This window comes from Lepus europaeus, chromosome 7 (assembly GCF_033115175.1).
Source record: "Lepus europaeus isolate LE1 chromosome 7, mLepTim1.pri, whole genome shotgun sequence".
Lineage (NCBI taxonomy): Eukaryota > Metazoa > Chordata > Mammalia > Lagomorpha > Leporidae > Lepus > Lepus europaeus.
Window position 1 is genome coordinate 121,586,397 of NC_084833.1, and position 72,089 is coordinate 121,658,485.

The following is a 72,089-nucleotide window of genomic DNA, read 5'->3' on the forward strand; positions in this document are numbered from 1 at the left end:
AAGCCACTCTAGGACTCCAGTGTATGAATCAATCGTGAGAGAAAGAAAATGGAAGCAGCCAGGCCAAAAGGAAGTAGCACACATGGCAGGTGCGCAGGTGACAGGTCTGGGTCTGAATGGAGCAACTGCAGGTAAAGAATGCTTACCACTCCATGTTTTATTGGGTCCAAAGAGCCTTCTGATTTATTGCTGAGGTGCTGTACTGGAGTGAACACATGATCACGGCTGCTTCCACTGGTCAGCAGATGGCTTGGTCCTTGTGCCAGGAAGCAAGAGGAGAAGTAGCTGTTATCTCAGACTCAACAGGAGGAAGGGCAAAAGGACTTCTGTAATGATCAGATGGATGTCTCGTCAGTTCAGTGGAGCCTCTCCTCCTATTGCTATGCTTCTCTTGGATTTTCCTGTGGGGAATAGCAGGAGCATCATCGAAGCTACTGGATGTCAGGTGGAGTGTCAGGATACAGGGGTGTGTTGCCATCAGCTGTACGATGTGATGCAACATCCCAGCAGGCAACAAGCAATGTGCTATTTCTAATAATAAGATACTAAAGTTGGCAAATGAAGTGCTTTAAAAAATAGACTAGAACAGATTCGAGGTTATATTTATAACAATGCCATTTTCACTCACATGGATTCCAATATGCTTTCTTGAGTAGGAATGGGATGTAGTTGCAGTCATCTGCTGGAAGTTGCCCATTGTATACGGGGGTTTGGTGGGGATGTGGCCAGCGTCCCTCCCTAGGAGCTGAGAACCATTGTCCTACTCTCTCTATATATATATCTATCTATCTCACAGGCCAGAGGACTATCCTTGGATGAATTTTAAGTGCTCATATCTTCATAGCACAGAAAAGAGTGCAGCCCCTCATCCTCACTTTAAAGTAGCTAAATCATAACCCAGAGCCAGGCAGTCAGGATCTGCCAGAGAATCTGAGTGTACAAATCAGCATTTCAGCGTGCGCTCTCCACTGACCACAGCCTCCTCCCATGGGCAAGCGCGAGTCGCTGGGGCAGAGGCGAGGAGAAGGTGGGGGAAGAGTGAGTTGGAAATGAATCGCCATTTATCACTGTAATCAGGAAGCTACCCCAAGCAGGTTTAATCACCCCGTGCAGGGAGGGATGCAGAGCAAGTTTATGGTTTACAGTGAGCAGGCTGACACAGCTGATTGATGTCAAATATGTCATGATGTATATTGTAAAGCAGGGAGATTTAATGGTGTAACTCTATGGCAGGCTCCGAAGTGAGTTGCTGCAGAGTAAGGCATGATGGATGGGCTCATTTACATGTAAAATTGCCAATGGCATTGACAGCACTGGTATGTGAGGGGGAGATAAGAGGCACATAGCAAGATTCACTCTTGTCCTAGGATTGGAATATTAAAATACAGCTGTGCCAGCATCTGGAATTTGCAATGGCCTTTAAAGATATAATTATTTTTCACCTTTTAGCCCTGAGATAATCTACATCTTTTATAAGGTTTTCACAAAAGTCACCACAGAGTCCCTGGATCAGACGTTTACCATAGATGATGCTGGTGTGAACATTGGTTGTTCGGGGGTTGTTAGCAAACCAGGAGGCTCCGTGGATTTTATTTATCCTCAGCCTCACAGTCTCCTGGAGCCCGAAGAGTAGCAACAGGAAAGATGCAACCTTTATAACTCCATTCTGCATTTCCCACATTCTTGCTTTATCTGGTTTTCAGTGCTCTTTGCCAGATGGATGTGTGCCCTGAGAAAACTAGTCTCTCTCTCCCTCTCTCTCTCTCTCTCTCTGTCTCTCTCTCTCTGTCTCTCTCTCTCTCTCGCACACACACACAGAGCTTTTTTTCTCCATTATTAAGTCTGCCATTAATCGTGCACAGCTTAATGTCCACTGTATATGCACTGATTTGTCCTTTCAACAAGTGATGATGTTTGAATCAACTCCAGTTAAACATTGAGGCACGAGGCTAGAATCTTGAATGTGAATTGTTGGCCTGAAGACACATCCCAACTGTGGATTATTCCTGCCTGCCGCTCCTCTCTCTCTACTTCCCTCCATTCCTCCGCTCCCCTTCTCACTGCCCATGCAGCCTACCTCAGGCGTTGTGCTAGATTCTCAGGACACCAACGTGAGTGATACACTAGGCTAAAGCACAGGACACACCTCACGCCAGAACTTCAGGATGGCTGCTAGAAATGCCATAGGCACTGTGAGCAAAGGAGCAATGACAAGGGACAGTGAAGAGAGAGGGTACAGATGGGCATTTGGCACAGCAGTGGTGACAACACTTGGGATAGTTGCATTCCACATCAGAGTGCCTGGATTCAGGTCCTGGATCTGCCTCTGCATCCAGCATCCGCTAATGTGTGCCCTGAGAGGCAGCAGGTGATTTCTCAAGCACTTGGGGTCCCTACCACCCACGTGGAAGACCCAGATGGAGTTCTAAGATCCTGGCTTCCGTTTGCCCCAGTCCCCGCTGTTATGGGCATTTGGTGATGAACCAGGGGATGGACGATCTCTCTCTGTGTCTGAACGTCTCTCTACCTCTCGTCCTTTCAAGTAAAAATAAATGAAGTTGGTAATTCAGTGTTTAAAAAGAAACCTAAGGAGAGATGAAGCTACATAGGCATTAGTGGCCTTAAAAGCCTGGATCCAGTGGTTAAAAGGCATGGAGTAGTATACAGTAAAGGATCCCTTGTTGTACATAATAATGCTTTAGATTTGCTTTATCTATATATCTATCTTTAATAAACTGGGTCTTATCTCTCCAAATGCTTACATTATGAAGTAAGAAACATAAGTTGACAGTAATAAAAATTATCATCAAAATAATGCTTTTGTGGGTGTTCATTTTAATTAAACACTTATTATTAAGGACTGAGGATTTACTGAACATATTCATGCCTTCTGCTTAGTGTATTTTGTGGACTTCCTCAACAACCAGATAAGTGCTATTATGACATTGAACTATTTTTATTTATTTGAAAGGCAGAGAGATGGGGAGGAGAAGAAGAGGGAGAGAAGGAGAGACAATGTTCAGTCCCCAAATATCTATAGCATTCAGCACTAGTCTGGCCAAAGTCTACAGTGGCCTGGAATTCAGCTAGAGTTTCCCATATGGGTGGCAGGGACCCTAACACATGAACACACATAACACACATCATCTACTGCCTCCCATGGTATACATTGGCAGAGAGCTGGAAGCAGAGCTGGAACTTGAACCGAAGCACTTCTCTGTGAGATGTGGCTATCACAAGCAATGCCCTAGTTCCTGCACCAAGTGCCCACCAGAAAACACCAAGTTATTTTTGTACATAAATGCACAGTGTCTGTCCTTTATGATCCCATCATTCATTTGTTCCTTCAACACATGTAGAGGCCCTACTAAGTGCAAGACCTCTGTCAGCTGGCTGAGCTGTGAAGATGAATAGTGTAAGTTTTATCCTGAGCCAATGAGGGAGACACATCTCCCTCAAGGATTCAACTGTTATAAAGGATGGACTCGGGTCCTAGGAGTAGAGGAATTTGCCTTTGCCTGGGAGAGACTTGGATAGGCTATAGAAGAGATGTTGGAGCTTTATCTTGAAAAATGGCTAATAGAAATAGGGCCTGTTTTATGGGTGAGGAATCCTGGAGGTTTTGATGCAAATAACTCACTCACACAGTTTCATCGAGTTTCCCCAATAAAATCAACATTAGGTCCATTCAGCTCTCCAAATCAGCCTTTCTTTCGTCCAGGGGCTTGGTTTCAACTTCTGTGATGGCTATTGGCAGTATAAAATAGTGGGGCCAGCGCCGCGGCTCAATAGGCTAATCCTCCGCCTGCAGTGCCGGCACACCAGGTTCAAGTCCCAGTCAGGGCGCAAGATTCTGTCCTGGTTGCCCCTCTTCCAGGCCAGCTCTCTGCTGTGGCCCAGGAGTGCAGTGGAGGATGGCCCAAGTCCTTGGGTCCTGCACCCATGTGGAAGACCAGGAGAAGCACCTGGCTCTGGGCTTCAGATCTGCGCGGTGCACCGGCTGCAGTGGCCATTGGAGGGTGAACCAATGGAAAAAAGGAAGACCTTTCTCTCTGTCTCTCTCTCTCACTGTCCAATCTGCCAATCAAATAAATAAATAAATAAAATAGTGGTTAGGACCAGAACCTCTGGGATCACAGAGAACAGGGTTTCAATGACCTCTTTTTCCACCTGAGTTGTGAGACGTTAGGTGAGTCAAACTCTCCGACCTCATTCTCCTCATTTACAATCGTACCTACCACACGGAGTTCGGTGTCAAGCTCACAGTAAGAGTTAAATAAACGTTGGCCACATATGATTAATATTATTACTATGATCTGTCATTTGACACCTAATGAAGTAGTGAATGAACCACAGCCTGATGACTTCATAGAGCTCATGGAGAGCCGCAGAGCACTCATCCCATCCCTGCTCAGAAAGGATGTGGTCCCGTTGTCATCAATCACCAGCACAAAAGTGGGTACACATGGTCCTGGTCTCTGCTTGCCACTTGGGTTTTGCTCCAATTATTTTGCTATTTTGTCTGGTGTTTCCCTTTTGGCTACTCAGCGGAAAACTTCATGAGTCTGCAGTTTCCTTGCTCTTTCAGATCATTAACAACGCTGCTCTGAAAGCCCGCACCTGGCTCGCGGCCCCCAGCTCCCCGCTCGGCGCCGCCCCCAGCTGGTTCTCTGATGAAGCAGACTGCGAGTCTGCACTCCTGAGCTGTGTCATCGCAACACAGAGGTTCTGGATGCCTTTTGTGTAGCTACAGACTTTCTCTTCCAGCTCCAACCAAGACAAGGAGTCAATGCTTGGGTTTTGAAAGGACTCTTCCATCCGTCTCTATTGCTAAGGAAATTAAAACAACCAGAATGGGGGTAGGGGGGAGGTAGCCTCAATTAAAACCACTGCAAGTTCCTACAGCTTCTTAGCATTTTCCTTCCACTTTTCTGCACGCCTAGGTATAGGACAGTGCCTGAAAAAGCTCACGGGAAATGGAATGAAAAGTTTACTTTGGTGCCGAGAACTTTGACATCCGTGAATGTGAGGCATCTTCTTAAGTAAGGTTCACGGAAAATGCATATTATGGGGAAAAAATTACGCATGGACCTCAAATATTTTTGCACCAAAATAAACTTGTCTTTAATTTCTTTTTCTGTGTGTATTTTGAAATACGCATGCACTGTTTCACTCATACAGCGCCTCTTCACTCTGAGCTGCTACGTCCAGTGTCCAGTCTGAAATCCTGGGCTTTCATCTCCATGTCTTCCTTTCCCTCGGTGGTCACACACCGACAATCCCCAAGTAAAGCCAGACAGCCGTCCCAGTACCTCTCCCCGCCACTTCACCCCAGGTCCCACTGCTGCCTGCTGCAGCCCAAGCAGTTTGATTTTCCTTCCTCATTTTTTTGCTCCCTTCCGGTCATTTTTTCACTCAGCAATCACATCATTTAAAATGCAAATGTGACCCCATTGCCCTTCAAATAAAAACACTTGCATGGCTTTCTATGACCTCCAGGATCAAGCCTGAGCTCCTTTACTTGGCTTAGAAGGATCCTCTTGCCCTCCCCGCCCTTGCACCTGCCATGCTCCTGTGCTGTTCCTACCCCACCTTTCTGCTGACACTGGCTAGCTACAGTTTATCCTGCCAGATTACAGCTTAAATGTGGCTGCCTCCTGCGAAATGTTCCCATCCATCGTCCCTTCTCTCTGCCCCACGTGTGTGATTTCACAGTTTTCCAAACCCCTCAAGGTAACACCCTCCGACCTGTCATAGCTGTGTGTTATTATGAGACCAGTAACCTCCCTCGTTAGCTGTGCTCTGTGAGAGCAGGTCTGGCATCTCCCATTCCCAGCAGTCTTCCAGCACAGTGCTGGGACACAGTAGGTGCTCAATAGGCATCGGTTGGCTTCTTGAAGAATCCATTTGAGAAGGAAAATGAAGCCAATGAGAAATGAAACCCAAGTCCCCCACCCAAGGTGGGAGTGAGAAGTGCCTCTCTCCACCCTGCCCAGGAAAGTGGGTCATTGGTACCTCCCCACCTGCCCTCCCGCCACCTGCCTCTGTCCTCAGCCCCTCCTGATGGGGATCCAGACTCTCACTTCTCTCAGTCTGCCAGCCAGCAGAAGGGCCTAAATTGGGATATTTTCTGCAGGCAGGTTGAGTAAGCACTGACTGAGCTGATTCTGATAGAAATGCTTAAGCAGCTTTGCAGGAGGATTAAGCAGCTGCCTTTAATCTTGCTTCCTTCCGGGTGGCAGTGGGGGAGCAGGTTCCAGCGTGTGGCCAGGGCTGGGCTGCAGCCTCTCTGAACCTTCTATGAGTTTCTCTGCAGCCCGGGAAGTCTGCAGAGACAGCCAGCAAGAGCCACACATGTTTCTCTCCCAACATTCCAAGAACCTGCCTGACTCCTCTTCCCTCTTCTCCTTTATTTTCCAATCAGCAAGCTTTCATATTTCTGTACGGGAGAGGCTTCATGAGTTGCTGGAAGCTACTGCACTTGTGGGTTATGTAATACGCAAGGTTCAACCCCGGAGATGCGTCAGCAGAGGATTCTTGTGGGCTCACCAGTGAGCCCATGGTGGGACGCAGCTCTCTGGAGTCAGCAGGCTTCTCACAGGTCATAGGGTATGGCCAGGGCACACATCCATCTGTCTCCTCTGTAATTCCTGAAGAGCAATCACCCCTAGCATGTTAGTTTCTTAAAAGCCTTGAAAAAGGAGAGTTGACATTTTTTTTTTACAAAGTCTGGGAGCTGTCCCTTGTGGGCATTCATATCTTAGAGGTTTTGTTCATATGCATTAAAGACAAAAACAAAACAAAACAAAAAAAGATAGTTGACTTCTGGGTGGAGCAATGAACTCATGGAAAGTTCAAGCTGGGGAAGGAATGGAAAGATTATGTAGTCCACTCCTCTTCAACAGATGAAGAATCTGGAGCTCGGAGACTTGTCCTCAAATCCTCCAACTCTACAAAGACCGTGGAGGTGCGGTGGGGTCAGGACTGGCTGCTGATGGCCATACCGAATAATGGGTTTTAGAGTGTAAGGGATTTAGGGTGCTATGTCTTGGGCAGGAACACTACGCAAAGCAAAAATCATACATCACCCGCATCCCCTTTCTCTGTTGGTTTACTCCTTGAATGCCTGCAATGGCCAGAAGTGGACAAGCTGAAGCTGGAGCCAGGAACTCCATCCAGGTCTCCCAAGTGAGTGGCAGGGACCCAAGTACTTGAGCCATCGCCTGCTGGCCCCCAGGGTCTGCTTTGGCAGGAAGCTTAAATTGGGAATTAGAGTTGGAAATCAAACCCAGGCCTTCCTACGAGGATGTGGGATTGTAGGCATCTTAAGGGGCATTGTACCCACTAATCCAAATGCCAACCTCTGTTGCAGTCAATTTGAAAGCCATGAGCACGTGGGGCTATATCTCCTGATTTGGGTCAGCTGCGTCTACTGGTTTAGGTTTTTACTTCAGTACACCAAGGGGAGTCTCTCCCAGAAATACCCTTTCTTTCTACGCATTCACATCTGGGCAGGTCTGAGTGCTATGTTCCTGCCAGACCCGCGAATGTCACTGTACTTGTGTATTAATAATGCATTTGATTCATTACTACTGTACCCCAAGCAAAATGACCTCAGGGCACATACCTGACACTTAAGACCAGGAATGATTTCACATAGAAAAGATGTGCTCAAAAAGTAAAACCATCTTTAGGGAGTTAAGGAGAGTGAAAATGTAGTGATTTTTTAAAACAAACACTTGACTCTAAAACTGCTTCGCTCAGTCTTTTTCCTCAGCCTAACCTACCCAGAAGCCTGGATTCTCACTGGGTATCTCAGTGGCTCCTCTCCCAGCACAGGCACTACCCTCAAATTCCTTGCTGCTCTGGCACCTCTTAGTCAACAATCATGCTCACAGGTGAAGACAGCCCATCTGAATACTCTGCATGTCCTATGCAGCTAACACCCCTTTGCACATGGGACCCTCCAAGGGGACACTGGAGCTCCTGTACTGATGCTTCCCTCTGCCCCACCTCCATCCACATCATTCCCACCCCTGAGCGGACACATTGTCCAGGACTGAGCTCTTGTCCACACCATTCCAGTTAACCGTGATTACCAGCCTTGCCTGCGTTGTCTTGTAGTCACCATGGTTCCTGAAGCTTGCCCATGTACACTAAACGGCTTCTCACTCTCTCCCTAAGCTCCCAGGAGCTGAGAGAGCCTAGGGCTTGGTGCCAGCTGCTGTTGCTGGGTTGGAATTGTACCGCTTACTGCCTTTGTAAATAAGGGTGAATCCCCCGACTGTGCGTTCTTCCAAACAGATTTTTCACCATCGACAATACTGAAGATGGCAGGTTTGGCAGCCGGGATATTCTCAGTACACGTTTCATGCAGGCTAGCAGCATTTTGCACTCACCAGTCTTCATAGGAAGGAGGCTGAGAGGGACAGTGGCCTAAAATCCCCTCCTTGCTCCAGAGTCCACCTTCCTGCTGCAGCATGTCCCTTCCAAGGACTTCCAGGGAACTTTCTTCTCTCCTGTCACCACTTCTTCAGAGGGTGGCCACTACCCCCTGCCTGCTTAATTTCAGCCCAGACTGTTAGTGATGAAACATAATCAAACCAAATAGAAGGCAGGATTTCTGTTTGTGAAATATTTGATTGAGAGGCAACAACAGATAAAGAGACAGAGATGGACAGAGAGTTTCCTAGATACCTACAATGGCTGGCATTGGGACCCCCAAATGCCTGCAATGAGGCTGTGCTGAAGACCAAGCCAGGGTCCGGGAATGCAAACCTTAGTCTCTCATGTAGGTGGTAAGAACCCAGTTCTTGAGCTGTTACCACTGCCTCCCCAGGTTCTGCAATAGCAGAAAGCTGCAATCAGGAGCCAGAGTCGGGAGTCCAACTTGGGATGTGAGCATCTTAACTGCTGCCCCACAACACAGCATTTTTGAGGAGTTATAAAAATCTCTACCTGCTGACAACTAAAATTTCACTAGGCCCAAACTTAATATTTCTGGAGAAATGACCACATTTTTCTTAACGCCAAAACCATAAAGGGTGCGTATTGATAGAACCCAATGGATGCAATGAATCTGTGCATTGGGATATTGAAAATCATCAGGCACAGTTCAGTGTCACAGCTTGTCTCTTGGAAAGTTGTAGGGAGAGGGACTCTTTGACATCTAACGAGGCAGAAGCAATTTCTAAAGCCAAGTCATTTGAGGGACCATTCATTCAATCATTCAACCAATGCTCATTGGCGTCTGTGTAGAATACAACAGAATTACAGGGTGCACACCTTTGGTCTCCCTGCAAAGACACAGCACAGAGAAAGGCATTTAGTGGACCTTGCTAGTGCTGGTTGTTCTACATGAGTTCTGGGTCATGGAGCTTCAAGGTCACAGATCTGGCAAACACAAAGGGGCCCCAAACCATCTAGGTCTCAGCTTCCCACTGGATAGCTTGTTGAGGTCACTGAGATGGGGAGACTTTAGTCTAACTCACTATAAGTCACACAGTTAATGATTGGCAGATCCACATGGCCCCCTGGAGACTCCTGCTCTGACAGTTCATGACAAACCTATCTGTCCCGAGGAACATCACTGTGGGACACCAACTCGTCTAAAGTTTTCAACTTAAACTGGACATTTGCAACCACCTGAGAGAGTGCACAAAACTGATGCTGGATTCTGCTTCCTGATATTTTAATCTATATTTGGCCGGGAGCTAGGATGGGACATCTGAATTTGTAAAGGGTACCATACCTAGATAACTCTATACTGCTTTTAGGAAAACTTGAATGGTGAATGGTCCACTCACTTACCATCCTGTCTGCTGACTTGTTTATTCATATATTCATTTCACACCTTTTCTTAAAGATCACTTTTTTAAGATTTAATTACTTATTCGAAAGGCAGAGTTACAGAGAGGCAGAGAGAAAGAGAAAGGTCTTCCATCCACTGGTTCACTCCCCAAATGGCCGCAATGGCCGGAGCTGCGCTGATCCAAAACCAGGAGCCAGGAGCTTCTCCCAGGTCTCCTACGCAGGTGCAGGGGCTCAAGCACTTGGGCCATATTCCACTGCTTTCCCAGGCCATAGCAGAGAGCTGAATTGGAAGTGGACCAGCTGGGACTCGAACCAATATCCATATGGAATGATGGTGCCATGGGCAGCAGCTTTACCACTACATCGCAGCACCGGCCCCTTAAATATCATTTTAACAAGAGAGCTGCATATAAACAATCTCCAAAACCTTCCGCATCCCATGTCAGGTGGATTCTGCCAGGCTCCCAGGATGCCACAGGCACTTTGCCAATGCCCCACTCAGTTACTAAACACCACTAAGAAGCAGGTTAGCCGGCATGCCTCCGAAAGCCAGTCCTATTTTTTCCAAGCTTACTTCGCAGGGGAGTCACTCCTGCACCCTGCCAGTGGTGGACGGGACCATGTCCACGTTCCGTGCTGTGACAGAAGGACACCAGGGGATCGTTTCCCTTTATTTACTTTTAATTATAATTTCCAGTGTGGCTCTGCCCTCCCGTGAGAGCGGCAGCACCCTGTTAATGGGATTACGTGGTCTGGATGCTGCGGTGTACGCGTCAGCTGCTCCTCCTGTCTCTGGATTTCACCCGGATAATTGATTTTGGTGTGTTCCCTGACACTCGCCTTCGCGGCATAGGGTGTGATTAGGGCCTTTGTTCTATTTTTGAGTGACAAAGCCTTTACAAGGCAGCCAAGCAAAGGCAATTGTTGCATCTCTCACTTTTCTTATTAACTAACAGAGAATTGCAAGCCGCTTGAAACCCGCTGAGAGAAATAATAACATAAGCAGCTGCTTGGGGGCAGAGTGGGTCTTTTCAACCACGACAGCCTGGTGGGATTAACAAGGGCCTCTCCTCTCACTCGTTCCTGGACCCCCAACTCTCGCCTGCCCTCTTGTATCTCCCCCATGACATCTCTATCTGCTGTGGGGCTTGCCCACTCCAGCCAATGCAGCACAGGGGCCTCTTGAGAAGGGGGAGGCACCTGAGGTTCCAGGTGGCCGCAGAATCCTCAGGTGGACAGTGGGTCTACCCCATGCTTTGGCACTCCAGGCACTGGAATCGCCTGTCCCCATCATCACTGCTTACTGGTGTTTGTATCCATGCTTGCTTTTATACATGTTTAGTTAAAAATACTTGCTATGAAAGGTCTGCATGAGAGAGAGAAAGAGAGAGAGAGAGAGAGAGAGATTATGCACAGTAGAATATCTACTAATGGATTATGAACAAAAGGAAAAAATGTATGACCAGTGCAAGCGAGCAGGTGAGGCCTGCTGGGAGTTCTCTGCTAGGATCACCCTCCCTCCACTGGCGTTCACTCTTCTGAATTTGACAGCTGTCACTCCCAGGCGTTCACATGTATTGCCAACACATGTGCTTATACTCAAACAATATGAAGTTTCAGCATTTTTTAAAAGATTTATTTATTTATTTTGGAAGTCAGGGTTACAGAGAGGCAGAGAGAGAGAGAGAGAGAGGGAGAGAGAGAGGTCTTCCATCCAATGGTTCACTCCCCAATTGGCCTCAATGGCTGGAGCTACACCAATCCGAAGCTAAGAGCCAGGAGCTTCTTCCAGGTATCCTATGTGGTACAGGAGCCCAAGGACTTGTGCCATCTTCTACTGCTTTCCCAGGCCATAGCAGAGAGCTGGATCGGAAGTGGAGCAGCCGGGACTCCAACGGGTGCCCATATGGGATGCCGGCACTACAGGAGGCAGCTTTACCCGCCATGCCATAGCACTGGCCCCTTGGAGTGTTTTAAGCTCAGGGAAATGGTATCACACCATGTATCTCCTACAGTCTGTGACACTCTTCCACTTGCTAAGTGAGCACACCGTATGTTCTTGGGATGATAAACCCCAGCAGCCTACTTACCTGCCCACTTGCTGCAGTCAGCGTTGCTGCCTCCCTACACATTGCTCTTACAAACATCACTCCCATGCGTGTTTGGATCTGCACTCCTGTGCAACCAACAAGCTTTCCTTAGACATGAGAGCCTAAACATACAACTTCTGGGCTGTAAGACTTGTGCATGTGGGGCCAGGCTGTGGCTTAGCAGGTAAAGCCACCACCTGCAGTGCCAGCATCCCATATGGGAGCTGGTTTGAGACTCAGTTGTTCCACTTCCAATCCTGCTCTCCTCTATGGCCTGGGAAAGTATTAAAGGTTGGCCCAAATGCTTGGGCCCCTGCGCTTTAGTGGGAGACTTGGAGGAAGCTCCTGGCTCCTGGCTTCAGATCAGATCAGATCAGCTCTGGCTGTTGCAACCATTTGGGGGAATGAACCAGCAGATGGAAAATCTTCCCCTCTCTGTCTCTCTCTGTTGTTCTGCCTTCCTTTTTTTTTTTTTTTTTTTTTTGACAGGCTGAGTGGATAGTGAGAGAGAGAGACAGAGACAGAGAGAAAGGTCTTCCTTTTTGCCGTTGGTTCACCCTCCAATGGCTGCCGCGGCTGGCGCGCTGCGGCCGGCGCACCACGCTGATCCGAAGCCAGGAGCCAGGTGCCTCTCCTGGTCTCCCATGCAGGTGCAGGGCCCAAGCACTTGGGCCATCCTCCACTGCCTTCCTGGGCCATAGCAGAGAGCTGGCCTGGAAGAGGGGCAGCCGGGATAGAATCCGGCACCCCAACCGGGACTAGAACCTGGTGTGCCGGCACCGCAAGGCGGAGGATTAGCCTGTTGAGCCACGGCGCCGGCCCTGCCTTTCAACTCAATAAAAATAAACTTAAAAAAAAAAAAAACCTATTTGTTTATTTAATTAAAAAAGAGAAAAAGACAAAGGCAGAAAGAGATCTTCCACCTGCAGGTTCACTCCTCATAGGCCATAATATCTTACACTGGGCCAGGTCTTCTACATTGGTGCTGGGCCCCAAGTATTCAAGCCATCACCTACTGCCTCCCAAGGTGTACATTAGCAGGAAGCTGGTATCAGGAGTGGAACTGGGACTCAAACACAGGGAGTCTTACACGGGATGTGAGTGTCCCAAGTGGCATCTTAGCCATGTGTCAGCCACCTGCCTTGAGTCTATGTTGAACTGAATCCTCACCTTCACCAATTATGGGACCCTAATCAAATGCTGACTTCCTCAGACCCTGCTTCCTCACCTGTCAAGTGGAACTAGTGATACTCACCTTGCAGAAAACCGGGATGATTGAGAAATAAATCAAAATGAAAAGCTCAACCCCTAGCTTGTGTAGTTTTCCCGTGAATGGCAGAAATGGCCTCCTTTTTTTCTTAAGATTCATTTATTTATTTGAAAGTCAGAGTTACACAGAGATAATGAGAGGCAGAGATAGAGAGAGAGGTCTTCCTTCTGCTGGTTCACTCCCCAGATGGCCGCAATGGCCAGAGCTACACCATTCGAAGCCAGGAGCCAGGAGCTGCTTCTAGGTCTCCCACACTGGTGCAGGGGCCGAAGGACTTGGGCCATCCTCTACTGCTTTCCCAGGCCATAACAGAGAGCTTGATCACAAGTGGAGCAGCCAGGATTCGAACCGGTGTCCACATGGGATGCCAGCACTGCAGGCAGCGGCTTTACCCACTACGCCACAGCGCCAGCCCCAAGAAATGGCTTTCACTTGCCTGCTGGGCTGTGCTCTTCTGCCTCCATGCCCCTCTGGAGCAAGAGTTCCTCATAGGGAAAACCATGCCCCTTCCTTTGTCTGGATTCCAGATCCTAGGGGTGGGAAGACACTGGGGATTCTGACGTCACCAACAGACCCAGGATAGGTCAGGAAAGAGGTTGATTTCAGGGAGCTTTCCAACATCTGCCAGTCTTCACCCTGAGGTGACAGTCATCCTGGGACTGGTTTCAGGACCACCTGCAGACAGGCACATTCGAGAATGCTCACGTCCCTTTTTAAAAATAGCATGCAATTTGCATATCACCTATGTACATGCTCCAGGTGCTTTAAATCGGCTCCAGATGACTCATAATACCTCATGCCACATAAATGCCAGGTAAGCCGTTGTTATAGGGTGTTGTTGAGGGAAGAACGATAGGGAAAAGAGTCTGCACCCATTCAGTGCAGACACAAGTTTGTGTGCAAATACTCTGCGTCCACGGTTGGTTGAATCTGTAGATGAGAAAGTTGACTTAAACTTCTTTGCAGACAGAAGTCTCAAATGTGTATGTAAGGCTTTTGCCTTGACCTCCTCTTTATATTTATGTATGTATTTATTTATTTATTTTTATTTATTTTTTTTTGACAGGCAGAGTGGATAGTGAGAGAGAGAGAGAGACAGAGAGAAAGGTTTTCCTTTTGCCGTTGGTTCACCCTCCAATGGCCACTGCGGCCAGTGCACCGCGCTGATCCGATGGCAGGAGCCAGGTGCTTCTCCTGGTCTCCTATGGGGTGCAGGGCCCAAGCACTTGGGCCATCCTCCACTGCCTTCCCGGGCCATAGCAGAGAGCTAGCCTGGAAGAGGGGCAACCGGGACAAAATCCGGCGCCCCGACCAGGACTAGAACCCGGTATGCCGGCGCCGCAAGGCGGAGGATTAGCCTAGTGAGCCACTTTGCCGGCCCTATATTTATGTATTTTTTAAAAAATATTGGTTACCTATTTGACAGAGAGAGAGGGAGTGGGGGGCTCTTACCCACTGGAGTACCTGTGACAACCAGGGCTGGATCAGACCATAGCTGGGAGCTGGAAATCCAATCCAACAAACACTCCTGCATGAGTGGCAGGAACCCCATCCCTTGAATCACCACTGCTCTCTCCCAGGATATACATTAGCAGGAGCTGGGGTCAGGAAGCCGGAGAGGGGATAGCGCCTGGCACTTTGAGGTAGGATGTGGGCATCTTAACTGGCATCTTAACCAGTAGGCCAGGCACCTGCCCTTATGGAATGTTATTTTGAGGACATAGGGAGACATCTCTCCCTGGCTCAATAGGATTTCAGAAACCTCAACTCACACTGATAGATCCTTTAAGGGTACAAGATAGGGAAAAGTCATTTCCAATAGATGCTATAATGGATGAAGCTATGGTATTTTGTGTCATTTTCTCCTTTCTGGTTCACATTGCTCTCTCCTACAGTTGTCACTGGTTTAATTAGCCCTTCAGTCTGTGTTTCTGTCTCCATCTCCCCACGGCCCCATCACCCTCTCCTCTCATCCCAGCCTCCTGACACTTCCACAGTTCTCTTCCCTGTCCCCAAAGATTCTCACTCAGCCTTCCTGAATGAATGATTCTTGGAAAAAATAAAAAACAGAATGAATTTTAAAGAAACACAATGTGTTCTATGCACCAATGTGTAAAATGTACAACAATGAAGCAGAATGGCACTAAATGAGTTATGGTGTAGGAAAAGAAACAAATTACCAACCTGTCAAATACCATTAACACTCAAATCAGGAGGAAGAATAAGATGTGTACAGAGGGAGCTTTTCTTCTTCTGTGAGGCGAGTATCAGCCCTCGTAACAGCTGGTTTCAGTATCTTGAATGAGTGTGACTGATACAGGACGTGACCAAGGGAGCTCTCCAGTGAGCCGTTTCTCACGGTGCCATTGTCATGTGCTACTTGTGTGCGGAGTGCAGACTTGTTCTTCTGTTTGCGGGAAGGGCTCGTTGCCTTGCCACTGGCTTACTGATATTCCACAGGCTAGGGCAGATGAAAAGAGAAAGTTATGAAAATGAAATTGCCAGTGGGGTGGGCTTTCAATATTCAGGGACAGATTTTCTCCCCAAACAAGTCAAGTGTCAAAGGAAAGCTGCATACGTAGGGAAATAACTTGTTTCTGAAAATAAACCAAAAGGCAGGATCCATATGGGCAGAAAACAGTAGCTCTCTCCCCTCCCCTCCCCTCCCCTCCTGTCCCCTCCTCTTCCCTTCCCTTCCCTTCCTTTCCCATTCTTTTCAGTGCTGATAGATAGGAGGTAAATAAGTTTTTCACCCAATGGAATTCTACCATAGCAACCTCTCAAAGTTAGTGCTAGGAATGAGAAAGAAAATCACGTTATCTTGGGGGTGAGGAACACTAACAGTGACCCTCCCAGGGCTTCTCAGAGTCCACAGACGTTCTCAGCAACTCTTAGAGTGCTACTTTCTTCTCCAGCACTGCCCTCCTCCCCCAGGAAAACCTGGCGTCTCAAAGCGGAGCAAAGTCCAGATTACCACCCTTCCATCAATCACCACTTCTTTGAATTCAATAACATCTCTTAGTTTTGACCTCCACTGGAAGGTGGAATGGCCACAACATTAAGAGAGTGTTAAACCAGAAGAAATTATATTATAAACAGATTTAGCTCACCTGGCCCCTAAGTGATGCCTTTGATGTATTGCTTGTGTGGAGGGGTTGCTAATGAACATCTGGATGACCCGTGACAAGAGTTTCAATATCTGGATTCTATTCTCTGTTAACTATAGACAGTACTTCTTCATTGACTTTCAAATGATAGAATGCAATCTTTAAAAGTGCCCTGGGATTCGGACTCTCTCTCTCTCTCTCTGCCTTTCAAATAAATACATCATTTTTTCAAAAGGTGGGGAGTATTACTGCACAGCAGGTTAAGCCATTGCCTGTAGTACTGGTATTTTATATGAGCACCAGTTTGAGTCCTGGCTGTGCCACTTCCAATCCAGCTCTCTGCTATGGCCCCTAGGAAGGCAGTAGAAGATGGGCCAAGTAGTTGGGCCCCTGCACCCATGTGGGAGACCTGGATGGAGCTCCTGACTCCTGGCTTTGGCTTGGCCCAGCCCTGCAATTGTAGTCATTTGGGGGAGTGAACCAGCAGATGGAAGATTCTCTCTCTCTCTCTCTTACTCTCCCTCTGTTTCTCTGTTAATACTGCCTTTCAAATAAATCAATAAATATTTTTAAAAAGTGCCCTGGCAGCCTTAGATAAAAAGAAATATAAAAATAGAAATTATTATTAATGTGATTGGTTAATTGAAAAGGCATTTTCCTATCACATTTAAGCATATTTATAAGATTTCTATCTCTTCTGATGACCTCAAAGTGCACTGCTTGAAATAATAATGATAATCAGCTTTGGATTTGAGACGTAATTGTGGTTGGATTATTTCAGCGGGAACTAAAGGCGGGGGGTGGGGGAGGTTCAATGGCTTATCCCAAATGGAAAAGATTGCTTCTTTGGCCTGTGCTTGCATTTAAAGTGTCCAAATACAAGCGTTTAAGTCAGGGAGACATGAAAGCGTATGGGAGACTTTCTAGTTTCTGTTTGTTCTCTGTGCAGTTCAAGCCGGAGTGTGATTACAGTGTTACTTGCATTTAAGTGCTTTGTTTTCCCCTGAGTTACAAACATCTCAGGGAGGAGGAAGGATAAGAGGATAAAGAGAATTGAAAAGAATTCTCAAGAGGCATTGTGCAGCACATCAGCTGAGGAGTGAGTTATAAATGAATCGGAGGGAGAGACATTTAATTTCCTTCCACGGAAGCTGGAGGCTGAACATGAGAACTTACCGGGCATAACTTTACTTAGCAGGAGAGAGTGGATTTTGACAAAGACTCCTTAGAGCAGGGGAGTAACTCAAGTCATTTAGTAGTCATTATCCCTTCCATTCGCTCCACATACTCTGTCCATTGCCCCCTAGGAGTTCTGCAGGATTCAGTTGAGTGCCCACTGACTTCCAGACATGGTGCTGGTTTAGGGGAAACGTGAGGCTCAGGGGTCACGGTATGTGAGATGGACACTGAAGATAAATGAATAGAAGTTAATGTGGTGAATTCTGTGATAGTGGGAAGCATAAATCACCAGGAGAACAACAAGATTGGGCCATCAATTGTGCTTGGACTGGCATTTAAATCAATCCGTTGTATGTATTTATATATGTCCTTATTCATTCGTTCCAATGGCAAATATGAGGGGTTCCAAAAAATTGGTGGAAAATGCATTTGAAAGATAATAAGCTTCTTTGTGTGTGTGTGTTTTGCTTGTCTACGCTGTGATAGACATTACGGCAGCAAAACAATGAACTTGAATGATGCACAATTATAAATAGGAACATGCTGAGTGATAAATGAACCCCACTTAGGGTGTGGTCTTCCTCAGGGGGCACTTTTTTTTATTGGGTTATGGGTTTAGGGAACTAGCAGAACTTTAGTGAAGTAAAAGGAACATTCTCTGGACAGAAGAGAGGTCTGTGCAAAGCTCTGTTGCAGGCGGAAGCCAAGATGCTGGGGAGCTGGGGGGAGGTCAGCACAGCTGTGGCTCCCAGAGCTCTAGAGAAGGAGCAGGGGGCACGTTTAATCCATGTCTAAAGCTGCTGAAGCAGGGTGGCTTAGAGCAACAGGAAGTTGTCTTACAGTTCCGGGTACTGGAGATTTGAGACCTGGGTTTCAGCCAGGCTGCTTCCTTGCCTCCTGCCCAGTGTCTGCTGGTTTTCTAGTCATCTTTGGTGTTCCCACATTGCTGAAGCATCATTCTGATTCCTGTCTTCAGCTTCTCAGGGTGCTCCTCTGGGATTGTCTGTGTCCAAGTCTCCCCGTCTTAGAAGAACAACAGTCCTATCTAATTCAGGGCCCAGGGCACCCCATTCTAACTATATTTTCATTCTACTAGATATGTCTACCAGAACTTTATTTTCAAATAAGGCCATATTATGGGTACTGGGAGTTAGAACCTCAGTGTATTAATTTCTCCAGGAGCTAAAGAACACATAACTCCCAACAGGATGAGATGAAGCTAGAAACAAGGCTAGCACTTTATGCCTTTGGCTTCTCAGAGTCCTTGTCTCTTGAGCCTAAGATTTTGAGCAGATGGATGCTACGGTCAACTTTGCATTTCATGAGCTGTCTCTGCCTCTGCATTATAGGATTCATATGCAAAGGGTGGATGTGGACATATCTGCTAGAGACTGTTGCTGTCATCTGGTTCAGGAATGATGCACTAAAGGGTACCAGAATGGATGAGAAATGGAAATTGATTAGGAGGTGCTTAAAAGGTGAAAACTTGGGGCCAGTGCTGTGGTAAAGTGGATTAAGCCACCGCCTGTAGCACCAATTTGAATTCCAGCTGCCTCCACTTCCTATCCAGCTCCCTGCCAACGAACCTGGGAAAGCAGCCAAAATGGCCCAAGTGGTTGGGCCCCTGGACCCATGTGGGAGACCCAGAGGAAGCTCCTGGCTCCTGGCTTCAGTCTGACCCAGCTCTGGCTGTTGTGGACATTCAAGGATTAAACCAATAGACAAGAACTCTTTCGCTCTCTGTCTCTCCCTCTCTCTCTATAGCTCTGCCTTTCAAATAAAATCAATAAATCCTTTTAAAAAAAGGTAAAAACTTGATAGGACCATTGATGAATTTGGGAGAGAAGGTGATGGCAGGGTCAAGGATCTCAGCAGAAGGGAATGTGGTGTCATTTACTGACACTGCCAGATTTGACAAAAGACGTCTTGAATTGGATCTTGACTATGTGGACTTTGAAATATTTTAGATGTCTTGAAGGAGATGTTGAGTATGTTGTTGAGGCACTCTGGAGCTTAGAAAAGAGGTCTGGGCATTTTTGCTCCATATGGTAATTCATAAATTAAACTATGCACATGAAAAAATGTGTCAGGGAGAGGATGGTGCAAAGTGGAGAGGGGCAAGGAACACACTTTGATAATCTCCAACGTTGACGGCCAGTAAGAAGGAAATAAGCCGACAGGAGAATTAGAAGAGGAATGAACAGAGGGCTAGGAGCAGGCAGCCACACCAATCAAAGGAAGAAAATATTCCCAAAAGGGGCCCAATAAATATATAAAATTTGACACTGGGGCTGGCGCTGTGGCGTTAGTGGGTAAGGCTGCCGCCTGCAGTTTCAGCAACCCATATGGGCGCTGGTTCGAGTCCCAGCTGCTCCACTTCCAATCCTGCTCTCTGCTATGGCCTGGGAAAGCAGTAGAAGATGACCCAAGCCCTTGGGCCCCTGCATCCACATGCAAGACCCAGAGGAAGCTCCTGCCTCCTGGCTTCGGATCAGTGCAGCTCCGGTCATTGCGGCCAACTAGGGAGTGAACTAGTGGATGGAAGACCTCTCTCTGCCTCTGCCTCTCTTTCTCTCTCTGTGTAACTCTGACTTTCAAGTAAAATAAATAAATCTTTAAATAAAATAAAATGTTGATACTGAGGCAAAAGAGGTGCACAATGGACTCCAACACATGAAAACTGATGAAGCCTTGCATGGCGTAGGCAAGAGTTGTTGTGGTGAGATGAGGAACGAGTAAGAGGAGAGGAAGTAGATCCAATATTCTCTTTAGATGTGACGTGAACGTCAGCAGATAAATGAAACCGGGGGTGCAGATGGATAGCGGGTTAAGGCAAAGATCTGGAACACAGAGAGACTAGGCACATTGATGCTGGTGTAGGAAACCCCTACGTACACAAAAAAGTGGAAGGAAAGGCTAAGATCCAAGTGAGTCCGTGAGAGAGATTTTAGCTCAGGGGCGCAATATCAGTCCAGAGAAAAAGGAAGGCATATCCTGACACAGGTATGATAGGGGATGCACACAATTATTCTAAACATAAATTCCAAAAGAGTTTCTGATTACCGTTGTTGACTTTTCAAAAAAAATAAAATTCTCATTCTTCCATGACTTGTAGACATCTTACTTAATTCTGCCTCAATTCCTTAACTTCCCCCTTAACTCAACCCACTCACAAACATTCTTACTCAATCCCATAACTTTTCAGCTTTATTTTAAAAGTTGGGCCAGTCTGTTTTAATGTTATAATTTCATTTTTTATTCATCTCTGCTTCCGCACAAGAATTCAGATTTTGGTTTGAATGATTGGGAGTGTAGGCAGGCTGTGGATATGCTCGGCTCTCTCACTTGTCAACTCTTCCCATTGTTCTTGGATGGATGATGTTTATTCAAAGAAGAAAGGAGAGAAAAAGTCAGTCTGCTCAGAAGGATTTGGCTGCAGTCTAGGTTGTGGCTCTTCATTTTGTTTGGTTTTGTTTTGTCTTATTTTATTTTATTTGGCTCTGTGAACAGGATGGTAAACTCCTGACCTCGTTGTTATCTGTATGAAGACTCTAATGGGCCAGACAGTGGAACCTCAGGTCCAAACTCCTCCTCCAGCTAACGTTAGTTCCTAAGAACAAGGGATCGCTTGTTTCTTCCAACTGACCTCAGTTGGTGTTGGCTTTGTAAATTCTGTAGCTATTTAGCCTCGTTGTGCTGATGTTCACGGTGAACCTCAGTTTCACCATCACTGACTGTCACTCCTTCCTTGCCCATTCACCCCTGTGTGACAACCTAGAACTATTGAAAATTCAAAGGAAAAGTTGAAGTCTACTCCAGCCCTACCCCATTCCACTTCTAAACACTCATCTCTTCCCTTCTGTAATACAAGTAGGTCAGCAAGCTCTGCACCTGGACAGACTACCAGCCAGATGCCAACTGCAAGACTCACTTTATTATTACCAGTAGTCACCAACTTCATAAGCAATCTCATAGCAATCTCCTCTACTTCAGGACAGAAAACGAGGGAACATTTTCCTTCTCTCCTCCCTCTCCTTCACAAATACTGCTTTCCTCAAAAATGTGGTTTCATGTATCTGCCTAGCCTTCTCTGCTAGATGAAGACAGTGTTTTTAGAGAGAACCTTTGGTCGGCGCCGTGGCTTAACAGGCTAATCCTCCACCTTGCGGCGCCGGCACACCAGGTTCTAGTCCTGGTTGGAGCACCGGATTCTATCCCGGTTGCCCCTCTTCCAGGCCAGCTCTCTGCTATGGCCCAGGAAGGCAGTGGAGGATGGCCCAAGTGTTTGGGCCCTGCACCCGCATGGGAGACCAGGAGAAGCACCTGGCTCCTGGCTTTGGATCAGCGAGATGCGCCGGCCGCAGCGGCCATTGGAGGGTGAACCAACGGCAAAAAGGAAGACCTTTCTCTCTCTCCCTCTCTCTCTCTCTCTCTCACTGTCCACTCTGCCTGTCAAAAAGAAAAAAAAATAGAGAGAACCTTCCAGTCAATCCGCTAAGAAAGCTGTTGGAACCACAGCAGCCTTCTACCCCACTGATAATGCGGGGTATCAGTGGCTAAAGATTCAGGCAATATCAATAAAAGCCTACTTAGTGTTTTATTCCATCTTATTACTTGGGTATAATACTAGGAAGCTTACGTGTAGGATTGTGTTTTGTTGGAATATAAGGTGGGCAGGCAATTTTCCAGCATTGCTGAATGTTCACTAGCTGTTAGTGATGGGGAATTAGTACAGAGATCTCCACGTGCCACTGTGTGCCAGTCTCCAGTCATACCTGGCTGCTCAGAAGTAAGCATGGATCTAACCTATGTTTGGAATCCCACCCAGTTCAAGAGGTAAGACTGAGACAAAAGGGGCACAGAGGGGCAAAGAAATTTGAGATAATGGCAAACTTGTAATTGGTCAGAAGAGCCGTTAGATCCAAGTGATTTAAGAGAAAAATGTGAAAAAGCTGCATATTGATTTTGGAAAAAGAAATAAAAGTAGAACTATCTTTGGAGTGAGAATCTGATGGATTAAAATAATATTTCCAGAGGAAGTAGTTGGGAAAAAAAATTGAATAGGGAAGATCTTACAGCAAGAAAATAGAAGCTTATGTCAATAATTTTGAAAATAGTAAGTGACAGGTTATGAAAAAGGCTATAATCTCTGTCGCAGTTGATCCTTGAGATAGATTGGGTGAAAGGGTCATTCATAATTAGGAGTCCAAGAACTGAGATGATAGAGTACTCAGGAAGTTATGCAAATTCCAGTCTTTGATGCATAGGAAAGTGACAAGGAGCTTAGTGATACCGCAACAAAGAGAACTGGAGGTGGAACTGACAACTTGCAGGAGCATAAAAGAAGATATTTTAACAAGAAGGTAAATGAATATGAAAGGGCCAATGATGGTGAGCACAGACATGTCCACACCTCCAGTGAGAGGACATGAAGGCCAGGTTCTTAAAGGAAAGGGGTCTTTGGTATACACTCAGGTTTAGGCAGTCAACTATGTCAAGGAATTGGTATAACATCCTTAGAAAATTGTGGGGAAACATTCCACCAAACAGGGGAAGGCTTGGTGGATGAGAGAAGGACGGAAGACAGAGGAGCAAAGACCAGGGATGGAGGAATGGGTAGAAATAATTCTTTTCATTTTTATACTGACAGAGATAAAAATGAGCAAGAACCTGGACCTGGGTGGTTAGTGGTTCCATTTCAATAGTATATTTTAAAAGGATGTAAGTGAATGTGTACTGGTCCCAAATATGCTGAGAGTTGGCTCTCTAGAGCCTTTATGCCATGAGCACTAGAATCTCTAATCTGTGTCTCAGAGTAGAGTAGTTTGCAAACTCAGGTGTGCACTTCCTATATTCACACAGTGTGGGGTGGTGGCACTTCAACCAAAACATGTATAGATGAAGTCTGAGAATCTCTGTCTCTCTAGTTCATAACTAAGGGTGGTAGTGCTCCCAGGGAATGCATTCACTTATTCATTCATTCATACATCCAGTATTTCCTTTATTCAACATTTCTGAGTAGCTACCTTGTATTAGATTTTACATATACATTGATAAATGAAAAGTATTATGTCTACCTTTGTGGTTCCTAATAGCTATTTAGAAAAGATAAAATAAATAGCAAGCAAAATGAACCAACAAAGTGCAATTACACAAGAAGTTTATGGAAAACTTAAAAAACATGGTTGTCAAAATTTCGTACCAAAATAAATGTACCTAATGTGTTAGAAAAGAACTATAAAGACAAAATGCAAAATGATATGATAGAAATAAGAGAAGTATAGACACGTTGACTATATGCAACTCAAGATTTTTGAGACTCCGATGAACCTGGCCATGCAAAGGCCTGGGGCCCAAGCAATCTTGGCAGAGGATGGAAAAGAAAATGGGCAGCCGCTGTTGTTGCACACAATGGGAGGATGAGATTGTGTAGTAGAAAAAGGAGTGAAGAAGGGAAAGAGGGGAAGCATGAGAGGGTTAGGCGGGCTCTGAAGCAGTGTGCCAGCCAAGTTATCTAATGTGGACCCATTTTCAACAACCTATACTTCCTCTAATATCTGAAACCCTGGAACCACGCCATCTTCCCCCATCAGTGTCTCCCATAGTAATTATACAGCATAACCCAAGACCAGGAAGTCAGCTAGGAGTGAGAAAAGCACTCTCTTTTCACACTGAGTGGCAACCTTGAAGTTCGAGATGTACAGTTTGGTAAATTACAGATACCTGTTGTCATTATTCAGTTTACATGTCACATTTGAATAAAATGATCAAATTTTATGGCAATCGACAACTCCAGTTTTATGTCCATCTTTTTCTACCCTTAAAATTAAATCCATCTGTACTAAGAAAAATTTAAAAATAAAATAAATCCATCTGTACTTAAGGAGGCCTTGTCGTCGTCATAGGTGATTACCTTCTCCAGGTCTCATACAGCTGGCATTGGCACACGGGCCAGTTTTCCATTGGAAAACATTTTCCCAGTGTCTGACCTTTACTTTTCTGCATTTCCTAGGCAGAAATGTAAAATGGTTAGGCTTATGGCTCTGGAATCAGACATACATGCATGAGTTCAGATACCCAGCTCAACACATAGGCTTTTGACCCTGAAAAGCTGCTAAACTCTCTCTGCCTCATTGTCCTCATTCTTAAGGTGAAGGGAATAAAAATGGCCACCACACAAGACTGTTCTGAGGCCCAAGTGAGATGACTCAGGAAAAGCATGTATCGCAATCTTCTCCATAGCGAGCACTCAATGAAGGTCAACTGATATCATTTTCACTACTATCTCTGTCACTGCCAGCATCCCTCCATCACCTTCATTGTCATTACCAACATCACCAGCACTACCACCTTCATCACCATCATCATCTCCATCACTGTTACCAACCACCATCCTCGCTCTCACCATTGCCACCACCCTACTGCCCTCTGCTTGTGATCACCAACAATCTTTTCTTTCCCATGTCTCACCCATCTGCCCATGCTAGACCATTGCACATCACTTACTCCTCTGCCTTCTCCCCCACCCCATTTCATTCTTCTCACTAACCGATTCTATTAAACTTTCAGAGTGTTAGAATATCTAAAGCCCATTTTTACCTTTGAAGTCTTTATTCAATGCAATTGATCATAAAAATTTAAAGCTCAAAAGTTCTTTTTAAACTCATGACTGCCATCCTACATTGACTACCTCTGTCTCAGCCTCTCTCCCTCTCTCTCTCTCTCTCTCTCTCACACACACACACACACACACACACACACACCCTCACATTCTTACACACATACATCCAAAGGTCTACTTACCTGAGCCTGGGATCCGGTGGAGAGAACTTTCAGAGCAGCAACCATCTCTATCATCTCAAAAAAACACACTGTCATGTTGGAGACTCACTTTTTTGTTTAAAGATTTATTTTATTTATTTAAGAGAAGAGGGAGAGAGAGAGGTTCACTCCCCAAATGGTTGCAATGAGCAGAGCTGAGTTGAGCCAAAGCCAGGAGCCAGGAGCTTCTTCTGAGTCTCCCATGTGGATGCTGGGGTCCAAGCACTTGGGCTGTCCTCTGCTGCTTCCCCAGGCCATAGCAGGGAGCTGGATTGGAAGTGGAGCAACTTGGGAGTTGAACTAGCACTCATATGGGATGCCAGCACTGCAGGCCGGGTCTTTAACCCGCTGAACCACAGCGCTGGTCCAGAGACTCATTTTTTAAATTGAAATGGTAGCTTCCAGAATTTTGAAGGGCTCCTTTTATGTCTGCATGTATAAAAAATTAACAAATGGCTAAATTGTTCTGGGTGGTTACAAAGCATCTGGATAGATTTGATCCCTGTGGATGGCCAGCATGGCTATGATGCCAGACTCCAAGCTCTGCCCTGAGATCGGATGAAGTGTGCAAGTCCTCACAGCTGGAAAAGGTCCACACTGAGCCCTGAGCCCCAGCCTGTACCCGGCACTTGTGCCAGGCCAGGGCTGGACCATGAGTGGATGCATACGGGAGTCCTCAGCTTTTCCAGGTCTCCAGAAGAACAGGACACTCGGCCAGGGTTCTGACCACTATTAAAACCTTTGCGGCCGGCACCGTGGCTCAATAGGCTAATCCTCCGCCTGCCACGCCAGCACACCGGGTTCTAGTCCCAGTCGGGGCGCTGGATTCTGTCCCAGTTGCCCCTCTTCCAGGCCAGCTCTCTGCTATGGCCCGGGAGTGCAGTGGAGGATGGGCCAAGTGCTTGGGCCCTGCACCCCATGGGAGAACAGGAGAAGCACCTGGCTCCTGCCTTGGGATCAGCGCGGTACGCCGGTTGGAGCACTCCGGCCGCTGGCGGGCCATTGGAGGGTGAACCAACGGTAAAGGAAGACCTTTCTCTCTGTCTCTCTCTCACTGTCCACTCTGCCTGTCAAAAATTTAAAAACAAAAACAAAAACAAAAAAGCCTTTGTATCTGTGTAAACTTTTCCTAGGACTTCACAGCTTGTGTCACTGGAGAAGCATCTCCTTAAATTCTAGACAGCATTCTGGAATTGTATCCATACTACATATAGGTTTTCCAGTAAAAAAAAAAAAAAGAAAAAAGAAAACAGAAAACAGATACTCTGCCTCTATACCTAAATGAAAGAGATCGAATTTTATGTGCATACTCTGAGACAAGCCCAAGTTCATATTGTCTGAGAGTTAATGAGTTCTTCGGGACCAGATTGGTGATGCAGCAGGTTAAGCCACCACCTGCGATGCTTGCATCCCATATGGGTGTCAGTTCATGTCCTGGCTGCTCCACTTCTGATCCAGCTCCATGCTAATGTGCCTGGGAGAACAGCAGAAGATGGCCCAAGTGGTTGAGCCCCTGCCACCCATGTTGGAGACCTGGAAGAATCTCCTGGCTCCTGGCTTTGGTCTGGCCCAGCCATTGAGGCCATTTGGGGAATGAACCTGTGAATGGAGGGCTTCTCTCTCTGTCTCTCTTTCTAATGCTGCCTTTCAAATAAATAAATAAACCTTAGGAAAAAAAATAGAGTTCCTTAAATATGCATGAAACCATAAAGAATCCCTAGATTAATCTACATGCTAAAGGTAGAGAATGAGAGGTCTGGTATCCTAAGACATACATACTTGAAAATCCACTACAAGTTGATTCTTACAAAGGAAAAATGTCTGTACACAGATGAACAAAAGAAAAGATTTGTTCCCAAATCTACTCCAGCTCCCAAAACATGCATGAAAACAAGGCCCACACCCTAACATAAGCAGAAACACTCAGGTCAAATGCTGGGAGTTAGAGGAGAGAAAAAAAAAGCAAGGATCATATGTATGCACCACACCTCCTGTTCTCACTCACAGGTTCAGTGTGATTTTTTTTTTTTTTTCTTACTAGCTCAATGTCAGAGTCTGAGAAACCACATTCAGACTCCACAGCCAGGGGACTGAGCATGTGATGTTTGGCAAAGCAATCATTACAAAGGATTCTCACTTCTAAGAAAAAAACAAAGATACCCCGAGGAGACTTTGACCTGTATATTTGTTCTTTGATGGTAAAAGGAATGATGATTCTAGAGACTCGTTAGCAGTAAAGAATTTACCAAGAGCTTTATGTTTAATCCCAACACAGGACAAATTCTGTTGTGATAAATCCCAATGGCCTGTGAAAATTCATCTTGACTTCACCCTCAGCTTAGAGGTAGTGTGGACCAGTGCAGAATAATCCAGAATGGGATTTGACATCAAGCTCTGTGTCCATCATTTACTAATATACTGTGACTTCTGACAAGTCTCTAAGACTCTGAACTTCAGCTTCCTTGGCTATAAATTTAAGAAAATAATAGTCACTGCTCATAAGATTTTGCATATCAATTGAGGGAAGTCGTAAGCTTATATGTTTGGAAGTGTGTGTTAATGTATGTAGCTAGGTGGGTATGCATGTCTACACATAAGCACATGTAAAGTACAGTCCAAAACATAATACAATGGGGTCTTCAAAAAGTTCACAGGAAAATGGAATTGAAACACAAGTTTATTCCAGCACCAATATTTTGAAATCTATGTACAGTTTTTATAACACACATTTGCTATGAAGTTGCTGAAAGTCCCTGTGCGAATGGATTTCAAAATATTTGGATCAAAACAAACTCAGCTTTTCATTCCATTTTCCATGAATTTTTTGAAGTACTCGTACATGAGAACACTCTTTGAAAACTAATTTCTATTCCAATGATAAACTAATTTGAAAATATAATTTAGGTTTCTCTGTTGTAAGGTATTTGTTGTAATGAGATTTTTCCCTTAGTAATTATGGACTCATTTGCTATTGCTCACAAGATGAACAAAATATTGATGAGACAGCAGGATTAGAGCTGTAGTTTATGCCCTTACAATAAAGTTTTCTCTATGCTAGTACCTAGCCCAGAAAGTAGTAAGCTCACAACATTTATCCTATTGGCTGTCTTTTGAATAGGAGTTTATGAACATAATTCTTATCAACTATATTCGATTACACCTGTTCTCATGTTTTCCTTAGATATATTTCTTAATTTTTGTATAGAAGAATTGTGAGGCAGTGGAAAGAGGGTAGGATTTGTAATCATAGAGGCCTGAGTTTGATCATTCATGCTGACATTTCCTGGCTATGTCAGTGCAGCTAGTTCACTTTCTGTTTCTATTATTGCTATCAACAGCTAACACTGGCTATGCATCAGTCCACCTGGTGTTACGACAATGAAACACTGAGACAGATTACTAATGAAGGTATAGGAGGTTGATTAGGCCTGCATTATTGAAAGCTCAAGGTCCAAATGGCTGATGCAGGCTTTGGGAAAGGCCCCAAGGTGCACAGTAATGGAGTAGCATCCATGTAGAATCAGGTGGTGAAACAGAACGGGTTGTGCCTAAACTCAGGCTTTTCTAATAACCCTCTTGTGAAGCCTGCCTCCCAGGAACTGTACCCTCAGTGACCTAAGGACCTCCCATGGGCACCACCTCCTCCCAATACTGCCATTCTGGGGAGTGAACCTTGAACACAATAGGCCTTTAGGGCCATTCAGCATTCACACTACTAACCAAGCCATAGTGTTCAAATGCATTCATTCCATCCCCAAGAGCCCCAAGAGCTTACAGTTCTATTATTGCTCACATGTCCAAGGGCAATGTATCATCTAATACTCAAAGCAAAGTCAGTTGACTGTAAGACCCTGTAAAAATAACTAAATCAAGATACATCCTTCCAACATACAGTTGTGGCACAGGCACAGGGCCTACTCAAAGAGGAAGTAGGGAACTAGGAAGGAAGGATAATTGGCCAAAGTAGGACCAAAATCCTACAGCGAAAACAGTACTTACTAAAGCTCCAAATCCAGCATCCCACTCTTACTATAGCAAGGCGTGGGCTCTCAAGCTCTTGGGTAGCCTGCTCCTACTATTTTGCTGGTTGCAGCCCATATGGCTGCTCTCTGGGGCTACAGGTGAACCTCTGTGGCTTTCCAAGGCTGATGTGGTGTGTTGTTGGTTGCTCTTACCCTCCTGTAGTCTCCTTGGCAGCTCCAGCGTCATAGCCCAATAGGCACCACCCCACCCTCACCACACTCAGGGGCTCCAATCTTGCAGCATACCTCTGCCTACCCTGCTAGGCTTTCGTTTAGTGTCTCCGTGGAAGCTACTGTGACCCCATAGTCCTTGCGGTCTACACTCTTGCAAAATCAGCATCACACGGACACTGAAACAAGCTCTGCTTCCTGTAAGAGTTGCACTGGGGCCCATGGGAACCATGGCTGTGCCAAGGAAATGAATATGTAGGTGGTCTTGGCCAAGCCCTACAAGGCACCCTGCTCTTCCTTGCCTCCAGGCCCATGATGAAAGGGGCTGCCATGATGATCTCAGACTTGCCCTGGAGGTCTTTTCCCATTGTTTTGCTGATGCATGCAGCTCATTTTGACCTGTACTGCTCTCTGTAGCAAGTCCTTTCTCCATATCACCTTCCTCTCCTGAATGTGCGGGTTCTTTGCTCCTGCTCTGGCTGTCTTCAGATTTTTCTAATCTGTCCCCTCTCTCCTTTTTTGTTCCTGATTCTCACTGTAAAACATACTAAAAGGAGTCAATAAAGCTATCACACCACAGCCTGAGTGCTTTGCTCTTTTGACATCTCCTCTGCCAAATAAACTGGTTCATCATCTTGAAATCCAGCCTCCTACAAAGTCTCAAGGCAGGGGCACAATTCTCTGCTGTGGTGTGACAAGAGTGGCTTTGAGTTAATCCCCAGTGGCAGCCTCATTTCCATCTACGAGATCTCCTCAACATGGCCTTTGCTCTCCATACTTGCGTCAGCCCTCTCGTCTTCTGAGTCTCCATCAGAGTCTCCCAAAATACTGCTTGCAGGACCCTAGCCTTTCTCTAGTCTGCTGTTCCAAATCCTTCCAAACTTTCCCAGCAAATCAGCTCCAAAGGCACTTTGTCACCTTCAGTTCCAGTTATAGTAACCACCCCACTCCACGGTGCCAGTTTTCTGCGTTAGCTCTTTGTCACAACAATGAAATACACGCGACAAGCTACTTATGAAGGGAAGGAAGGTTTATTTAGCTCACTGCATGATTCAGACTTTGGCAAAAGTCGCCTGGTGGACAGCAACCACGGAGCACGTGTAGAAGAATCGCATGGTAAGCCAGCAAGCAGAGAGAATGGGTGGACACTAACTCAGGCTTTTATGACAGCTTTGAATGCCCATGACCTCAGAAAGCCCCACTAGGTCCCATTCTTTGGAAGATTCCACCTTCTCCCATTAGTGCCACACTGGAAACCAAGCAGCTAACAAACACATGAGTCTCAGGAGTACATTCGTCTTCCAAGCAGGCTGACTCCAGGAACTGCACTCAACCCTTCACACACACCATCTCATTTCATCCTTGTCATACCCAGTGATGCAGATACTAATTTTATGTCTATTTGACAAGAAAGGGGATGAAAGTATGGAGAAGTTCATACATTTTCCCTAAGGTCACCCAGCTATAAGTGATAGAGGCATGTTTTGGGCCTAGAAGATGTTAGGCTCATGCTCCTAATTGTAAGAGAAGGTTTTTAAAGTTCTACTTTGAGTACAAGTTCAACCATTGCCACCCTGAGCATTAGCAACTGTCTCTGACTGTGGGAGCTGGCCACGTCCAGACATTTTACCTGGTGTCCTAGATACAGTATGTCATTTTTGATCCTTACACCAATTTTATGAAAGTTGCCATTTTTTGTATTTTGCAGATGAAAAAAAAAAGAGAGTTAACAGGTTCATGGCAAAACTCATCAAACTCCCACAGGACACCAAGGGTAGAGCCAAGATTCCAGCCCAAATCTGTCTAGACAAAAACAGCAGGCTTTTGCAGTTAGGAAGTTTTTACTTTTAAGCATCACAATTCAGTTTTTGCACAAGCTGGGTCTAGACTCTTGATTTGATCTGAGATTCTAGGAGTTCCCGCAGGTACAGTGGGGAGGCAGGGGAAGGTGGTGACCATGGAAAAGAGGGGAGGGGAGGGGCTTTTGTGGACAATGTAAGCAATAACCTGAAGAAAGAAAAGACCCAGAGAGGACCAGAGATGCTAATATCAGTCTTAGGTGCACAGCCCAGGACAGAAATGAGTATGTACATCTAGGGTTCTGATAAGCAATGGGGCATGGAGCCATTCCTTGAGTCCACTTAGGTAACGCCAGATTACAAGACTGACAGCAACTTGAGCTTTACACATGAGTCAGAAGGCAGCAACTGAGGCTAAATGAGACATCCATCATGACTATAGGCCTTTTAGAACAGCAGTTGGGGACAAGAAAACATAGTTGGTTCTTCGCTGGGTCTCTCCTCCATTCTGACATCTTTGTCGTTAGCACCCGTGTCCTAAAGGAGGGGGCTCTGTCTCTTTTCTCCTGAGGAGGTAGCATGGACCAGTGGTTAAAGACAGTGCAATACTCAAGGGCACAGACTGTTGTGCAAAAACAGTAACTTTGTTTTTCTCCCCGTAACTACTCAAGTTGCGTCTCAAGACTCCATTTTGCCAATGACAGAAGTCTTCATGTAATTGTCTCCAAGACATTTGCTCAGGAGTTTTATAAATTCCCCTCGCTCCTCTCTGCATCCTCTGGTGTTTTCCCTTTCCCCATGGAGCTAATCGAAGTTCTGGGCAGCTTATGTAGCCTCATGACGTGGCGCTGGGGTGGAAGTTGGGAAAACATTTGATTTATGGACCACTTATTTTTGTCTCTGTTATATTTTGTCATTGGTTTCTAGCCTCTGTTGGTCTCCGTTTTAACTCACTTTATGTCCTTGCCTTTGGGCTACTCGGTGTAAGGGGCTGCAGAGCCCAGGACTCGGGATATGGGGTTCTGAGTCCACCACAGAGTGCTCCTTCAGCAAATTTTTAAACATTGCAATCCCTTGGGGTTCAGGCTGAGGACCCCCTCCATTCACACTCTGTCTTCCTCACTAAGGGCTCCACTGGCACTGCAGGCTGCTCCTTTGTCTGAGGCAACTCCATAGTCCCCACGTTCAAGTGTTCACTCATCTTTCACTCATTCAACAGCTTCTGTTGGGGCATAACTTGGAGAAATTAGGTTGTTGTCTGGCCACATGGAGCTTCCATTCCAACGGCCCCCCTCCATGATCATCACCACCACCATCAGCATCTCTGTTACTTAAGGAGCTTCTACTGTGCAGCTGTCAAACATCCTAGAAATACAAGTGAAGTTTTACAAGTTAATTGGAAAATGGAGTTAAAGGACAGGTTTATTTCAGTGTAGAAAAGTTAACTGTGCATAGTCTTTATCATAATACACATTTTCCATTAACATTCTTAAGAACTCTAGTTTGAGTAGATTTTGAAATTTTTGCACCAAAGTAAGCTTGTATTTCTATTTTCCATGGACTTTTAAATTTACACCATTTACGTGTATATTTTCTGTCTGCACAGAAGCACAGTAAGATAAGTAATACTAGCATCTGTACTTCACAAATGAGGAATCTGAGGCACAGAGAGATTATGTCACCATACATGGGTCGCACAGCTACTTGTGGCAGGATCCAAACCTAGGCATTTTTACCCTATAGTCCATGATTTAAGTCACCTGATCCTGCCACTTCCCATTGGACATGTGGTCAATACATATTTGCTCCTTTCATATCTAACAGTGCTGTAGAGTTGCTCCTCATTATTGATGGGCATTAGGTAGATGAAGTCCTCTGAGAGAAGTCACAGTCCTTGTAAACCCGCTCATTACTTCACCTAACAAATATCTTCAGCATTCTTTATATGTGCTCAGTATTGTCTTCAGCAGTGCAACAGCAAACAAGGGCTACAGAAATCCTCACCCTCACAGCACTCACAGTGAGGAGGTTAGGTGTTTATATGAGTCAGGAGAAGAGGAGATTTTTAGGGGATGATATTACCTGTAGTTTTTTGTTTGCTTGTTTGTCTTGTCTTTTTTTTTTTTTCAAACTCTCTCAATCTCTTTCATCTAAGATGTGGAGATATTTATTCATTTTAAGGTTATAGTGCAAAGTTTAATGCACGAGTCCCACCATAATCTTTCAAAAGAACAAATGGGCCGACGCCGTGGCTCAATAGGCTAATCCTCCGCCTAGCGGCGCCGGCACACCGGGTTCTAGTCCCGGTCGGAGCGCCGGATTCTGTCCCAGTTGCCCCTCTTCCAGGCCAGCTCTCTGCTATGGCCCGGGAAGGCAGTGGAGGATGGCCCAAGTGCTTGGGCCCTGCACCCCATGGGAGACCAGAAGAAGCACCTGGCTCCTGGCTTCGGATCAGTGAGATGTGCCGGCTGCAGTGGCCATTGGAGGGTGAACCAACGGCAAAATGGAAGACCTTTCTCTCTTTCTCTCTCTCTCACTATCCACTCTGCCTGTCAAAAAAAAAAAAAAAAAAGATCAAATGAAAATTGCTGGGCACACGTATATGTGTGTATGTGCCTAAGAAGTGATGACACCACACGTATGCCATACAGACTGTTGCTAGGGACTGCTGATTGGAAGCTCCCTGATGTAAGCCATTAGATATCCACAATGCATGTAACTGGCAAAAGATATATCTCCAGAATGTACCAACAACTCCTGCAAATCCAATAGACATGTGCAACATAATTTGAACAGGTACTTGACAAAACAACCAAAAGCTGTAAATGTACCTAATATCACTTTTCATTAGGGAAATGTAAATTAAAATCACAATAATATGTTATTATATCTATCATCTATCTATCAGAATGGCTAACATTTTAAAAATAACACAATATCGAGGATTGGTGAAGATAGAGAGCAGCTGGAACTCTCATATTTTGCTGCTAGAAGTCTAAATTGGAAAAAAAAAAAACCTGAAAAATTGTTTGGAACTATTAATTACAAAATCTCATATTATCCCAGTAAATTCCCAAGTATAGACATAGACGTTGACCAAGACACTGTAAAAAGTGTTCACAGCTGTTTCATCTGTTTTGGCTCTCAGCTGGAAGCCATCCAAATGTGAACAGTCTAATGGGTATCAGGATTGGAGCATATTTATCCAACAAAACACTGAGAAACACTAAGACTCATGAACTACCCACAATATTTTATGAGTTTTACAAAGTGCAATGGCAAGCAAGCAAAGCCAGATACTAAAGCATTAATAACAAATAATCATATATGCATAGACTGTAAAAACAGGCAAAGCCAACCTGTACATAGAATCAGGACAGTGGCACTTTTTGACATGAAAGACAGGAGAGACCAAGAAGGGGCTTCTGAGTATGAATAATGTTCTATTTCCTTAATAATGAAGTTCACCATGTAAATATTTATCAAGTTATACACTTATAATGTATTCAAATTGTTTTGTGTGTATACAGAGGTCCTTACAAAAATTGTGAACATGAAATTAATTTATTTTGATGCACAATTTTTGAAATCCATGCATAAATTTTTCATAATATGCAGTTTCATGAACTCTTTGATTGCCCCTCAATTGCATGGACTTCAAAAAATTTTTATACCAAAAATAAACTTATCTTTTTTTTTTTTTTTGACAGGCAGAGTGGACAGTGAGAGAGAGACAGAGAGAAAGGTCTTCCTTTTGCCGTTGGTTCACCCTCCAATGGCCGCCGCGGTAGCACGCTGCGGCCGGCGCACCGCGCTGATCCAATGGCAGGAGCCAGGTGCTTCTCCTGGTCTCCCATGGGGTGCAGGGCCCAAGGACTTGGACCATCCTCCACTGCACTCCCTGGCCACAGCAGAGAGCTGGCCTGGAAGAGGGGCAACCAGGACAGGATCGGTGCCCCGACCGGGACTAGAACCCAGTGTGCCGGCGCCGCAAGGCAGAGGATTAGCCTAGTGAGCCGCGGCGCCGGCCAAATAAACTTATCTTTTAAATCCATTTTGTGTGAAGTTTTTGAAGTACCCTTATATTATATTTTTACAAAAACTGTTCTTAAAAATAATTCAGATATTTAACACCTCCCTCTTTTCCAAAGTTTCCCATCGAAGTTTAATTCTGTTAAGTTAGTAGGATGTTCTTCAGGACAGAATTCTTGCTTTTACATCTTGTAGATGTCTGTTAGGTCTTCTTGGACCACAGCAGAGAGGGAATCAAATGGTTTGTTAAGGAAATCTTCATTTTCATATGCCACTGTGCAGCACAGTATGCAGACAGAATATGCTGCGTGTGGGAATGAAGGGATAAACTCACATTTTCTACATCATGTTGACCAGTTTGTTGAGCATCCATGCTAGAATGTAATTGGTCTGAACCTGCACATCACATTCAAGCTCACTTGCAATAGTTTTCCAATGAGCATGCTCTCCCCAGTAGTCTTCTCTACATGCCACGTGGTTGCACCTTCACTGAGTTGCTGCAGGATTCAGTTACCCAGTGAGGGCTGTGTGGTTTAAACACATGAAAAACACTTTCATTCCTTAGGGGATTATTAATTACTGGTTTACTAATTACTCTGATTTTTAAAAAAAAAAAAGTTTAGGCATTTGCTTGAACAGATTCTTATTTAAGTGAGTAATTAGTTGGATCAAAATAATTGGCTAAATTAAGAACTTCTTTATTAGACATTATTTAGGTGTCAGTTTGATTTTGCTAGTGGTGATGTGTAACAAATGCATTGTTAGCAATAAATCTGTCACTCCTGAAGGGATCGTTTTTAAAACAAAGAGAAACACTTGTGAAGCTAGAGGGAAACACGAACATTCTGTACATGTGGAAGCTATGAAATATTTTGCAGATGAACTGCAAAATGATCACTGCAAGATGATCACTGACTCAGACCCGAAGAGCCAAGGTATAGAAGAAAGTGCATAGGTATTAACATGAAACATGTCTCCTGGGGAACATGTCTCCTGGGGAGGAATAGGTAGTTTTTGAATATGTGGGTGTCAAGCCAAGGCAGGAGAGATAGGAGTTTGGCATAATGGTTAAGAGGCTGGTTGGGGCACCTGTGCCTGGACTCCTGTCCTAGCTCTGGCTTCTGACTCTAGCTTCCTTCCAATGATTGTGCTGGGAGGCTGTGGTGATGCCTCAAACAATGAGTTTCTGCTACCCAGATGGGAGACCTGGATGGAGTTTCAAGATCCCAGCTATCGCCCAACAACCATTGCCACCATCTAGAGAGTGAACAAGAAAATGAGAGCTCTCTCTATCACTGTCTATTTGTCTCTCTCTCTGTCTCTCAAGTAAATTACAAATAAAAAACACAGGATAGCTAGGAGAAGCAGTTACACCCAGGCCTCTACCAAGTTCACTCCTTCATCAAGATCAATCCCAAAGGCACCTGCTTTGAATGCTTCCTGTGACCCACATCCCTCAGACAATTAATTAGATTGGGTTTTTCTCACACAATGTGTACACCCTGAAACACTCTTCTCATCACAATGCAATCTGCACTAAAAGACTCATCTGCTTACACGATTGTGTTTTCACCTAAGAATACAGCCTTGTTATTGAAGACTGAATCAACACAGCATGGATGAGTTAATAGCGAGGATATTCATGTCCAGTTGGGTCCTCAAGAGATTTCCTTCACTGTGTTGTGATTAATATGTAACAGAAGAAACAGATCACCCCTTAGCACTGATAAATTCTTCTGCTACATGTGCCCTTATAGTCAGATTCAAATCCTTCCTAGGAAGAACAAGCCCAGCCACGGATTTTCTAAACTGGTAACAATTTCTATAAGAAAAGCACTACTGTGCACCCACAAGCTACGTATGAATTGTGTGGGACCCATCATCACTAACTGCTGTGATGTAAGACTCTATATGCCAGCCGTGATTCCTGGCTCATTGTAGGGAGACGTGACTCTTGGTGGTGGTGCTTCTGACATTGGAACACATGTTCCAACTGGAGATGACTTTAACTGCCTGAACTAGAAAGAGGTTGTGTATAATACCGGGTTTTATATTAAACAAAAATAAATTTTCTCTAACGCGCGCTTTCAGACAGGTTGTCCTAATATATTAACTTCTGTCTGTGTTTTGAATAGTCAATTTCACGGTGAAATGAGTTCTTAATAATATATTTACCACCTGGGAGAAATCTCCCAGCCATCTGGAAAGGAAAGGGGATTTAGTACCTCCAAACAGAGATTGGATTTTTTTCACAATTATTTATTTATTTTTATTCCAGTAAAAAGTGGGAAGGAGACTTGGTTCTGGCATTGCTGTTACAGCAGGTGGTAGAGACCACACAGGACTGTGAGGATGCTCCGTGATCACCCAACCAGGAAGTCAGGCTGTCATGTGGGTCGGGAATCCACTCACCTAGCATGTCAACATCTCCTGTGAGCATGCTCTGTGGTCACCCGGCCAGGAAGTCAGGCTGTCATGTGAGTTGGGAATCCTCCCACCTAGCATGTCAACATCTCCTGTTACATTAAGTGCTCTTGGGAAGCACAAAAGTGATACAACATTGTCCCATCTCATTTGTGCTTTGCATTCTTACGGGGCAGCAGAAACTAGGTCAGAGCAACAGCTTTGCATGGAAAATACTAGATTGAAACCCTGACTCTGTCCTTTACTAGTTATGTTACAAATTACTAAATCCCTCTTTGACATTTTTTTAATGGAAAGAATTATGTGTACCTTTCAGGGTTGTTGTATTTGGATAGAGTGTAGATAGAGAGAGTGCTAGTGTCAACGGTCCATGTGAAAATGATCAGTGGGAAATACTGAAAGAAAATTGACAATGTGTGATTGTGTTTGGATAGATGTGTATGTGTGTGCAATACAAGATGTACACCCAAATTTATGTAATAGAAGAGAATGAACTTGGATGGATAAAACAAAGAAGAGTTTACTACTAAGTATTGAAAAAAAATTTTCAAGAATATCAAAAGATTCCATGGCTTGTTTATTCAGCAAAAATATACTGGATACCAGGTATTCTTTGGTGTGCTTTGTATGCATGTATGCATAAATCAAATTTTCCTGTCCCATTTAAGTTTAGAATCTTGATGGGGGAATGGAGGAATAATAAATTGTGATTATGATAAGTAAACCATATTGAATGTGTGAAGGTAAATGCTGAAGTAGAAAAAAAACAAAGAAAGATTGCGATTGTAAGAGGAGGTTAAAGGCAGGTGTCATGTCTAAGGTGGCATTAGAGAGAATATTTGAAGGAGATGTGGAAATGCATACAGTGGACATGGAGGAAGGAATAGAGCAAGAGAGGAATCAGCCAGTGCACAAGTTCTAAACAGCATACTAGCCTGCTCCAGGCAGTTAGTATGGCTGGAAGGAGGTAAGGAAGGGAAATGGGTGTGTGCAGGAGTTAAGTAACAAAAACTGTAGGAGGCAAGGACAGGAAAGGCTTTGAGGTCACTGTGAGTATGTAAGACTTAGAGAAACTGGGGGCCACCAGGGGGATTTGCCCAGAAGAATGATAGAATTTAAATGTATCTGAAGAGACTTGAGTTATGTAGCTCCTCTAGTGACAATAGATTGGGATGAGCATGACAAATCTCCTTGTAAGGAGAACAGTACGGAAATGATTACAGTCACCAGGAAGAGGTGCTGGCGGCCTGTGCCAGGGGAGCCACAGTAAAGCCATTGAGAACTGGTCAGTCTTTGGCTATGTCCCCAACGCAGAGACACACAATTACCCAAGGGACTGGATTTGGAATGGTAGAGAAAGGAAGGGGGAAATTTTGCAAGGCAGCTGCTGTGCAAAATACGGACGTACGTTCTTGCAGCTGTTGAGATGATGAAGGCTGGGAGGGTGTCAGGTTTGGGAGTTCAGGTCAGGAGTTCAACACTGAGGATGCTCTGCTGTGTGTGTGTAACAGACACAAGCGAGTCAAACAGCAGGACATTACACCTCGGGCTCTTACCAGAAGGATTACCATTTGAAGGATTACCATTTGAAAAATTGTCCAAAAAGATGTTATTTAAAACCACGAGATCCAATGAGATTCTCAAGGAAGTAAATGAGAATAAGGGGGGCGGGGGGCACTGGTGATTGAGCACCAGAGAAGTCTACTACAAAGCAGCAGGTGAAGCAATGACACAGACGAGGAGACTGCAAAAAACAACCAGTGAGGCAGAGGGTGGCATCCGGGCAGCCAAAATGAAGAGGGGAAGGCAGGAGGATGGAGGGGTTCAAAGTGTCAAAGCTGCTGAGAGATCAAGGACAATGAGGCCCGGGAATCAACCGAGAATCACAGTCTCAGGTTTGAAAGGATTTGGCAAGGAGGGGAAAAAGTGGCCCCTAAGACAAAATGTGACTCACCCCCAACAGCGTCCTACCCATCCAGTAGGTGGAGCTGTTGCTCACAGCAGATACGGAATGAGTCCAGGGAAACGCCCTCTTACCCACTTTAATTTTCTCAGCGAATAGGAAATAAGATCCTCAATCAACGCTGAGAATGTTAGAGGTAGAAGAGAGAAGGAGGTGTGAAGTGAGCACAATGATTGTCCGGGGAAGAAGCAGAGTGAATGAGCTAATGGGATGCTATAGATGCCCAGCACTACAAAACCCTCTGGAGGCTTCTGGGGATTCATTTAAACTGAGAACATTCAACTGGTGGTCAGTTAAATGGATGAGGCACGCGTTTTTGAGACATTTTACAGGTCATGCCCTGTTCCTGGCTCCGGGTTTATAAAAACTACTGGGATGCAGTTGCTTCTTTCCAGGAACTCCCAGTTCTGCAATGAGAGAGGCTGAGAGACGAGACCAATAGCTATAATAAATAGTAATAATTCTGTAATTGGGTTACACTTATTGTTTGGGGAAGTACTGCCAAGCGCTGTTGCCAAATATAATCACGCAGCAAGCTGGGGGTATATTTCACATCTGAATCACAATGCCGCTCTCCATTGTGACCTGCCATTGACTCAATTGTAAGTGTCCAGCTAGGTGGTAGTGCCACCGTGACAAATCAAATTCCTTCTGCACTCAAAGAGCTCACGGTGCAGTGCAATCAAGTCCAAGCTCAGCAGCACATCATAACCACTTGGGTACTTTCAACGATCCAAATACCCAGATCACACTGTGGGCCAATAAGTCAGAGTTGTTAACAGTCCCCAGGGCTTCCAATGTGGCACAGGAGGAGAGACAGATAGGAAAACAGGACATGGAAATACAGGTGTGATAAAAGGTGGTCAGGTAGGGGAGCTCAAGGTACTAAGGAAGACCGAATGAGGGTATGCCACCTTGGGTAGAGGGACTACCCATGACAGATTCTCAGAGGGAGAGCCACCTGAGCAGAGAGAAGAATGCCTGAGGGTCATTGTGGGCAGTGCAAGGGAGAAGGGCATTGAAGCCAAAGGAGCTGGAGTGGCTGAGCAGCAAGGGATCAAAGAGCAGGTTCCACCCAGCACCCTGTGTGTGACTCAGCAGAGTCAGAGCCTGGGCACATAGTGGGAGCAGTGACAAGTGATGCCCAGCGACTATCTGGCAGGAGCTGTTCTGGCCAGGACAGGCAAGTTCCATACTCCTATAGAATCCCCCATTGAGAGAGAGAATCAAGAGAGATCTGCTGATTTTACCAAAGTGGGTTAATTGTATTTGCTGAGCATGGTCAACTGACATCTGGATGGAGTTTCAGCAGGGTCAGGGTTGGGAGAGGGCACTTGGCAGGGCTGGGGTGAGCCTTGGTGAGGTCTTAGGACTGAAGTCAGCAAGCCGTGACTGGGCAGAGGCACGCCACATTTTCCGAGGCAGTGGAGGTGCTGCAACCACTCATGTTGTCTTTGTCTTTGGAACATGTGGGTTGGTGAGGAGTCACCGTTACACCAACAATTGTCTACATATCGTCTTTGGTCTTATGAAAACATTTTGAGCTGGCTTTTTGATGTTGTGTGTCATCTTTGGTGGCATCTGTTTTGCCAGGCTTAGCTCGGCACTGCAAGCTGTGGGTTTCATTTCTCATGATTTACTGTTGAAGAAAACACAGGGTGGTTAAGCAGAGCTCCGAGTAGCCGGAGTCACCCATAAAATGCAGTGCTTGCCGATCTGCTGACTCCCAGAGATGCCTGCAAGATGAATACTTTCATTGTCTCGTATGTCCAAAGCATCCAGGAGAGGAAAAGTTCTGGGACAACTGTCTTTTTGGAAAAAGTCATTGGAACCAATGTACATTTGTGGAGTGCATCAGACATGCAGTAGGGACATTTGCAGATACCTTAGGCAAACAGTATTACATGAACAAACACCATTCATAATGTGAGTATTCCAAATACGCGGGGGAAGTCCATGGATAATCAAACAAAAGTGCACTGAACACTCACTTGTCTCACATCTTAACATTTTTTCCAAACTCATTTCAGACCTTACTCCAGAGAAATACATTTATTTCAGAGAAACACAACCTTACACAAGAAATTGAATGCTCTAGTTATTCTCTTGATCCAATCTCTTTGCTTCTCTCTTCTCTTTCCAGAGGTAGCTGTAGTTGTGAATTTATGGCAAATTTGTGTATGTGTGCAAAGAAAATGCCATGTTATCTTCCTTTAAACTCTTACAAATGACCTCGATTTGTTTATATCCTTCAGTTACTTGCCCTGTTTATGTGACTTCATGTGTTTGAGACTTGATTTATCTCTCCCCCTCTCTCTCTCTCTCTCTCTCTCTCTCACACACACACACACAATTACTTCATTTTAATTGCTGTGTAACATTCCATTATCTGAACATACCACTGTCTGATTCTCTATTATTACAAGACATCTGGTTTGATCCCACCTGTCACAAACAATGCTGCCACAAACATCCTGGCATGTGGCTCATTGTACATGTGTAAGGGAAACTCATTGGATAGAGCGTAAGGGCACTTTGAAAATTTTTAAATATTGCACGATTGATTAATAAAATGGATATTCTGGGCCGGCGCTGTGGCTCAACAGGCTAATCCTCCGCCTTGCGGCGCCGGCACAGCAGGTTCTAGTCCCGGTCGGGGCACCGATCCTGTCCCGGTTGCCCCTCTTCCAGGCCAGCTCTCTGCCGTGGCCAGGGAGTGCAGTGGAGGATGGTCCAAGGCCTTGGGCCCTGCACCCCATGGGAGACCAGGAGAAGCACCTGGCTCCTGCCATCGGATCAGCGCAGTGCGCCGGCTGCAGCGCGCTACCGAGGCGGCCATTGGAGGGTGAACCAACGGCAAAGGGAAGACCTTTCTCTTTGTCTCTCTCTCACTGTCCACTCTGCTTGTCAAAAAAATAAAAAATAAAAAAAAATTTTAAAAAATGGATATTCTGGTTTACACTTTCAGTAAGGTACCTGGGAGTAGCCAGTTTGCTGAGTGTACATAGACATCTTACTCTTTTAATTTGTATTTTCCTGATTACTGGTTTGGTTGAGAATCTTTTCACACACTTAGCGACCATTCCTTTCTCCTCTTAGTGAACTGCCCGATTTCTTTTTCCCCTTCTTGGTTGGTAGGTGTTTTTGTCTTTTTCTTTTTTCATACTATGGATATTGATTCTTTGTTAGTGATGTGCATTTCAGGTTGTAAGTTTCTTCCTTCATCTGTGACTCACGTTTTCATGTTATGATTTTTTTAAAAAATCCTTTTCATTATAATTAAAATTATGCTTTCCTTCATGGTTGGGTGTGTATCTGTATGTATGTATGTGTTCGCATAAAAAGTGATTTCCTAGCAGGCGCCGCAGCTCAATTGGCTAATCCTCCTCCTTGCGGCGCCAAGCACACCGGGTTCTAGTCCCAGTTGGGGCACCAGATCCTGTCCCGGTTGCCCCTCTTCCAGGCCAGCTCTCTGCTATGGCCCGGGAAGGCAGTGAAGGATGGCCCAAGTGCTTGGGCCCTGCACCCCATGGGAGACCAGAAGAAGCACCTGGCTCCTGGCTTCAGATCCGCGTGGTGCGCTGGCCGCAACGCACCGGCCGCGGCGGCCATTGGAGGGTAAACCAACGGCAAAGGAAGACCTTTCTCTCTGTCTCTCTCTCTCTCACTGTCCACTCTGCCTGTCAAAAAAAAAAAATTTAAAAATTTTTAAAAAAAGTGATTTCCTATGTGAAGGACATAAAATACACTTGTCTATTTGTATTCTAAAATGTGTTGCTTTTCATAGTTGGCATTTTCATCTATCAGCAGCTTATTTTTATGTGTGATGTAAGACTTGCGTTTCATCCCCATTATTAATTCCCCAAGAATACGCAAGACCTTTTCTTTCCTAAATCAAGTCTTTGGATGATGTCATTCTCTTTGGGGACTTTCATTCTCCTCTGCTGGTCCATTTGTCTATTCTTGGTCCCATAGCACAATATCTTAATCACTGTAGCTCCAAAACTAATCTTACTATCGGGTAAAATGAGTCTTCTCATCTTGCTCTTCAAATTCATCTTTGGTTACTCGTGACCCTATGTTCATATTCCTAAAATTAATATCCAGTACTGTGCAGAATTCTCTTGAGATTTTCACTGGAGTTGTATTAAATAAAACTTATAGAATAATTTTGTGTGAATTGACATGTTTATGATATTATGTTTTCTACTCACGAATGTGTTCTATGTTCCCATTTATTTAGATCTCATTTTTTGGCTTTCAATAAAGTTTTGTAATTTTGCTGTAAATCTCTTACACATTTTGTACAGTTATTCTCACGTGCCCTATTTTTGCTCCCACGGTAAATTCTGTCGCTTTTAATTAATTTTTCAGTTGTGTGAAGCTAGTGTTTAAAATGTAATTAACATGTTGATTTTATATCCAGTAACTTTTATCAACTTAACATGTTAATTGTAGGTAATCTTTTTGTTCATGTGGATTTCTTAGGCAGATAATCATTGGAGAGATGGTTGCTTTCTTGCCTAATCCTTGTCTTAATTTCTCTGTATTGAGCCCTGTGCTGACTCTGACCTACCCAGTACCCTTGAATTGACGCAATGAGAATGAGCACCTTCGCTTCATTCCTGCCTTTAAAGTGAGTGTTTCTAATGCAGTTATCATAGCACAGGGTATCTGTAGTGGGTCTTTGGTAAATGCCCTTTCTGAAGTTGGCAAAGTCTCCTACATCCTCGGTTCCCTTTGCAAATGCATTGCATGTTTACAGTCACTCTGTGCTCCCTGAAATGCAAGTTCATGTGTTTCAGTTTTGTGTTCTGTCGACCAACCATTTCAGGATTTCATGGCCTAAATCTACTTGTGCTCACTGAGAACCTGTCTCAAGGAAAAGAACTCAGACAAAAATAGGCAGATACTTGGTAGGCTTGAATGCATGTCTTAGCATGGAGCTGAGGAGGATCTTTGACAAAAACAGGCAACTACTCTTTCCATGCCAGGGCTTCTCAGTGCTACTATTCTAAATGTGGTGGGAAGACCAGCACATGGGCAGCACCAGGGGGCTTGCTAGAAATGCGTGGTCCCAGGCCCCTCCCAGCCCTGTAGACTGGATCTTCAGAGATACTATGCATACATTGGAGTGAGAGAAGCCTGTCGTGTGTCAGCCTCCAAAAACCAGAAAGAAGCCAGCTCCTTCAATACATTGTCTAACATTAATCCAACTTTGCCTTCTTGGGCTAGAACACTTTGGTCATTAAAAAGACATTCTTGGACCTACACACACACACACACACACACAACACCTATACATTTGGTTTTAACATTTCACTTAGACTTTTTCCATCACTGTCAGTGAGGATGACCACTAAGTTTCTTCTTCCAGTTGTGGAATCAAGCACTCTAATATGGGATGCTGGTGTTGCAAGTGCTGGCTTAACCCACTGTGCCACAATGCTGACCCTTAATTTTTCAATCTTCCTATATATTTAAATTTCCCCTCAAATGCTGTATTGTTTTAGTTGTATCCTACACATTTTGGCATTTAATATTTCATTGATGGAGTTTTCCGAATATTTTTCAATTTTTATTTCATACATAAAAAATTGAGTATATGTGACACTTGAATTTGAAACACAGAAATTGGTGTTCAGTGCCGCTGTTAAGATACCACTTAGGATACCCACAACCTGTATCAGAGTCTCTGAGTTTGAGTCCTGTCTCTACTTCTTACTCTAGCTTCCTGCTAATGCACCTGGGAGGCAGCAAGTGGTGGCTCAAGTCCTTGGGTCCCAGCCACCCATGTGGGAGACCCACATTATTGAGTTCCAGGGCTTTGGCTTCGGCTTGGCCAACTCTGGCTATTGCAGGAATTTGGGAAGTGAACTGGTAGATGGAAGATTTCTCTCTCTCTGTCTCTCTCTGTCTCTCTCATCCTTTCAAATATATAAAAATAACTAAAGCCATTGAAAAAAGAAGAAAAACAGATGTTCTTGACTTATGATTTGGTGATGTCTTAACTATAAGTTGGAAGCACTGTAAGTCAAAAATACCATGTACTGTGCAGGGTTGATCGTCACCTCTCATGATTGTGGGGCTGACTGGGATCTGCTGTGACTACTGCCTAGCACTGCAAGAGGGTATCATACAGAGCACTAGCCCAGCAAAATATCTGAAGTCAAAATTAAGAATAAGGTGTGTTTCTCTTAAATATGTATCTCTTTGCACAATTGTAGAGTGTAGATGTAGAAACAGCATGAATTGAACCATCATAAGTGAGGACCTCTCTCCCCCTCTCTCTCTCTCTCACACACACACACACAGACACAGACACACACACATACCCTTTCAGGATTCAATGTGCATTCTCTAATTGCTTTGTTTCTAGCCTGGGTCTCTGGGCAGCATGGAGACAAACAAGAAACAAGGAGCTGGTACACTGAAGAGGCAGAAGGTCCTCTCAGTGTAGGAGTTGGGCACTAGTGGGTGGTTTGGGGCTGAATGACAGAAACATAGCTGTTTGGAGGAAAAAGATAATAGCAGGAAGGTAAAAAGCGAAGCAATAATAAGGAAAAGACATGGTGCTGAGTTGGAGCAATCAGGAATCAGACAGTTTAGCAAAACACGCATTGGAGAGGGGCTAAAGAATGACCACTGACTGGCATGAAAGGAATAATGTGAGAACTTGATGATGAAGTGAAGATTAAGGTTTCTGGTTCTGTGCTTGCAGACTTAATTTCAAATCTACATCTTCCATTTGGGTGTAAGGATCATGGTTCCCTTTTCTGTGAAACAGGAATAACCACAATATTCACCATGTTGAATGATTGTGAAAATTAAATAATACAGTGTTCAGCCTAGTCTCTGAAATGTAGTTATTACTCCATTGCAAATTCAATGAATTATATATTATTGTACATTTAAATTTTTAATAACACTAATTGATAATAAGAATACCTATAATTACGACTGGTAATAATAAGAGAAAGTGGGAAACACAATGAGAAAAGGCAAAGAAACAGAATTCTATGCATCTCCACCGATTAGAAACTGCTCTCAGAACCTGAGCTGCTGACAAACCTGCGGGAGGCTGTGGCTTATTTTAGAGTGGAGTGAATGCACAGGACTCATGTAGTTGTGTCAAGAGTACAATAATCACTTTTTGCTTCCCATGCACTTGAAACTCAGCAACACACTGCCTGTTTCTCCCCATTTGCTCTGGCATCACCATCACTTCAGAAATCAGTCACAAGTTTACCAAAAATTTCTTGGCTCTACAACTGATCCCTAGTCACAGTCTCAGAGCTCAGGACCAGGAAAATGCTGGGGATCAGAAACCAAAACTGTGTGTGAGTGGGGAGTGATATTCCTGTTCTATGCCTCGGGGAGAGACATGCTTAGCAAAGAAAGTCCCCTGGTTTCAGTAGCAACCCTGTGTCACCCTTCAAATGCCAGCAGCAAATCCATGCAGGCCTCCACACTAACTGCATTTTAGTCCAGCAGATGAGAATTAAAATCATTTTGAACAATACTTCTACTTGCATTTCTTTTCACTCAGCAGGAAGTATTTCCTAATCTCATCACTATCAATCTTATCTTATACATGAGGGTTTTGCTCTTCTCTGTGTGACTGGTGACCTTCCACCAAGGGTAGCAAGCTCTGTGTCCTTCCAATGTTAGCTTCAACAGAGACATACCATACACAGTGCATAAATGTGTTCAAAATGCTATTTCTAGTAGTAAGCCTTACTTGTCATGTTGCTTCTAACTCTGCAAGCATACTACTCATTTTTCTAATGATTCAAGATGTTGGACACATCCCCAGAACCTAAGTAATGCCTCCAGTCCATGAGGCAGTGCCCTAGGTTGTCAGGGAGTCAACAGGGTCATGGTTGATTTTTATTCATAGAATTCAATTAATATAGTGATATAGGCTCTCTATCACAAACAAGTCAGCCAACTGACAGATAAGAATATCAAATAAGGAATCCCTGACTGATCAGATCTCCCATGGGCCAATGGCAAATCTGTGGTGTTAACAGTTTTCCAGATAGGACAATAAACCAACTCTTCTGGAAATTGCCCTGTTGCCTCTCAATGTGTTTGCTTTGTGGAAATAATCCCAACTTGATTGGTATGATTTGAGTGTGCTCCTCAAGGATTCATACATTGGGAACTCGATTCTCAGTGTGTATGACCATGTAGGGAAGCAGCAGCACCTGTAGGAGTTGGAGTTTAATGGGAAATAATCAGGACATTGAGGGTGCTACCATCCGAAAGAATTTCTGTAGTTCTCATGGGATCTTGGTTGGTTCTTGCCGGAGCTTCTGCATAAAAGAGCAAGCCTGGCCCCTCTGTAGTCTCTCCTTGGCTCCCTTATTAACCCGTGATGCCTCCCACACACACTCCTGGTGTGACACCATCTGCCATGGTGGGATGCTACCACAGATCCCTTGCCAGAGCCAGCACCAAGCTGTTTGGATTTTCAGTCTCCAAACTGTGAGCTAAGTAAGCCTATTTTCCTTATCAGATGTCTAGCCACAGGTATTTTGTTATAGGAACAGAAAACAAATACACTGACCTTTATCTACATTGTACTTAGAGTAGTTCAATGCCTTTCCTTGGGATTGTCCTTCATATCCTCCAGGTACTTATTCTGCCAAGCACTATGATAGATGACCAAGACCATCTACAGATCCATCCTAAAGGAGTTCAGAGTTTAAGCAGTAAGACAGAGCTACAGACACATAAATGTAATGCATGTAATGATATACATAAGCCCGTGGTTATATGGGTACCCAGAGAACTGACACCTGATCCAAACGATGAGAATCAGAGGAGGCTTATTTCTGGGGCTAATACCCTCTTCATGGTCCCAGTGGATGCAGGAGTTTAATTAATGTGGAGATGAAGGTCAGGAAAGGGGTGAGGAAAACCCAGCTAGGCAGAAGATTCAGAACAAAGGCATAGATTTTTAAAAGGTTCTTGTTGTCTGTGGAATGAGGGGCATTTCAATGTTGCTGGAACACAGTAGAGTGGGATAGAGATGGAGAGAAAGGTAGGAGTCAGGTATGGATGACTTTTCACCACGTTAATGAGTTTGGACTTCAGCCTGTGGATGACAGAGAGACCTAGGTGGGTTTGAGCAATAGTAGACATATGGCAGATTTGTGTGTTCTAGAAGCTTTGCCATAATTTTAGGAAGAGAATATTAGTTAGGAAATAGAGTAGGAATCTTGTGAGCCTGTACAACTTTTCTGAGCATTCACTATAGTGCCTGCCTTGTGCTGTACTAGGTGTCTGTTAGTACCCAACAAATGACTCTAAAATTTAGTGGCTTAATGCTCAGTTACTGATTTTCTCATAGTTGCTCTGGGTCAAAGTTATGGGCACAGCTTAGTTGGGTCTTCTGGCTCTGGATCTAATATAGGCTGAAATCAAGCTACCTGCTAGCGCTACAGTCATTTTTAACTCCATTGAGGGTGGAACCACTTTTAAGCTCACTCAAGCAGTTGTTGCAGATTCATAGCCTCCTAGGCTACTGGCCAGAGATCATAATGTTCACGGCCAAGCCCCAGAGACTTCTCTGAAGGGCAGCTCCTAACACAGCAGTTCCCTTCATCAGAAGGAGCAATGAGGAGAGTAAGAGAGACAATGTGAGTCAGGTTGTCCTGCATCACTTGATCTTGAAAGGGATGGCACCTCAACGCTTTTGTTGTATCCTGATTGTTAGAAGCCTATAGTGAGGACTCACACCACGCTGAAGGAGGAATTTACAGAAGGACATAAACACAGAGTAGGGAGAAGGGTTCATGGGGGCCATCTTGGAGACTGCTTACCACACATAGAATGTTTATTACTTATTTTATTCCTCTGTAGTAGAGTTTGCTGAGCATCATATAAATGCATTGTATCCCTGAATGGGAATTTCTTGAGGAGATCTCAACCTCAGTTATAAAATTAGCATGACAAATCAAAGACTTTGCCTTTTTTTTTCCTTACTCCCACCCAAGTTTCCTTTCTTCCACTCAGGCCTAACTTGCATATTTCCCCTTGTATTTCAGCAAAACAATTTGACAATTGTGGGTGAAGACATGGAATCCCCAAGTGCTGTTTCCTTGATTATTCATATTAAAGAGTTGATCTCGTTCTCTTTTCATTTGATAAGGTTAAACTCTAGCTATTCCGAACCCTTTTAATTTACATGAAAGTTGCTTTCCTGATGATGTGGTAATATCAATGGTAATATAGCCTTCAGCTGCCCGCGAGGCCATAGGGAAGGTCACAGTGGATGTTATTACACAGAACACCTGCCATGAAACATTCATGAGTTACACTTCTTACACTCCTATCAGCCTCCCCTTCCATGCTTCTCGAAGAGATCTGGTTCCCTCCGACCTTTGCAAATAGCGTGTGTGTGCATGCTCATTTCCCAAATACTATGATTGGCTAACATTTAGGTAGTCACTCCATTTTACAAAGAGCTTTCGCATCTGTCATCATCCATGGTTCTCATGTCAGCTTTGGAATGCAGGCATCAGGTGGACCCCAAATCACATGCCCAGGAAATATACAAGCCACAACAGCAACCCAAGTCTTCCTCTGGGTCACTGCGCTTTCAACTATGTCACAGTGTGTTGTGGAGTTTCAACACTACATTTTCACTAATTCGAGTCTTATTTGGGCCACTACCTTATTGTATTACTTTTCTATATTTCCAGCATCAGATGCCTTAAATAATTCCTTGCCAACTAGTTGACTCTCTTACCCAAGCTATTGCACTGCTTAGAAAGTTTAAGCCTTATCTTACCAAAGAGGTATAAAATCATTCTTCCTCATAATAATTAGGCAAGACAAAATGAATTCATTATGGATAGGAGTTTGACTTACCAACGGCATATCAAAAGCAAAACCCAGCACAACACAAATGAAGAATTTAGAGGGAGATAGTGAGATAGATCCTGTTCCCAGGAAAGACTATATTGTTCCTAACGTGTGTAGAGTCAAGTAGACCTTTGGAGTTCTTTGAGGGCAATAGCCCTTCCCTAAAACATCCCCACTGACAAAAACCATTGCCCAGTGTTTCAGAGACTTGTGTAGATGAACTGAAACTCGTCTGCAGATGCCAGTTAAGATCTCAGATGTGGAGGCATCTTGTTTGCACTGAGGATGCTAACTGTGGGTTACATCAGGTTAATGCCCAAGTTTCGCTCTAATGGCTTGCTAATATTCCTGCGAATACAAACACTTAAAAGCGTCCCTCTTCACAGTCCCAGCTGCAGCTCCGCACATTTGGGCTAGCAACCAAAGTCTTTGAAGTACAGGATTGCCGCACAGTTAATAATAGGCAATGGATATTCACTTAGGTTAAATTTGCAGCCTAGCAACTTGTCTGGGCCATTAGCTGGCTGTAACCACAAGAAAAATAAAGCTGGCACTGTCTCCTTGCCTTCCATTCACTCACCTTTAAGCTCAGCAACTGACTAGGAAGTCGCACTAGTGTTCTCGCAGCTGCTCTTGACCTCTGCAGAATTTGCCTCTCTACGCAGAACAAGGAGGGGTGGGAGAACAGGGGTCACATCCTTTCCTCGACAGGGAAGCTTGGCTTGTCCTCCCATGTATGAGGTCACTGCCCTCCATTGGCTTAAAGGAAACCAAGAAACAAATGAAAAAAGGGATTAGCTGCAATTCCTTCGGGTAGGCGGTGGTTGCTGAGGAGAATGGTCTAATGAGGTGAGCAGGAACAATCGATGGCCACGCAGAGATGGCCGCAAGGTCAGCAGGCCAGGCTGTGCCATTGGATTTGGCTGGGATTGTGCAGTCGATAGATGACCTGGCAGGAAATTACTATAAACAAACTGCACCCTCTTGAATTCAGGTCCAGGCTGAGGGGGAAGGCGCTGTCCCGTGGGATTTCCTGATGCGGAGAATGGGCGGCGGGTAGAGTCTCAGCTGTCTCTCCACAGACAACCCTATGGAGCTGAGTGCTGGGTGCAGACATGTCCACTCTGCTGTTTGCTTTGTCTCTCATCTTTGCAGCTGCCGTCTGTACTCCTAGGGTGTTGACCCTATGCGTGGCTGCACAGAGGCCCTCCTGAGTGTGCACATCTAAGCTGATTTGGAACTTGCCTTAACCCAGGGAGAACCAAATTTCGCCTGTCCTCTTCTAGGAGGCCCCTGCTATTCCTCTGTGAGGGCTCATTGGCCTTCTGTGTTGCTTATCTTGCCCACACCTCCATGATAGCACCTGTTAAGAAGCATCCTCCTCCTGCCCTTCCAGGCTGTGAACTGCTGGAGGGTAGGAACCATCCCCAGTGCTGAGTAGCCATCAAAAATAGCTGTCAAATGATGGACCTGCTAAAAAAAATGATGGGCCATGGATAAAACAATGGTGAAATGAAACAGGTGGGGATGGAAGGAACCAAGATAAAGGAGGAGGAGAGAGAAGCACAGAGCAGGACAACGCTTTGGTTGGTCACTTTTTATTTCCCATTCTAAACCAATTTGCCTGCCTGGAGCCAAAGTCTGGGACGTTCACCACATTGGGGATGAGCGGGCCGTGTCACCAGCTGCTGGACTCGCTGATAGAATTGTCCTTGATGTTCCAGAAAAGAGAGAAATGGGGGTTGAGGAAGGCTCCTGCAGGCGCCGTGTTACAACCTGCTGAGGTGGTTCCCCACAGAGCCGTGAGCTGTGTGCAAATGGCAGTCAGTGTGTGCGGGTTGTTCCCCATGGAGCCGTGAGCTGTGTGCAAATGGCAGTCAGTGTGTGCTTTGAAGCTTCCAGCCCTGGGAACTTCAAACAAGGGGAGGACAGACAGATGATCTATGGGAAATTAATATCTAACCGGTTGAAAACCGCTCTTCCTGTCACCTTGATCTCTTGCCGGCTCACTGACAGTATTTACTTTCCGAACATTCTGCACATTTCGTACCACGGAGGCGCCCACAGCCTTGATTTTTCTAAAACAGAAAACCGTACTTTTCAATGCCACGCATGGTAACTCTTTTTCTTTCTTCGGTTCACTTTGAACTGCTCCTTTTCTCCAGGGTTTGGCGTACTCCCTAGAGAGCAGAGACGAGAACAAGGCTGGAGGAAAGAGCTGGGCCAGCAGGTTAAATGCAAGGCCTCTGCCTTGGTGGCTCAGCGGTCATACTAGGGGTGCAACGGAATCATTTTGAGTATCATTGCTGCAGGATCAGGGTCACGTCTTCGGCCTCTTCCTTGTATACAAACTCATACCCCAGGATGTTTTGTTTGGATTTGGTTGCTGAAGTCGACAAGCACACCTCACAGTATTCTAGGAGGAAAATATGACTTGTCCCCATGAATCCATCCATCTACCCATCCCAGTGATCTATCTCCCGTCCATTCATTCACTCACCCACCCATTCATGAATGCATTCATTCATTTCTACCTACAGGCAGATACTATCGTTGGGCACTGTGTGCCCAGAGCTATGCTAGATGCCAGCAGTAAGAGGAATACTGCCCTTCCATGGGAATGTCTTCTTCATAAGGGGAGTCCCACAAACAGATCCTTCTTCCCATCTCCCTTTCCTGGTTTTAGCACATAAAGTCTCACTCCTAGGATGGTTGTTTACCAAACCAGTGGTTCTCATAGTGCGCCCAACCCCACCACCATCATCCTTGTTGGAAAAGCAAATGCCAGGGCTCCACCTAAGATGCACTAAAAAGGAAATGCCAAGGATGTCATGACAACCTGTGTCCCAACAAGCCCTCCAGGGGATTCTTATGCACACGGGAGCTTGAAGACCATTGTTGCAAACTGATTTTGACTTCTGACCCATCAGCATTTTCCTATCTTAAGAGGTTCTCAGAATCCCATTGGTTGGTTTGACAAGCTAACTACAGCTGGGTGCTAATGGTGACAAAATATCCATTGCAGTAATAACTATGCATAGAAACAAGTCAATGAATAACTGAGTTCAATGTCATGGTTGAAGTACTCAGCAACAGCAGAAAGATCAGTGCCTTGGAATGTTTCCCTTCAAACATTCAGCACCCATGAGAGACCAAAGCAGTATGAAATGCCATGGGGACTGTCTGCCCAGTTGTTTCCCTTTCTAGATGGTATTTTTTTTTTAAGATTTATTTATTTATTTGAAAGTCAGAGTTACACAGAAGGAAAGGCAGAGAGAGAGTGAGAGAGGGAAAGAGAGAGGTCTTCTATCAGCTGGTTCACTCCCCAATTGGCTGCAATGGCTAGAACTGTGCCAATCCAAAGCCAGGAGCTTCTTCCTGGTCTCCCATGCGAGTGCAGGGGCCCAAGACTTGGGCCATCTTCTTCTGCTTTCCCAGGCCATAGCAGAGAGCTGGATCAGAAGTGTAGCATCCAGGACTTGAACTGGTGCCCATATGGGATGCTGGCAATGCAGATGGTGGCTTTATCCTCTACGCCACAGCGTGGACCATCTTGATGGTATTTTTACAGAGTTCTATAGTGCTTTTGTGTGAAGCCTCCACCGTGTTTGCCTGTCCTACTTGGAGCAAGTATCTGAAGAACTTCCTAACATTGCCTGTACATCAAGGCAATTCCAAGCACCGGGCACGGAGCCCGAGAGTGGAGCTGTCCTCTCAGCTTGTGCACTAAGTGGTCCTGAATAAGCGATTCAGTGATTCTGAGCTTTACTGCTTTCGTCCAGTAATAGGTGTCATAACTCTTTGCCCTTTCTTCCAAGATACTCTAAAGCAGGTTCATTTTGAAACTATGTCATTGTAAACTGCTCCCACTTTCTCAAGGAGTTCTATGCCTCTGCCTTGAATAAATAATATATGTATTTTTGCCAGAACTGTCCATAAAGCTAAGAATAGAAAGTTTGCATTGGACAGGCCTGGATCAGACCCATGCCCCATCTGTAGTAGGTTAGAGAAGTAAATCCAGACATATTATGAAAATTTGATTTCTCATCTTCACAAAGAAAGCATTGGTAAAAAAAAAATTAAGCCATTTTAGAGACAGGTACGTGTTTTCTAGAGTATTCCCTTGCATAAGGACTTGGAGTCTTTAGATTCTAGGTTCCAGTAGGCTCTGGGATCTGCCTTCTGCTTGCTTATGCTCAGTGACAGAACAAAAACAGGCAAGGTCTTTTCCCACATATGGGGGATAGGGAGCAGTGGAGTGAGAAGGCATAGCAAAACTAGCAGCGAATTTAAGACACAGAGAAGAGTTGTGCGGCTCTCGATCACCATGAAGGCAATAAGGAGATTTCTATGATTGCTACAGGGATGCCATGGCTGGATTCGCATGATTTGGTCTGGGCAGCTCTCTCAGGATGTGACATTTGAGTCAAAATCTGAGGACTGGGAGGAGACCAGTATTGAGAAAAGCAGAAGGAGCCACAGTTTCTGTGCCAAGGAAACATCAAGTGTTCAGTTGTGATATTAGCGTGGGCTCAGCATTTGGGAACATCAGAGGGAGGGGGTGTGGCTGGAGCTTAGTGAGGTGAAGAGAGAGGAGAGAGGAGGTCAGGAACAGTCGGGGAGATAATGAAGCCATGGTAAGAAGGCTGGGTTGTATTCTAAGAACAATGGGGAAATAATTTTGGTGGTTGTTCAGTAGGGTGACTATAAATTCATTGTCCAGATGAGGGTGCTTTCATAAGCTAAGGTTGCTTCTGAACCATTGACAAGCTGTGGGGGTGAACTGGGTGTCCCAGGTACATTGGGACACAGGTTTTTCCTCGCTTTGAGTACTGTTGTGACATAAATTCTGTTTCTAAAGGATTGCTCCAGCTGTTGGGCAGAGACTGCGTGGAAGGCGAGTGACAGTGGACTTGGGGATGGGGTAAGCCAGTGAGATGCACATGGGTGGGGAGGGAGGTTCTGGGCTGTCTGGTTGCATCTGCAGGGTGTGCTCTGCGGGGCTGAAATACAGCCAGAGTCTTGAGGTTGGGCAGAGAGCACAAGTGCTTCGCTGATTCTAGATCGTCCAAACGAAGAGGCAGCACTTGCAGCTGAGAACCAGTAGATTTAGAACCATCAGAATGAAGTGCTTCTTCACTCAGCAGGCAGAAAGAACATGAAGCTGTTACTCCGACATGGCACAGGCTGACAATCTAAAGCGGTTGAAAAAAAAGTGAATAGAATGAGTTGCTAAGGGAAACTAGGTTATTTTGGAAATATTCGTAATGCATTGATATTAATTTGAAGGAAAGTTACCACAGCCTCTCCATACCAACCTCAGAACAATAGAGGACTGAAAATCTTTGGAAGGAATGCTGGATGGGAATTTTCATACTCTAGATTCCCCACTTTGTACCAACAAGCTCATCCAAACACACAAACAAAACAGATGACAAAACAAACAAAAAAACTTCTTCAACTTGCCTTTCCTAAGCTATCAGAACTTTTTTCTTCCTTGTTACTGCCAGATTTCCTTTAAAGCATGGATACAATTGCTGTCCATTTTCTTGCCTTCTGTTACTTCTCTATTAAATTACTGCCATTTGATGCTCATCCTAATGACCTATTTACTTGTTTTAACTGATATCAGTTTGTATGTATGTGTGGGGTACCATAAAATGTCTCAATAGCTATATACAATGTGTGATATTAAAATCAGGGCAAACATATCTGTCTCTTCAAACATTTACCATCTCTTTAAGGTGAAAATATCCAATATGTTCTCTTGTAGCCCTTTTTACTATTGCAGCACATTGCTGATAGTAGTCTGTAGTCACCCTATTTTTTTTATTTTTTTTAATTTTTTTTTAATTTATTTTTGACAGGCAGAGTGGACAGTGAGAGAGAGACAGAGAGAAAAGTCTTCCTTTTGCTATTGGTTCACCCTCCAATGGCCGCCGCCGTAGGCGCGCTGTGGCCAGCGCACCACACTGATCCAATGGCAGGAGCCAGGTGCTTATCCTGATCTCCCATGGGGTGCAGGGCCCAAGCACTTGGGCCATCCTCCACTGCACTCCCGGGCCACAGCAGAGAGCTGGCCTGGAAGAGGGGCAACCGGGACAGAATCTGGTGCCCCAACTGGGACTAGAACCCGGTGTGCCAGCGCCGCAAGGCGGAGGATTACCCTAGTGAGCCGCAGTGCCGGCTTGGAGTTGCTCTTCTGATGCTTTCTGTCTTATTCACAGCACTGGGAGATTTTTGAGTTCCCTACAGATTTGAAACCCTCACCTCCCTCAATGAATTTCCACATCCTTGGGAACTGAGATAGTGCCTTAGTCTTGGCTGCATCTCTAGTAGCTAGCTTGGTGCTTGCTGATACACACTAAATGCCTGTGAAATATTGTTTAAGTGTTCTATTTTGTAAATAGTCTACCTTGTTGGCATCCAGGTTACATGCTTGCAAATGGTAGTGTCCAATAAATGCCCACAAAGGAAGAAATTGGCCTGATTAGACTGTCAATGCATATAAATTGATCCCTCCCAGAGTAAACGCTATTTTAAGAGTTCCAGTGCTTGTAGTGGTGGACAAAGTGAGAATTCTATGTCTGTGGCCATGGTGTCTTCATCATCCATTCACGCCTTAGCAGATCACAGTGCTCATTTCTGTACATCTCACTGCTACTGCAAATTCTCCATCTCTGGAAGCATAGCAATGCCCTTGGAAACATCACATGCCAAGATTTTTTTCCTTAGGCCTCAAAAATCATGTATCATACATCTTTGTAATTGAGTTATATTCAAAATCTATTTAACAGCATCCGATTCTGATAAAGGACACTCATTTGTTAATGCCAACAACACCATTTTCAAGACTCTCTCCCCAAATTCATATCTCTCATCAGCTCATGTTCTCCCTTAAATAAAGACATAAGTATTTTCCACTTAAAGCTACTGACCTGCATTCTTCCATACACTGAATAAATCTTACCTGAGTTATTGTATCTCTAATGCTGTGCTAGATCCGGGAAGTTTAGTGATGTGCAAAAAAAGACTCTTTTTGCTCATAAACTTTATGACCTACTGTAGGAAATAGCTAATATTTCCATGCAGAGTATATGGGATACCAGTCAAAATAAAAGAAATATTTTGTTTGCCTTCAATTTGCCTTTGTAAGTAACTATATTCTTTTATGGAAGTCTTTGAAATGTTTAAAATGCACATGGCCATTTTCAGAGACCCTGCTACACTGGAGGAATGTCCAGGTTTGATGCCATCTGCCTCTTCTAGTAGCCCATTTCACACACCAGGGTGTTAAGACCCACCAAGAATGATTTCTAGTGGACTTACTAGGGAGCGCACAGCTGTGCAACAATAAAGCTGGGGCTGGAATTCACATAGAGATGTTATGTTCTCTTCTGTGCTTTTTCCCTTTCTCCATAGCCTTTGGCCCTTATTGTTCATCTTTGTAAATATATTTAAGTATCTAAGAAGCCCATCACTACCAAACCTGTTTCATTTAATTTAATCCAACGTTCTCCAAACACAGTTTATCCACCATCCTATAATTCTACAAAGCCACTGTCAGGAACACAGGGGAACCAAGCCTTCCACACACCAGCCTCAAGGCAACACCAGTCCAGATAATAAAGTTCTAGTTCCTTAACTTGTCATTTGCATCTCTTTCCCTCTTCTTTTCCGTCCTTATCATCTGTTATTCCATCTACAAACCTACTCCTCTGAATCAAATAGCAATGGCATTTTATTCCCTGTTCACAGTTTGTAGTGCTTCCCATTGCTGGCTGTTTTCACACACCATGTCCTGGGCTGTCACAGCCATCTCCTTCCTGTCGGCCTATCCCACCCATCACCCCAGCTCCACACCCACATCTCCCATAACGGGTCCAGCAGGAGCTAATCATTTCTCCTCTCCTCTCCTATGGCACTCACAGTCCAAAGCTTTCACTTGGCAATGCACATGCATTGCTCTTTGCTGCTAGTTATCTTTGCATGTTCGCCTGCCCTTTCCTGGGGGATAGGGACCTTGTCTTGTTCTTTATAATTCCCATAGGGCAAAGCGGTCAGTAAAAACAGAGAAATCTGAAAACCTGTCAGGATTTCTCTTTCTCCCTCACCCTCACTAAATGACATCTCAAATTTGTACATCTTTTCTATTCCCACTGCTGAAGCCTTAATCCTGGCCTGTTATTTCTCGTCTGGTCTGTGTTATTGTCTCCTAAATGGTCTCCTTATCTCTTGGCTCACCCTCCTCCAATCTTCTGCCCCCTTCCTTCCTGATGACCTTTCAGAAATAGAAATCTGATCAAGTTCTTCCAATGGCACCCCATCATCCACTGGAAAGAGCCCAGCACCTGCATGTACATGAAAGACCCCTCATTGTCTGACAACTCCTCTCTCTCTCTCTCTCTCTCTCTCTCACACACACACACACACACACACACACCTCTTCCATACCTCCCCTGCCTGCACAGTCTATATCTTACCATACTGATCCCTTAGTGCTTTCCTGAATACATAAGCCATTTGGTGATTTTCCTACATGTTATTGCATTTCTGTGAAATGGTAGCTCCACCCTCCCATCACAGACCACACTCTCTTTTCTACCTGATATACAATTATTTCCCTCCTTTGGATGTGTTTCTGCAATGTGCTATGCTGAAGTTTCTCTGAACTGGCTAGGATGAACAGAGCTCGCTCTCTCTCGCTCTCTCTCTCTCTCCTCCAATCTCCCACATATATTGCTCATCATATTGCTTGGAACTCATGGAGTTTTTGCTCTGTTTCTCCCATTGGGCTACAAGCAGATAGGGATGCTGTCTGGACCTTCTTCTATATCACCTGCTAAGGAATCCAGCCTAGGGAAGGCACTGGGTATTTGTTGAACGAATGTGCAGGTGCACACATGGTCACAGTTTTGGCTATCAAGGAGGTTTCCTGCACCCTGGTGTGCTAAACCCAAGTTCACAGAGGAGAGCTCTGTGAGGGAGGAAATGACACTAGCTTTGTTCTCCCCTAGACAGACACTGCAACCCACTGACTTTGCTCTGTGGGAAGTTAAGCCGCAGCCGCTGGAAACCCTCTTGTTTGAATTCTCCCTTCAGGAATAGGGACCGAGAGAGTGAAAAATAGCAAATGATTTGTGGGGCTTCATCTTTCTCTGCAAAACCCCCAAACTGTGTGAAATGGGCACGAATCCAGACAACCCCAGGGATGGGGGTTTGGTGCTGTGATTAAGTCACCACTGGGATGCTTATAGCCCATATTGAAGTGCTTAGGTTCAAGGCTCAGTTCCACTCTTGGTCCCAGCTTCCTGTGCACCCTGGGAGACAGTACTCGGGTTCCTGCCACCTGAATAGCAGATCTGGATTGAATTCTGGGCTCCTGGCTTGGGTCTGGCCCTGGCGTGGTAGTTGCATGCATTTAAGGAGTAGACTGGCAAATGGAATCTCTCTCTCTCTCTCTCTCTCTCTCTCTGGTTTTCAAGTAAAAATAAAAAGAAAGGGAATATCTTTCCACCCCTGATTCCACCTGGAGGCAACTCAGGGTAGTAACAAGTACCTTTGTTCCTTTAACCTAAGTCATTCTCAGCCAAGAAAACTGAGGAGAAGTCACACCATCTGCCAGTTAGGGGTTGCTATACTTTCACCCCTAGGAATCACTTCACCTCAAAGTCTATTTGCCCCTTCAATGTCTATCCATTCATCTGTCATCCATCCATCTATCTATACTTTCCTCCATGTGACAGACACGTTAGGTACCTGTCTGGTACCAGGTATAATCTTTAAAGAACACAAGAGTATATTTTGGCAGCTCATAATTTAATATTTTGTGTTTTCTTAAGAATTCCCTGAAAATTTAGCCGGTGCCGCGGCTCACTAGGCTAATCCTCCGCCTTGTGGTGCCGGCACATCGGGTTCTAGTCCCGGTTGGAGCACCGATCCTGTCCCGGTTGCCCCTCTTCCAGGCCAGCTCTCTGCTGTGGCCCGGGAGTGCAGTGGAGGATGGCCCAAGTGCTTGGGTCCTGCACCCCATGGGAGACCAGGAGAAGCACCTGGCTCCTGCCATCAGATCAGCGCAGTGCGCAGGCCGCAGCGCGCTACCGCGGCGGCCATTGGAGGGTGAACCAACGGCAAAAGGAAGACCTTTCTCTCTGTCTCTCTCTCTCTCGCTGTCCACTCTGCCTGTCAAAAATTAAAAAAAAGAAATAAATAAATAAAATAAAATAAAAAGAATTCCCTAAAAATTTGCCATCTTGACTCATAGAAGAGATAAAAATTGGATGATGGAGAGTTCAAGAAGCTCTTAATTCTTTAAAATGTGTGGAGTACAAAAAACCTGGAGCTAAGGAAGAAAGTTCTTGGTGTGGATGGCTTTTGCCACATGTGTTGGTGGGACTCCTGGGGTATGAAGGGACAGCTACCAGCCAGTCTCTTGTCTCTTTTAAACACTCCCTTGGAGTCTGCCTCACCACACCCCCTTCTTTTGACCATATTTTGAAATCAAACAATTACTGGCCAGAGCGTGTGACTCTCTGAGACTTCCCTTGTCTTGCTACTGATCACCTGAATGGCGTCTTGGCTGCATCCTAAAGTCAGTGCTCTGGTTCGGGCACATTATGAGTATGTACATCGCCTATGTCAGTGTCTTCATCTGAAAAACAGCGCTAATAATACTCTCACTTTCCTAAGGCCTCTCACCGTGGGTGTCAGCTGAAAGCAAGGTATGTGAAAGCAAGGTTTGCAAATGGATGGTTTGGTCACAAGCGCTCAAGACCAGAATGGAAGAGGAGGAGGATTGTGACGCCACAGACAGACTGAGAAACATTTTGTGTTTCTGTTTTAGAAGCCTCCTATTTTTGTTTCTCCTCTTTCTCCCTTTCTGATACCACTGAAAAGTTGTTCTCATTAGCAAGAGCAGATTCCCCCCTCCCTTCACCCCAGTCCCCACTCTGTAAGTTGCAAGCAGAGGGAAGCAGGCGTGTCTCACGGGTGAGTAACTCCACTATTAGAGTCTTCTGGATGCAGAGGGAGCTTAGTCACTGATGGGGGTGACGCATCTATATTGGCTACAGCTTGTGTCTAGGGTCTCCATCAGTAGATCTCAGAAGCCGGTGTGAGAGTCAGGATTGGGGGTACAATGAGAACCGACCAGGTGAGAACTGGGAGAGGGTATGCATGGCATCCTTAAGACCACCTGATGGTTGGAGACCCTCCAGGAGGACATGCAGGACGCAGAGGTAGTTGCTCTTGTGGCTTAGATGTGTTATAGTGGTGCAGGCAGTGGGGATATACAGCTGGGTCATAAGGGACAAAGCCAAGGTGCATGTGGAGGAATCCACACACCTTTCTTATGCTGTCTCCCTCCTGCGAGGGGCCCACACAGAGTACCTGTTGTCTCAGCCACAAAAAAGCACCAGCACATGTGTGGTGTTTCTGCCTGGGGAAGCCCACTTAGTACCAGTGCCCAAGGTTTTCTGTTGCGAGCTAGTTGCATTGACATCTTACATCGAGCCTGTACCCAAATTCTGGATTCACAGGAGAAAAATAGTTATTCAGTATAAAACACACCACTTGCGTAGATAATCAAGACACAGAGAACCACCCTTACCAGGTTCCCCAATGCCAGCCACGGGCCAGCCACCAGCCGTGCAAGCCAGAGTGACAGATCCCAGGACACACACTCTGACCAGCTGCTGAGCTCTGCTGCACTTCCTTGGTGGAGGTGAAAAGGAGCCTTCCCTCCCCCGATCTTCATATGTCCCCCGCATCTTCCCGTCCTCATACCTGCGAGAGAGCTTACATGCCAGCAGCCAGGATGATGCCGAAGATTCTGATGCCCACTGCTGGACCTTGTCCAATGTAGGAATCCATCTCCCTGTGACTTGACACAACTTGGAATGAAGCCCAGTTTGCCATGAGCTTGGGGGTTCTGTTCGTCAACTGTTGCCTCTTCCCTCAGACTGTGATGTTGGTTCCAGCATTTTTATGGTTCTGCCCCTGTCTTCATGGCTTTCCCGTGGGCATCATGTTACTGAGAACCAGGCATGCCTATTAGTGAAGGAGACAGTGGGGTCGGAGAGAAGACCTCTGCCAGTGGCCAGAGAGGACATCATTTTTCAGACCCTGTGAGCACCCCAGTGCAGATCTGGAAGGGACTAAACACCAACATCAAAATATTAATAAGGAGAAGGCTGAACCATCCTATCCTCAAGTGTCAAAGACTTCACACCAATATGACCCATAGCTTAATTGCACATTTTCAAACAGCCTTTCTAAATTAAAACGTAATCCTTAGCAATAAGTGTCTGGCATTGCCCCCTGCCCCTGGCGTTTCATCTCCCTCCTCTCTTCCCATCTCAGTCTCTTTCCTTCTGTCCCTATGTCTGTTCATCCTTCTATATCCTCTATCTTTTCCTTTCTTGATGAAAATTAAGAAAAAAAAACACACCACTTGATAGATTTTCCGATAACCTTCTAGAAAGTCTCACTGGGTTACATTTTGCTTTAATAGCATTTAAGCCAATCTGCCTGGTGTTGCTGTAAAGGTCAATTAAATTCACCCTAAAAATTTCACTCCTGGCTCATTATACAATTGGAAAATGAATTAGAAGCACATGCTGCCCCTGAGGTTTCTGATATATTTCACTAATGAATATGTCTTAGGATGCAAAAAAAAAAAAAAAAGAAGAAGAAGAAGAAGAAGAAGGTGTCATCGGCCACACAGCTGCTTGGAGTGTTACTGGCTGGGTGCAGATGGCTGGCACAAGTAATGGTTTGAGACAGATGTGTTCCGAATAGTTCTGTCCACTCCACATTAGGAGGTGGTCACACAGGGCACACGATCAACTCTTCATTGTCCCTTCTGCACACACAGAGCTCATTCTTGAATACCAGGTGAGGCATTTAGCTTGTGTTCTCCATGGGCTACTTGAAGCTCCATTCACTAAAAATCTAAATAAAATGTGATCTCAAGGGTATGTCTCCAAGGAATGTCAGGGGGAAGGCAGGACATAGGGGTTGCAAAATCAGTCCTCAGCCAATGTGGGCCCCTTTCATTGTGATAATTTCCTAGCTCTCAAGGAAAGTACAGCCTTTAGGGGGATGCACTTCCACATCACCCTGTAGGTCACCCTGGGACCAAAGGGAAGGAACACAGAGTTGGATTTAAGCCCAATTTAAGGTAGTTATCTTTTAAAAGATTTATTTAATTTATTTGAAAGAGTTACAGAGACAGAGGGATGGAAAGTGAGAGATATCACCTTCCATCTGCTGGATCTCTCTCCAGATGGCCGTAATAGCCAGGGTTTGGCCAGACTAAAGCCAGGAGTCAGGAGCTTCATCTGAGTTTCCCATGTGGTTGTTAGGGCCCCAAGCACTTGGACCATCCTCAGCTGCTTTTCCCAGTCCATTAACAGGGAACTGGATAGGAAGTGGAGCAGCTGGGACTCAAACTGGTGTCCACATGTGCATCACAGGTGGTGGCTTAACCCTCTACGCCACAATTCAGGCCCCAAGGCAATCATTTTTAATACCCTGCCCCCTCCAAAAAACCACCAAATGAGAAAATTACTTCCTTGTCCTGAGGAAGTCTTCAATCCAGCAAAAGAAAGGGGTTTATGTTTCAAGTAGAAAAGCCCTCATGGCTGGCACTGTGGCATAGCTGGTAAAGCCACCACTTGCAGTGCCAGCATCCCATATGAGTGCTGATTCGAGTCCCGGCTGCTCCACTACCAATCCAGCTCTCTGCTGTGGCCTGGGAAAGCAGTAGAAGATGGCCCAAGTCCTTGGGCCCTTGCACCCACGTGGGAGACCCAGAAGAAGCTCCTGGTTCCTGGCTCCTGGTTTTGATCAGCCCAGCTCCAGCCATTGCAGTCATTTGGGTAATGAACCAATGGATGGAAGACACATTCTCTCTCTCTCTCTCTCTCTCTATATATATATATATATATATATGTATATAACTCTGCCTTTCAAATACATAAATAAAACTTATAAAAAAAAAGCCCTTGTCCATGCACTTGTTTGTTCTCTCTGCATATTTATTGATGTACCATAGATAGGCAATGAATGCAAAACACAGCCTCTGGACAAAAGCATAGCTTCCCTAGTATATATGGATTGATGGAGTTTGGAGGGGTATAATATAATTTTTAAAAAATTTTCTTTAAAAAGGAAAATACTCTCTTCTACTAGAGACTAATAAATCAGTTTTACATTCAGATTTCTGCTCACATTGGAGTTTTGGAGGACGTTGATGCTCCCCAGAAAGCGGAAGTTGTGTGATTTCCCTGTGTGCATGAAACAGCAAATGAGCACTCATCTTAGGGATGATGGCTTCTGGTCTTGAAATGTGAATTACCAGATGTCTGAGGTTTAAGCATAACCCAGCTGAAATTAAGCAAAGCATACAGAGATGATCTCTCAAGGATTTCCAAGAAGAGACTGGAGACCGTTGGGCTCAGGGCAGAGTTGGATCCTCTGTCTAGGAAGTATTTGCTGTCTTGTGTAGCATGTTCTGGAAAAGGGCAGAAGAATTCCTGAGGGGATGGGGCTGGGTAGCCATGGAAACAGATTGAAGGTGAGGCACTCAGTCAAGGAAGTGTGTTGAGGCCAAGGGAGTTTCCTTGGAGGAAGCATCTCTGAGGGCCACACAGGGGCTCTCTGAGGGCACCTGCACTCCTAGGAGCACATCCACGTGCTGTTGATGTGCCCATGTCCTCATCCCAGTGCCTCTGTGTCCTGTTCCGTTACTTCCAACCTGAAGTCGGCAGGTGTTTTCAGAGCCCTTGGGACTGCACTGTGCAGCAAGCTGAGCCCCAGCGGTCTGCGCTAAGCAGTGGCTTGGGTTCAGAAGTAACAGGTGTGTCCCTCAGCCACTCCTCACTGTCTGTGGTCCTTGACGTGCTCACCTCGGGAGGGCAGGGGTCTAAGCTGGTGTGAGAACCAAGGGCAGCAGGTGAGGTGCCTTCTGAGCTCCGCCTGCAAAGCACTGCTGTGATGGCTGACATCCAGGAGATGGGGTGACACAACCAGGGCCCCCCTTCTCCTCTTCCCATCAGCCCTCTCTTCCCCCAGCACCATCCACAGGTGGGAGAGCTCCTGCTGCCTCTGACACACAAGGTCGGCCTACTGCATACCTGGATAGAATGTCAGGGCTTGTGAGCAAGATTTAGTTTAGGAAATATTTGATTCACTCAGATTGTCAGAGTTAGAGCCTGGGTGAACACTGAACGCAGCAGTCAAGATACCACTTTGGGCACACACATGCAATATCAGAGGGCTTGGGTTTGAGTCTGGGCTCTGATTTCCATCCTGCTTCCTGTTAATACACACCCTGGGAGGCAGCAGGTGATGGCTTATATCCTTGGGTCCCTGTTACTCATGTGGGACACCCAGATCGAGTTCTTGGGGGCACTCTCCGTCTGCCTTTGAAATAATGGAAAATGTAAAAAATAATGTTTTTAACACATTAGAGGTAATAACACTGATTCACGGTGTACCTGAACACAATCTTGTTTCGGATAAACCTGTGCAGGTCCCCAGAGTGAGTCAGCTGAGCTCAGGCACCTGGTAGGCATGGGGCTAGCAGAATCAGGGGAGAAGTGGAATTCCACAAAGTAGATCTCACAGAAGGGAAGAGGAAGATGGCGGACACTCAGGGACAGGGATGGGGTGTGGAGAATTGAAGAGGTGTGGCAAGAGGCTGGTCAAGGACACTAAGTTACACAGGGCCAGGAGGCCTCCATACTGTTGTTCTATTGCATAGCACGGTGACTACATTGCATTGTATATTTCAAAATAGCTAGAAAAAAATCAGAGTTTGAGTGTTTCGTCATAAAATCTTGACAGATGTTTAAGGTGTAGATACGCTAATTATCCTGAGTTGCTCATTACACAAGGTACACATGTATTGAAGCATTCTGCTACACTCTGTAGATGTGTACAGCTTTATGTGCCAATTAAAACTGAAGAACAATGACTGGGCAGGCATTTGACCTGGTTTTTAAGATGCCCCCATCCCATCTCAGAGTGCCTGGGCTTGAGTTCTAGCTCCAGATCCCAACAGCTTCCTGATAATGCAGACCCTGGGAGGCAGTGGTGATCACACAAGCATTGGGGGCTCTACCACTTATGCAGGAGACCTTTACTGAGTCCCTGCCTCTTGGCTTCAGCCTGGCCCTGTTCTGGCTGCTGCGAGCATTTGGGAAGTGGACTAGCAGATGGGAGCTCTTTGTCTGTTTGTCCCTCTGTGTGTCCCTGTCTCTCTGCATCTCAAAAATCAAAAATAGTAAAAATCTACCTCTATCTACATGCCCTTCTATCTACCTACCTAATGAAATTATGACTTTGCATACCTAAAACTTACAAAATGTAGTTTGTCAATTAAAGTTGGAAAATAAAAAATAAAATTGGACAACAACAACAAGAAAACCCAGCGCATGGGATGCCTCTCTGTGTGGTGTAATCCAGCCCAGGAAGTCTGACAGGTGAGCAAAGGAAGAGAGGAGGGAGGGGAGGAAGGGAGAGCCTTGACTAGGTGAGGAGGGGGGCGGGACTTAGATAAGTCAATCACAGGATTGCCCTAAGGACAAGAAATGGCAGAGGTGGTATAACCTCTTACCCTCCTTGAAGGGCAAACAGGGAAGAATAGGAACAAGGGAAAAAAACAACCCAGTAAAAGACAAAACACGTAGACGAGGGCAGAATCCACCAGGAGGGAAAGAGTGGAGGCTCCCTCCACCTAACCTGGGGCTCCTGATCCATCGCTCACGTGGGTCACGTGAGGTGTCCTCCTGCTGCCACAGCTTAGCTGGCAGAGCTGACCCAAGAGATCTCCTCATCCACCCAGCCAGTCGCAATTAAGTCTCTCATAAGAGCTAATTATCATTTTAGACGTGAGTCTCGGATGTACTCTCCCTCTGGCTCTTCGTGGATTGCTTAATGGCCCCAGTGCCAGCTCTGAAACACTGGGGGTTTCCTATTATTTCTTTGCCTCCAGCAGGGACCAGGGACTTCCAGAGTGTTAGGTTTCAAGGGAAAACGGGAGTAGCAGTACCCTCTTTCTCTTTCACAGAAACAAAGGCTGTTAGCATCGGGTGAGCGTTCACTGTTGGTTTTGATTGAGTGGGACTTTCTACCGCATGAAAGGGTTTCCCTACATGCCACCTCTGACCAGGACTGCCTGGCGTTCCTGAGCACGGCTGATGAGAGAGTGTGTCACCGCGTGGTCCTTTGCTGAGTAGCTGTCCTTGTCACATTGTCTTGCCTCTTGCTAATTCCCATGCTTTAGTCCCAGTTCTGCCTGTGCTCAAAATTTCTGGGTGTAGACAACCCAAGGGGTCAACTGCGTCATCATTGCACCACCCTGGGGGCCCACCTGGCCCAACACACAGCCACCTGCTTCAGTTGAATTCCACACTGTGCACGAAGCTAGGTGTAAGCATCACAGAGGCAGGTGCTAGTATCCTGCTTATGAGAACACTGAGGTTCAGAAAGCGTGTAGCTCAGCCAAGAGCACACAGCTAAAGTATGGTGTGCTCAGGCGTGCACTCACACACACACACACACTCAGATGCTTCTGCCTTGTTCCCTGTCTTTTCCTATTCCATGTCGTCTCAGATTTACCTGGGAGGAGACAACACAAAACACCAGAAAGGGGGTATGGATGTGGGAGAAGGGCACCACCAATCCCTTCATATCACCAGGTTGCCAGCTGTTCCCTTGGGACCGTTGTTCTGCTGCATTGCCACCAATGACGTCCATTTCTCAGTCTGGCCATCCAGGGCCCAGGAGCCAGGCAGGGACCCATGGCATCAGACACCAGGGACCTGGACCAATCCATGGGCAGAGACAGATCAGCCATGCCATTAGAGCACCATACCCAAAGGCACGAACACTCTGCAGGCAGACACACTCATACAAGTTCATATAATGTGTGCACGGGTGTCTCCTCTGAAAATCTGTGCACACTAAAAATACCTGCACGCTCTATGGTGCCAAGGTGCTGACAAAGGAATTTGCATCTGCAGGCAGCAACACCCTCGGATTACTTTGGAAGTAACCTCCCTTACATTTTAAGCAGGTTGGTGGATTCATCATTTAGGCTGCCGCCAGGAGGCAGCTATTAAAGAGATGTGGCTGGCAGTGGCATTTTTCTTAAAAGGTTAAAAAAAGAGTGGCTATTTTCATTACAGTTTCGTGATTTTTCTGGTTTAAAAATAAACCCCGTCTGAACTTAGGTTTCTTTAGACAAACTGATATCTTTAGGGAAAGTAGGTTAATAGGAAATGTTTTCAGAGGAACCAGGTTGTCGCTCCAGTTCTTGTGCAAGGAGAGGCGGAAGCAAGCAGCACAGAGGAGATGCGGAAGGGAGCAGGAGGCTGGGAAGGGGCTGCCGTATCCTGCCCCATGGCTTGGACTAGGGAGGAGAGGGCTGGATGGAATTGCAGGATCAATTAGCAGCACGAAAGTAAATTAACCGGCAATTAGCTTTTCAGATGTCCAACTGTGTGTTCTCCCAAATGCGCCAGTCCCACCCGTGTGCAGCTGACACTGCACAGGGCTAGGGGAGGGAGGAGCAGCATCTTCGTGGCCCAAGAGGAGGGGCTGGCATTTGCAGCAGGTGCATCTGAGGGAAACAGCTGTGTGTGTGCCTGTGTGTGTATATGCGCATGTGTGTCTTTCGCTGTGTGTCTGCTGTGCAGAGCAGAGATCTCCCTCTGTGTGTGTTTGTAACTGTGTATCTATCTTTGTGTCTCTGTATCAGTATATGTGTCTGCCTATCTATGTGGCAATTTCAATGTAACTGTGTGTGTGTGTATCTGTGCTTGTGTCAGTACCTCTGTGCATGTCTGTGTGATTATATGCCTGCCGATGTGCACATCTGTGTATGTGTATGTCCATGTGTACGCATGCATGTGTGTGTCTGTATGTATGTGCATTTACTGCATGTGCATATGTGTCAGTGTCTCTATGTGTATCCGTGTGTGTGTGCATGTGGACATGTCTATCTGTGTGTGGAAAGTTGCACACGAGGCTTGGAGTGAGCATGTTGAGGCACAAATGAGGATGTAGTTTACACACAACCACAGGCCTGGGGCTCCCACCACCAGCAGATGGAGCTGTAGGTACAAGATTGAAGGAGGCGAGGCAGCCGGCCACAGACTGGGCTTGCTGGAGACCAGGGAGGTAAGGACCAGGCTGAACGGAGGAGGCAGGGAAGCCTTCACCCGCAAGTCCAGAGAGGGGGGATCCTGAGCGGATCCCAGGCCGGTTCTGCTCCTTCACAGAAGCCGGTGTCGTTCTGACCTGACTGCACTGCAGGTGGAGATTCAGCGATGCCTCCTTTTCATTGGCTCTGTAACTCTCCTTTCCACGCCCCAGTTAGCCTGAGCATGGGCTGCAGGGACATTAAGGCAACCAAGGCACCCTGTGTGTTTTGCAGATGAGAGAAAGAAGCTGAATCTCTCCTGCTTTCCTGCCTCTCACTCTCTCCAACCCTTCTTTTTTGGCCAAGCTTTCTCAAAGCCTCTGTCGCCCTTCCTCTCCTCCCCGTCCTCCGTTACCACGCACCTGAGCTCACTTCATTGTCTCCCTGCCACCCTCTGCTGCCTTCTTCCCCCACTCCCATCCATCTTCCACACTGCCACGAGGTTAATCCTCCCAGCGCAGCTCTGATCGTATCAGGGTCTGCCCAGACAGTTGAACCATCCTCACGGCCAGCGGCTGAATCCGGCCGGAAGCCTGCAGCCCCACTCCACTCTGGAATCTACGGCGCCACTGTCTCACCTCTCTGGCTGGTTCCTGAATCAAGGACCAAACTGCACTCCTTGCTGGTTTCCTGGTACACATAGGAGCTCTGTTCATCTCTCTACTCTTGTTATTGTCCTCTTCTTCCAAAAGAATTTATTTCAGGGGCCGGCGCTGTGGCGTAGCGGGTAACACCACTGCCTGCAGTGCTGACATCCCAAATGGGCACTGGTTCTATTCCCGGCTGCTCCACTTCCGATCCAGCTCTCTGCTATGGCCTGGGAAAGCAGTAGAAGATGGCCCAGGTCCTTGGGCCCCTGCACCCACGTGGGAGACCCCGAAGAAGCTCCTGGCTCCTGGCTTCAGCTGTTGTGGCCAATTGGGGAGTGAACCAGTGGATGGAAGACCTCTCTCTCTCTGTCTTTCTCTTTCTCTCTCTGTGTAACTCTGATTTTCAAATAAATAAATCTTTAAAAAAAGAATTGATTTCAGAGATGGAGAGAGAAAGACAGCAGGGGACTAGAGGGGAGAGCAAGCTATCTCTTCTGTTGGTCACTCCTCAAACACATTTACCTTTCTCTAAGTTCACATCCAAACATCCCAGTCTCCTCCACGCTGCCCCTTCACCTGCAGTCTTGCCCATGAGCCCGTCCTGACAACATCAGCTCAATGTCTCATTCCTGCTCCGACCTCTCCACACAGTCCCACTGGGCCTCCTGCTGCAGTTTGCCCATACACAGGACACTGTGGTGGTTATGGGCACACTTGTCCCTCTCCCCATACCTTAGACGTGACTCACTTTTCCTATTCCCATAAATGCTGCACAGGAACTCAGTAAAGCTTGACAGGTAACTGAGCACCAGAATTCAACTTTACCCTCGGCTTAGCCTCCATGTGAGGCAGTGTCGGTGCTCTTTCTCCAGCTCAGAAATGGGAGACACAAGGCCACTCCACCTTCCACCGACATCCGCAGACAGCAGGGTGAGCCTGCACAGGCACTGCTCCAGTCTGGCTTCAGTGCCCTCAACTCTTCATTGCAGGAACTATTGGATATTGGATGGCTTTTTCTTTTTTTTATTTTTTGCAAATGTTCATACTAGTACCAGTAGCAGGTAAGCATACTTTTCTGGGACGCTCCCATCAGGGACAACCCAAACAGTGTGGAAGGATTTCTTCCCAGCACCCTCTCCGTGTCACCTCTCATTTCACTGGACTCCTTGGGTATTCCTTGTCTTAGTGGCTGGGGCCTGTCACACATTGCACAGCTCTAATTATTGCATTGTCTTCCTTTCCCAGTACGAGTGCCCCCCCACCCCCCAACACACACACACCCGCCTTTGTGGTCGATGTGGAATTAACACAGGAGCTGAGAAGCTGCTGTCTCTGCCGTCTGCTCGCATTTTGCTGGCTTCCTGAAGAACTGGCCTGTCCTTTCCCTGCTCGTCTTTTGTCCCAAATAAAATTTAAAAAACTATTTCAGATGGCTTAGTTGTTGCCAGCTTGTAGCTGTCCAAATGCTATTTCTAAAAATTTATGCTCTCATTTTATTTTATTCTTGGAGAGATTAGAGAGTTTGGGAAGCAGAAAGAAAGTTTGAGGGTGGATTTGGAAGATTTTTTTTTTTTGATTGTGGTCTCAGGTCAAATGCTGCCATCATGTCCATTCCCCCTTGTCCTCTGCCCTTCCTCATCCGTGGGAGCTCCTCCAGTTCCTGCTTGGGATGACAGCACATCTCAGGCTGACAGCTTGGCCCACAGAGTTCTGAACCCTCCCT